Source organism: Entelurus aequoreus, linkage group LG04 (assembly GCF_033978785.1).
Source record: "Entelurus aequoreus isolate RoL-2023_Sb linkage group LG04, RoL_Eaeq_v1.1, whole genome shotgun sequence".
Lineage (NCBI taxonomy): Eukaryota > Metazoa > Chordata > Actinopteri > Syngnathiformes > Syngnathidae > Entelurus > Entelurus aequoreus.
The window spans coordinates 38,735,411-38,803,082 of NC_084734.1; the positions used below are offsets into that span (position 1 = coordinate 38,735,411).

Here is a 67,672-nt window from a genome sequence, read left to right on the forward strand (position 1 = left end):
ACAGCTCCCCGATGACCAGAGCGGCGGCATGGATCTTTGACGACTCAAACCACTGAAACCGACAAGATCAATTAATAGGTGTTCCATACTTCTTCATTGTCTTTGTGAACGCCTACTTTGCTCAGTCCAAACACGCCTTGCTCATCCTGTGGTACGCCGTAGTTGCCCACCAGAGGGTAGGTGAGTGTTAGCAGCTGGCAGTGGTAGGACGGGTCGGTCAGCGCCTCAGGGTAGCCCACCATGCCCGTCTGGAACACTGGGTGGAAAGATAATACATTTGAATGCCTTACCGAATCAACAAAAATACAAGTACACATGCTCGGTATGATGCAGTACAATTATAAAACCACAATATTACATATTTTTTTAATTAATACCTCTGACCGTTTCAATTTGTGACATGAGCTTTGATATAGCGCACATTCTGTAATAATATATACATTTAAAGTATATTTTATTATATTTTATTATGTCATATATTATAAGTGACTTGTGTCAATGGCTACACTTTGCATCTTGACACACAAGTTTATTGCAGGGTTAGTGCTGTTTTTCTTGTCATACAAGTGAAATGCCTGCGACCCGAGAGGGACAAGCGGTAGAAAATGGATGGATGGACAAGTGAGATGCCCTGACAAGATATGTGAGTGAACTTAGTCTCAGCAAGATGGCTCTAAAGTGGGGATCAACATGAAGAGTGATAACACAATATTGAACTGTGAAAAAGACAACGAGGGTCACGCACCAACTTCACCACACACAGACACTTTAGCGCCAAAAAGGCGGCCTTCGAACCTCGTCCCGTCCTCCAGAATCAGGGTCGCCGTGGTGGTCATCTTCTCATCGGACATGATCTTTGGAACTGTCGGTACGGACTGTTTGGATGATGTTGACTTCTGGTGGATGGGACGATCCAGCGGCTCTCCACGTGAAAGTCACGCCGACGCGACCGAGATGGAGATCGGACTGGAAGTTTAAAAAAGTCGAACACCGAGAGTCACCCTCAGCGGATGTTAAGCAAAAACAGCGGATGTTTGAATGAATCTGACAAACCAAACGTAGAGTCGATTTGATTTGTTTTCCGGTCCGTGTGTTTAGCCAGTCGTTGCCAGACTCCCCACATGTACGGCCGCCACAGTACATGAACCGTCGTAGCCGGAACCAGCAAGTTTGACTCACAACAATGTTATTTCCGGTTGTTTTTTTCTTTAAAGTACTACATACGCATTCTCATTGCTACTAAGGTCAAATGTATTTTAGACTATTTACTGTGCAGTCGTTTTTTAGACATATATTAATCATTGTTGTCGTTTTGTGCACTTTGCGTGCCCGTTGTACACTCAGATAATGTTCTTCCGGTAGCACAATTGCAAGCTTTAAGCATTTTTGCCTTGCCTCTGACGTCACCTTGCTACGTCAGATGGAGGCGGGGCTCCTGTGAGCAGCAATTTCACAGCAGATGGATTTGGTTGTATTCGTTCCAACTATGGCAGGAGTTTTCAACGTTAGGCCCCCCTCCCAAACTGATGGGGAGGTGGTGCGGGGAACCCCTACATATCTTGTACAAACTTGTGTTTTAAACAGGCAGTCAATGTAGCTTGTTATTGTCCAATAACGACAAGATCGTATAGGTTCGTTCCCCGGGCGCGGAGAACCCATGTGACTGCGTGGGTTCTCTCCAGGCACTTCGGGGATAGGCTCCAGCAACACACACCCCTCCCGCTCCTCCTTGAGGAGTGCAAGCGATTATAAATGAATAGATGGACTATAATGTTTAAATAATACACAGATTTATTTAATCATGTTTTTATTTTAAACATGCTGTCTAACTGTGTTGGCGACTTGTCCAGGGTGTACCCTGCCTTAAACACAAATGCAGCTGGGATAGGCTCCAGCCCCTCTTCGACCCAGAGAGGGATTAGTCATGGTAGAAGATGGATGGATGGATGGATAGACAGTCAAGGTACAATGACATTGTCATTTTTAAACTACTCTACAATGTGTTGGAGCAATTGGATCAAAAATGTTATATTAATTAATTTATTTTTTCAAATGTCACAACCTTACTGCACTACTTCTACGCACCCCCTAGGAGTCACGGACCCACTGTTGAAGACCTCTGAACTAGGGTGGTGGCTTTCTTGTCCGTATCCTGCAACAGAAAGCAATATTGCTAATCTATTTTTTATTATAAGTGATGAATTTGAGTATTATATAGTTCAGTCAGATTGCTGCATGTGTTTAATTAAATTGAACTGGTTATTTGTATTGTTTGCCTGATACAATAAATTCTGTATCCATCCATTTTCTACCGCTTGTCCCTTTTGGGATGGTGGGGGGTCGCTGGAGCCCATCTCAGCTGCATTCGGGCGGTAGGCGGGGTACACCCTGGAAAAGTCGCCACCTCATCACAGGGCCAACACAGATAGACAGACAACATTCACACTCACATTCACACACTAGGGCCAATTTAGTGTTACCAATCAACCTATCCCCAGGTGCATGTCTTTGGAGGGGGGAGGAAGCCGGAGTACCCTTAGGAGCAGTCACAGCGAGAACATGCAAACTCCACACAGAAAGATCCCGAGCGCAGGATCGAACCCCGGACCTTCGTATTGTGAGGCAAATGCAGTAACCCCTCTGTGCTGCCCCAGGAAATTCAGTAGTCGATACAAATACCGCAATGGAAGAAAGAAAAAACCCGAAGCCATGTATCTTTAAATTGTCAAGTATTTAGAACAGCAGTGGCATATAGCCTGCCAGCAGTCTATATCAAAACAAATACAACTGATGGCAGAAGCAGGGATCGATCCTTAAACCCTCAACTGAGCCACTGAAATAGCCCGCTACAATGACTGAAGTACATATTTAAAGACAAATCTTTGTGTTTTCATTTGTTATTAGTATCCTCATTTCAGTCTTTTCTCATTACGTTATGCCTTTTTGCTCTTTTTTTCCATTTTTGCTGATTTTTTTTTTTTTTTTAACTTTTATTTTTACAATGTACCACAGGCCCGTTAAATAGAAGCGGCGTTCAGCAAATGGCCCCCAGGCTACACTTTGCAATCCTGGTCAAACAAGTAAAGCTATGTTCTTCAAAGTGTTACCAAACTACAGAATAGTGTTTCGAAGCTGTGTTTTCTTAGCACTTTATAGAAGGTTGGGTTGCTCACTTCTGTAGGTTAACTGCTCGCTGTGGTAATGCACGCTGCCTGGGCTTGTGGTGGCGGATCTTTGCTCTTGCTCACAGGGCAAATACTTTCATGACCACTTGTATCTGATTACCGAATAAATGCATAAAGCAAGATACACCTATTTCACTTTTAATATTATGTATCCCTGCTCGCTGAATGTAGCAACAAAATCGTTGAAGTGCATGACAGATCATTTCTGCTACGTCCTATTCTCTGGCAAACCAGGCGCATATGAAGTGTTGTGAAGAAGAGTTACGCCACACCTCACTTACACCACATTGCCACTTTTCCATTTTTATGAATGAGGCTAAACAGTAAGCCTCAAATCCGAATTTGAGACAGGCTTGCACAAATAAATAAATATTTGTGAAAAACTGGCTAAGTTTTTCAAGACTCAGTGCTCAAGCGCCGAGTATTGACACAGCTCAAGCAAAAATTGTTGCACGGTATTCGATAGACGAAACTGAAAAAAAGCAGGTATCATTGTATTTTTTGGGTGCTGATGTCAAAATATCAAAACCAATCCATTTTATATACAGCACATTTTAAAAAACAATAACAGTTTCACAAAGTGCTGCAAAAGAGTTAAAACACACATTTGTAAAACAAATTTAAAAAAACTTAAAAAGAGAATACATAAAGTAGATAAAACAAAATGGACTAAAATCACACAACTCTCATGCAAGTTTTAAGGCCAAGGAGTAAAAATGTGTTTTAAGACGTGATTTAAAAGTCATCAAAGAGGGAACCGTCTGAATAGCAAGACGGATATGGTTACAAAGTTTTAGAGCCACAGCAGAAAATGCATGAAGGTCTGACATAAATTTTGGCGCTAATCCGTTAGATTTAAAAACAATAACATTTTTAAATGAATTCTACAATGAACTGGAGCCATTGAAGGGAGTTGCAGTAGTCCACACGTGATAAAATAAAAGCATGGATTACCCACGCAAAGTCATTAAAAGATCAAACTGATTTAATTTGTGCAAAAAATCTTGAATGATACAAAATGGCGCAAAGTCATAAAAGATAGAACAGATTTAATTTGTGCTAAAAATCTTAAATAATGAAAAAAAAGGATTGTACAACAAAGTTAATCTCCTGTTCCAATGTAGAATCATTATTAAATTTAAAACCAAAATTTTCGACTGTGGGTTTAAAAAACGCATCATCGGGTCCAGATCACTGAGGCGAGCATTCTGGTTTACTTGTGAGCCAAATAAAATTATTTTCGTCTTGTTTTCATTTAAATTTAAGAAGTTTACTGCCACCAAGCTTTTACGTCATCTAGACAATTTAAAATCAATCAATCAATCAATGTTTATTTATATAGCCCTAAATCACAAGTGTCTAAAAGTGATTTTAAACATGTGGAACCAGGATTGGTCCTACGATCGAGCCCTGAGGGACACCGCAGAACAAGGGAGCGCAGACTGAAGCAGAATCATCAATTTGGAACTTGAAAGTTCTGTTTGTCAGATATGACCTGAACCATTTCAAGGGTGTGCCTCTTAAACCCACACATTGTTCTAAGCGACTAATGAGAGTTGTGTGATCTACTGTGTCAAATGCAGCACTTAGATCTGAAATAATTAAAATAGCAGAATTGCCAGAATCAGTGGATGTTAAAAAGTCGTTAAAAACCCTCTAAAGTGCAGATCCGGTGCTATGAAAGGCTTTAAAACCGGACTGAAAAACATCAATAGCCGCATTTCAATAGCTGACATTGTAAAAGCAATTCTTTCTCTAAAATCTTTGAAATGAAAGGAAGCTTTGAAAGTATCGATACTTTTGACAACCCTAAATGTGACTGGTCTTCAGCAATTGAAATGTTTTTAAGGTAAAGTTTAACACAGACCATGAGGGTTACTATACTGTGAGAGTATACCTTTTTTGAGGGCACTTCTTAATTTTTAGCAGTCAATGCTCAACTCATTTGCTCATCAGGTGAAGTAACCCATATTTCTAACAATCATTAAACAAGGAACATCTAAGGTTAATAGTAAAGTAGGTATGTTTCTGGTAAAATTAGTTTCTGTATTGACACTGACAAGGTAAGGTCTGCTTGATAAGGATAACAGACATTTGCCAAGCTTGTTAAAGTGCCTTAGTTGTAAAGGATGCAGTAATAAACTCCATAGTCTCCCCTGCGCTACTGCAGTACTTTTTCTTGCTGCCTTTCCTCAATCTCAATTGTTCTTAGCTTGTCTCACTAAGATTGTTTTTCATGGTTCTATTTTCAGAACTGAAAAGTCAGACAGACACAGACCCAGACTAAGAACATTACGGCAAATGTTTTTTTTTATTATGCACAATCGTTTTATAATGACTGACTTGATGCAAGATGGCCGTCACATTATGGTGAGGAGCAACAAAGCATCCTCTACGTTTAGGTTTTTAGACGCGACTATTTTCTGCCTTTTCAGCTGCAGATAGGTTTCTTTGACTTTGCTTTGGATGTCGTGCAGCTCGTGCGTTTTGTCATTTAACAGCAAGATCAGCTGGGTCCGCCTCTTGGTGGCCATCTCGGTGTGACTCTGAAGGAGCTCCTTTGTGTTTCTCAGCTGCATGTCCATGACCGGGTCAAATATCAAGGAGGTCACATTGGCTCCGAAATCGTCCGCAGGATTCTTGCATGCAATTTTCACAATCTCGTCCATCAGGCCACCCATCGGCTGCCTGTCGTCCTGGAGATGGACCTCTGGCTCCACGGGTTCTGTAGCGGAATCCTGCAGGACTTTTCCAGAATTAGTCTTTATTGCCTCCAAAAGGTCCCAAGTGACTTTTTGTAGCTCGTTCTTTGCCTGGAACAGCTCATCAATCTTTTCATTGATCAGTTTGGTCAGAGCAGTCCTCTCCTTGACTGCAGTCTCAACATCTCGCTGCAGAAGCTCTTTCACATTTTGTAGCTGCCAGGCGACGGTCTGGTTGAGCCTGGTATTCCGGCTCCAGTGCTCCTGGGTAGTTCCCGGGTCTGCCGAGGTCAGGTTGTCCCCCGCTGTGTTTATCAGTCCACCCAGGGTGGCGAGGTTGATGCCGAAGAGTTGCGAGCAAATTCGAGATTGCATCCCGCTGAGTTTGTCCGTCAGGGAGTTGAGTGTGGCTTCCAGTTGTGCGTTCTCCTGATCTGCTCTCTGCTTGATGTCCTGGATGTTCTGCTGGAACTTCCTGTGCAGCTCGTCAATGTCCAGCTGAAGCTGCTTGAACTTCTGATCACGTAGCTCATAATCTTGTTTCAATTCACTCAGTTCCTGACGTTTGATTTTTTCATTGGGGTGCTTCTTCCTGATTGGGTTTCTCAGGAGCTTCTGGAGTTTTGTGATCTGCGTCTGGACTTTTTTTTTCTCTTGTTTTAACATGATGGCATCCAGCGATCCAACCATACGTTGTTTTTTGTTCTCTTCCGTGGCGACAAACACTTGAATTTGTTTGCTGACCTTGTCTTTGTGACGCAGGTCCTTCTTCTTGCACTCATCAAGGAAAGCGTCAAATTCTCTGTACCTTTTGTCGTGGTCTTGTTGGAGACTGTGAATGAGGCTGCTCCAGTAATGTTCTCTCTCACTCAGCTTGGTCTTCTCTTTGTTAGTCAGGTCATGTTGGAGCAGCTCCAGCTTTTTCTTGTACTTCTGCTCTGTTTGCAGCAGTTGTTCCCTCATCTCTTTTTTTTTTTTGGCCAGGTCGTCGTTGTGCTTCATCTTTACCGTGTTGACAGTGTCCTCGATGTCCAGCTGCTCGTCCAGGATCATTTCACCCCGCTCCTTCTCATAGGGCTTCACATCCGCGTCCTCCTCTTTGTGCACGTGCTTGTGAAACCCTTTCTGATGCTTTTTGAAGTCCTCCTTGTAGAGTTTGATTTCTCCCAAATACTCTTTGATCTCTTGCCTGTGGTTGAGCTCGTCTGTCTCGATCTCGCTGTACAAGTTGATGAGCCGGGCGTTGGCCTCCTCCAGCTTTTGGCCGGTGCCCTCCCAGAAAGTGCGGATCATGTCCACCTCCAATTGGAATTTGTTTCTCTCCTTTAGTTCATTTTCCACATCTTTTTGGAGCTGCTCGATTTGCTTTATCATGGCCTTCACCTCCTCAGACAATTCGGGCGGAGGCTCAGGCTCTGGGGGTGGTTTGGCCTTACGAGCCTTTCCTTCCTTTTTGCCTTTGCCTTTTTTAGGAGGCATGCTCGCTATGCTCAATTACAGACTCTAAGGACAGTGTAAGAACTACTAGCTACGTGGAGACCCACAGTCCCTGCACACCATATATGTATTTTTGCAGCATATATGCTACAACCTGTGAACACCAATGACATCTTCAAAGCTTTGCTAGGTCATCTTCCTTGTGGCAACATGTCATCTTCCTTGTGGAAACAAACACACGTGTCATCATGGTTAGCTTTTGTTTTGTCAAGACCTACTTTACTATTTCAGTGCTTTCTTAATGCATCAACATCATTTACGCGTTAAGCCTACTTGTGATTAATACAAAATAACATTAGAGACTGGTACTTTCCGGAAGGGGATGTAGCTCAGTGGTAGAGCGCATGCTTTGCATGTATGAGGCCCCGGGTTCAATCCCCGGCATCTCCACTCTTTTTTTTTTTTTTTTAAAACCAATTAACTGTTGCTTCTATTTGCGTGTTATAAAATCTTAAAAATCCATAATTACTGAAATGTATGTCAACAAATGTATTTTTACTGCACATTGGCGCTGACAGGCTAATAGCCCTTTGAAGTTGTGATTATTATATTTAGAAACAACTTCATTCAACGTATGTGAACGTGTATTTTTAAGCATTAACATACCCTATACAAACATATAATGTGCTTGTTTTAGGAAAAACACCAAGCTTTACCATGTATTTTAAACACACCACAAGCCCTCGCCTCGCGGTAACTAAGGAGATCAGTTTGTTTACAAGAAGGCCGCCATTTCTCAGAACGGGTACATGGCTAACGTCATCAGTCAGCGCAACAGCGCACTGTTTGATTGATTGATTGAAACTTTTATTAGTAGATTGCACAGTGAAGTACATATTCCGTACAATTGACCACTAAATGGTAACACCCGAATAAGTATTTCAATTTGTTTAAGTCGGGGTCCACTTAAATTGATTCATGATACAGATATATACTATCAAATATATACTAACATCATAATACAGTCATCACACAAGATAATCATCAGAGTATATGCATTGAATTATTTACATTATTTACAATCCGGGGTGTGGGATATGGAGGGGGAGGGGGGTAGGTTTGGTTGGTATCGTCACAGATTCCTAATGCTCGAATGTCTTCTGAGCATGTTTTAAACATTTTCGAATATATATACATAGATTATTCATGTTTCGACAGTAGGGATTTAGTTCCCCTATCAGAATTAAACAGTGGCGTCTGAATTACGATAGCATTTCGTAATGTTCGTCGTGACGTCATAAAGATGGCGACTGTTCCCATAGCAAAAAGTCTGGACTTCCGAGGACGCAAAACCCAAACTCAGCCTCCATGGCAGCGGGTGACGCCTCGGATTTAGGCTCGCAACTTGTTGTTTTTCTCAAGATGCTTGTCACAAAAAACAACTAATTTAACAGTATTGAACTCCACCGAGGCTGCGCCAGAGGTGCCACCATGCAACTGAAGCACCTAAAAACACTCCTAACCCCGCAGGTAAGACTACTGGTTAGCTTGAGCTCATTTCGCTGACGCTAAAAAGCGATGTTTAAAAAGTCACACTTAATGCGGCTAGAATATAATGTGGTTTGCTTGTTGGTGTATTTAAACATACATGTAGTGCATTTGTGGTGTATTAAAGGCTTTATAACGGATGTGGTGTGGTATTACTTCGACGTGTCAACTGGTGCTGCATTACCTAAACACTAGCTCCACCATTTGCAACTGTTAAATGATGCCGAGCATTGACACTGAATGTTTTTTGTCACCTAGGAAGGTTCGGCCAAAGTGACTTGCATGGCCTGGGCCCCAAATAACGGCAAATTAGCAGTTTGCACTGTGGACAGAGTGGTGCTGCTGTATGACGAGCAGGGGGAGAGGAGGGACAAGTTCTCCACTAAGCCCATTGACTCTAAGGTGGCACACTTGATTCATTTGCACCCATTGGCATATAGTTCTCATTTTAGCTAGAACGTTCCCTTGATTATCATCAAATAATGCATCATTTACATGTTTACATGATGCCTGTTGTGTCTTTTGGTCTATTGTCAGTATGGAAAGCAGAGCTACGTGGTCAACGACATGGCGTTTTCACCAGACTCTACCAGAATCGCCATCGGACAGTCTGACAATATCATTTATGTCTACAGGATTGGAGAAGAATGGTGGCAAAAAAAACACATAAATCCCTCACTTTGTATGTGTTGCTGTAAAAAATGTTTTTGCTTTCCAGGGGGGACAAGAAAACAATTTGCAACAAATTTATTCAAACTGTAAGTAAACATGCATGTTTGTGTTCATCATTGGGAAGTTGCTTTTGACATGCATGATCATTTTTCTTTCAGAGTACAGTGACGTGTTTGATGTGGCCTGCAGAGCACTCCATTGTTTATGGTTTAGTGGATGGAAAGGTAAAAGAGTGACATTAACACTTATCAGCTGAGTATTTTCTATGAAGGGTATGAATATAAATATATATGCTTTTTGTACACCGTGTCGCTGCAGTTTGATTTGTGCTTCACCGCCATCAAGATTTAATTATAATTCATCACAGGTTCGCCTTGCCAACGTTGTGACCAACAAGTCGTCAACCATCTACGTCACAGAGTCCTGTGTTGTCTCGCTCGCATCCAAGTAAATCTTATTTTCTAATAGCTTAACACAAAAAAACTTTTTGTGCGAGTATCTATTTTAAGCCTATGTCCTTACTTTTCAGTGTATCTGGGAAAGGCATCCTGTGCGGACATGCTAACGGGAACGTTGTTCGTTACTTCTTTGATGATGAAGGTTCGGGAGAGTCTCAGGTAGCAACGAAGGACGCAATTGTCCCTTAGCATACGGGATACACACAGCATTTGGCCGCCGATCGGGTTAGAGGCACAGTACTGCACATAAACAGGGACTTCACATACACGTGTGAAAATAGAAGAAACAGATTTATTGCATCGACTGACTGTTATTAATTATTAAATTATTGTCAATCAAAAGTAAGCATTTTTTACCTTGTGAAGGACAGAATTATTTGTAATGGATGGCATTTAATAGTGCACCTAACAAAGTGGCAACTGAGTTTGTAACAAAGGTGGTTTCTCACTACTGCAGGGGAAGCTTTTGACGCACGTGTGCCCCCCGTACGCCCTTGCCTGGGGTGCAAACAGCATCGTGGTCGGAGGCTGTGACAAGAGGGTTGTGGCCTATAGCCGAGAAGGTCACATCCTGCAGACATTCGACTACAGCCGCGACCGCACCGAGAGGGACTTCACGGTGGCCGCCAGCAGCCCCAGCGGCCAGTCGGTGGTGCTGGGGAGCTACGACAGGTGAGTGAGCGACACCGTCCTCCGTCGAGACCTTTTATGTACCGCTTGTCTTTCCCGTCCAGGTTGCGGGTGTTTAACTGGGCTCCCAGGAGGGGTGTGTGGGATGAGGCCAGGCCTAAAGAGATCACCAACCTCTATACCATCACCAGCTTGGCCTGGAAGAAGGACGGGTCTCGTCTTTGTGCTGTAAATATTCCCACTCGTGATTCCCAGTAAGCTGCAAAGATGTCTGAATACAATAGATGCTGTTTATTTGCTGGTGTTGTAACAGGGGACGCTATGTGGAGGTGTGGAGCTATTTGACTGCTGTCTGCGAAGGACCATCTATAGGAATAAGTTTGAAGTAACCTATGTGGGACTTAGCCAGGTACACACAAACTGTCAATCATCTTTTTGCTGTTCGCTTAACTGATGTATTTTTTTTAACCAAAACTACAAATTTAGAGACTCAACATGTCCTCCCTGGTCCTTTTGTAGGTCATAGTGAGGAACCTCTCGACAGAAGCACGGGTGGTCCTTAAGTCTTACTATGGCTATGAGATAGAAGAGGTGAAAATCCTGGGCAAAGACCGTTATTTGGTGGCTCACACTTCCGACACGCTGCTGCTGGGAGACATGCTGGCCAACAAACTCAGTGAGGTTGGTGCTTACTTTGTCCACGGCAGGGCGTGATTGGCTAAAAAAATTTTTGTTTACAGCTGTAGCTAGATTTAGTGCTACACATTTCGTACACATTTTTTTTATGGAGAAAATTACTGCCAAAATGTTGTGTTTATTACACGATTAGACATTTTGTGTGACAAACTAGTCTGTTTGCCGGCGTATCATTTCACAAAATTGAGTGCCCAAACAAACAATCCCACGCGTTAGTGACTCAATCTCTGTGCTTTTTTATTGAGCACAACCCCAAAATAATTCACCATGTGGCCAAAGAATATTCTGTGTGCCAGCACACTATATTGAACTTGTAGTATATTACAACGTTGACGTTTGTGAGGTTCTCGCCTCTTCTTCTCTGTCTCTCGGCTCATAGCTGTCAGGGTTTCCACCAGATTGGCAATCTACCTGTGGCGGTGAGCGCGTGACTCGAGGCATGGTCAATATGACGTCATAATAACATTTGCCTGAAAGATACTTATTGGCATTAACCTGTGTAGCAAAAAATGACTAATTGCATCATTCCTGACCATAATATCATGCAACCTTTGTGTTAAACAAATGTTTTGCAGGTAGTCTAAATAAAAGTGCTTATAAATACATTTTAAAGAGGCCTCATCTTTTATACTTAAAATTTTTGTTGAGTAAATCTACTGTAATTTTAGCTGACTAAAAGGTGATGAGTAAATCTACTGTAATTTTAGCTGACTAAAAGGTGATGTAATCGTTGACTAAAACTAAATTAAAACCAAATCAATTTAGATGACTAATATTTGACTAAAACTAAAATCCATTTTTGTCAAGACTATGACTAAAACTCAATTAAAAACTGCTGTCAAAATTAACAATGGTTTGTAAGTAAAACACTACCATTTTATTTTATGGCAGCTTTTATTTTGCCGTGGTGGGGCGCCACAATTAATTACATGTCGGGAAAACCCTTGTCGTCTTTACCAACAATATTTGAAGAAAAAAAACCTCTTATTCAAGCGGTTCAATAAAGATAAATTAATGTTAAATATTTATTTATCGATTTCATCTGCCATTTATTTGTATTTGCATTGTTTTCTGCACATAAAACTATAATTATTGTTTATAAAAAATGGCTTAGTGTTTATATTTTTGGGTCTCTTGGACAGATTAATTGGATTTACATTATTTTTTATGGGAAAAATTGCTTCAGTTTTCATACGATTCAGCTTTTGTGGGACCTATTGGAACAGAAACTGAGATACAATAAAGAAAAATAATGTTAGACCGTGAGAACAGGTATCACTGTCCAGTTTTCCTTGATTAATGAGCAGAGAATTGACTCATAACAGGATTCTTTTTCAGGTGCCGTGGCCTGGTGGTGGGGGAAACGAGAAGTTTTTTTTTGAAAATGAGTCAGTAAGTACTGTCTTTTCTAGTTAAACTGAACTAAATGACAGCAGCAAATAAATTAGACATACAGTAAATAGAAGTTTATATTTTATTGTCTTGTCATAGGTGTGCATGATTTTTAACGCCGGGGAGTTGAGCCTGGTGGAGTATAGCGACAACCAGGTCCTGGGATCAGTCAGAACAGAATTCATGAACCCTCACCTCATCAGGTACAGTACCTAATGAAATCAGTGTACAACAAAAGCACACATTTGTGTTTCCACTTGTATTTACACAAAAGCATGTATAATGCTCTGTTTAGTGTGTATAGTGCTGTGTTTTAGTGTGTACAATAGATGGGGTACATGCTGTGTTTTAGTGTGTATAGTAGATGGGAGCATAGTGCTGTGATTTAGTGTGTATAAAAGCTGGGAGGTATAGGGATGTTTTTAGTGCGTACACTAGATGGGGGTGGGGGTTTAGTTTTGTGTTTTAGTCTGTATTCTTGCTGGGAGGAATAGGGAAGTTTTTTTAGTGCGTACACTCGATAAGTGGGTTTAGTGCTGTGTTTTGGGGGTATGCTGCGTTTTAGTGCGTACACTAAATGGGGGTATAGTGCTGTGTTTTAGTGTATACAATAGATTGGGGTACAGTGCTCTGTATTAGTGTGTATATAATAGATGGGGGTACAATGCTCTGTATTGGTGTGTATACTAAAAGGGGAGTATAGTGCTGTGTTTTAGTGTGTACAATAATGGGAGTATAGTGCTGTGTTTTAGTGTGTACGTTAGATGGGAGTATAGTGCTCTCTTTTAGTGTGTACAATAGATGGGGGTAGAGGGATGTGTTTTGGTATGTACACTAGATGGGGGTATAGTGCTGTGTTTTAATGATGTCTGTTTTTTGTGTGTCTAGCGTGCGTGTCAATGAGAGGAAGCAAAAAGGAGTTGACATCAACAAAAAGCTGGCATACCTGGTCGATCTAAAGACCATCGCTGTTGGTAAATGCGTGTGTGTGTGTGTTGTGTGTGTGTGTGTGTGTGTGTGTTTGTATAACCAGTGAGCTATATATTGTATCAGCACAGCAGTTATGTATTCTTTTTCTTTGGAGGCTGACAGTCAGTTTTGAATTAAAAAGATACTATAGGCCCCATGCATCACATAACTGATATCACAATAATCCCATTAAAGCAGAAAAACTGCTTAGTGTGGCTGCTTGTTTAATTAAAACTCCTCATACAACGCCAGGAGTGACCTCTTAGAGCTTAAGAACTGCTATTTTCTTATGTCACCTCCCACAGTGGACCTGGTGGCAGGGTCCACCCTGGGAACCATCAGCCACGACTCCAAGGTGGACTGGCTGGAGCTCAATGAGACCGGCTGTAAACTGCTCTTCCGGGACAAGAAGCTGCGGGTGAGAGTGAAACCTCAGCAGAAAGTTGGAGAAAATGCACAGACCGTCACTTTGGCAAAGGAAAGAGCGAGAGATGATAGTGATGATAATGCAATTGTTTGTTTTCCAGTTGCACCTGTACGACATAGAGAGCGGTGTAAAAACCACGCTGCTCAGTTTCAGCTCTTACGTCCAGTGGGTGCCCGGCAGTGACGTGGTGGTGGCACAGAACCGGGGGAACCTCTGCATATGGTACAGCATCGACAGCCCAGAGAGCATCACCATGTTCCCCATCAAGGTGACGAGATAGCACTGTTAAGTCATGGCCTTCACAATTCCTGAATAAACAAATTATAATAAAATAATAACCAGGTCCTCCTGGCGTTCTCTCTCTTTTGCAGGGGGACATCAAAGATTTGGAAAGAGCCGAAGGGAAGACGGACGTCATTGTGACCGAAGGTGTCAATACGGTGACATATACACTGGATGAAAGCCTCATCGAGTTTGGCACAGCGGTCAATGATGGCGACTACGGAGCGTACGCCTACTCCGCCATGTTCATATTATAATGTGTTTTTGTAAACAGTGTTGCCATTAAGAGTCTTCAAGAATCATAACATTGCAGCGTGTGTGTGTGTTGTCTTCAGTGTCACAGCCTTCCTTGAGACTCTGGAGATGTCACCAGAGACTGAAGCCATGTGGAAGACGCTCCGCAATCTGGCCCTTGAGGCCCGCCAGGTTCACATAGCAGAAAGGTTTGCATCGTTTACACACAGGCACACACCTACCATAGCACATTATTGCTTGTCTCCCTATTCTCTGCAGTGTTATTCCTCTGTGCTGAAAAACAAGATGTCATGCTCAGTGTTGGTAATAACGGCGTTATACTAAAGTTTTTTATTCAGTAATGAGTAATCTAATTAATTACTGTTGCCATCGTTGCAACGCCGTTGTTGTTACTGAGAATGTGAAGTGGCTCGTTACTACAGTTTGATTGAATGAAGCGCAAGGTGTCTGGTTTCGGCCACACATAAGCTGCCTGCAGAGAGGGGACGGGGGAGATGATGACGCCATTGTAAATGCACTGAAGATGTTGGCTGGGTGGGCGGATCATGCCCTGCTCACGCTCTCTCACTGCACGTTCTATCTGACAAGCAACAAACGCGCGATAATAGCGACGAGCCGTAGCCAGAGAAATTCAAAGGTAGCGTTGTCAAACTCCAAGTACCGGCACTACTTTTTGCTCATTGAAATTAAAGCCAAGAATGTTTATGTAACATGCACGCTATGTCCAGGAAAAACGCGTTTATCCACGTCTGCCTCAAGCAACTAAAATCGCACCTCACATCAACACATACCAACATGCACTTATTGCTGTTGCTAACCCAAAACCCAAGCCGAAATGCAGCCAATTTTTGGAATGGGATTCCTCACATTTTGGAATTTGGATTAATCATGATGAATCAGAGAATTACTCGCTTTAATGATTAAAATTAGCATAAGAAAAGACCCCAATATTTATACACAAATTATTGTCCGAATGTCATCCAGGAACGTTTTTAAACGTTTCACTTGAATACCATTTGTTTGCCCAAAACTTGGTAAAAGGTTTTATCTAAAGTTTTTACAGGCTGTATTTTTGTATAGAGGTACAGAGAATTGTACTATTTAAAGGCCAAATGTTATTTTGTGTCTTTTGACCTAAATTAAAATTTTTGTTACCATATTGGGTTTTGTACTTTCAATATTTAATGTTGTTACTTTACGGAATATTTATTTTTTTAATACATTTTTACTTCTATGCATGTCATATGGCAGACTGCAATCTATTGCGTTCAGATAAATGCCAAAGGTTCTGAAATACCGTATATAGTGTTGTGTTCTTAAATCAGTTAACGTAAACATCTTTGACATTAAAGATGTTATCAAACGTAATAACGTATACAAATACCAAAAAGAAAAATAAGGTCAGTTACCTTGCTGAGTAACTAATTACTCTTACAATGAGGTAACTGAGTTACTTACTCAATTACTTTTTGGGAGAAGTAATTTAAACTAACTAACGACTTTTTTAAGGTAAAATGACCAAAACTGGTCATGCCGAATTATGCATCACATTTTCATTAGGAGATGTTTGTATCAAAACTGACAGTTTTCTGTAAAAAATAATTTTAAACAGTGTCCATGAGATTTATATATAATACATTTTTAAAATACAATTACAAAAAGATCCCAGCCATTGACTTTCTTGAGTTGTGCTGCAGGTGTTTTGCAGCTTTGGGAGATGTCTCCACTCTTCGCTACCTCCATCAAACCAACCAGATAGCTGAGAAGGTTTCCCAGGAAATGGTGGGATTTATGTCTAATGATGTGTAATGAGATGACGTCTATAAAAAGTTAATAAGGCTTTGATGTGCCTCATCCAGGGCGGTGATGGCATGGCGTTCTATCAAGTCCAGGTGCGCATGGCCATGCTGGATAAGAACATTGAACTGGCTGAAATGCATTACATGGAGCAGGTCTGTCAGATATGTTGGGAATAGTGCAATTAGATTAACATGATTCCAATAAATGTGAGTGTGTGTGTGTGTTGGGGGGTCTCCTTTGTCTTTGCAGAACGCGATCGATGAGGCCATAGAGATGTACCAGGAGCTCCACATGTGGGACAAATGTATCGCAGTAGCTGAAGCAAAGGTACTAAGACCTCAGTCTGTGATTCTTTATCCAGTTTTGCAACACGCTGACTGACTAAATATTATATTTGTATAGTGCTTTTTTTCTCTAGAGACTCAAAGCGCTTTACATAGTGACATATTTTAAGCTAAAATTAAACCAGTTTGGGTGGCACTGGGAGCAGGTGGGTAAAGTGTCTTGCTAAAGGACACAACGGCAGTGACTAGAATGGCAGAAGCGGGAATCAAACCTCGAACCGTCAAGTTGCTGGCACGGCCGCTTTACCAACCGAGCCACACCGCCCCAATCTGTTGCTCTCTGTTGACTGAACTTAGGGCCACCCTGAGCTGGAGACCCTGCGTGGAAACTATTACCAGTGGTTAACAGACACAAGTCAGCACGAGAAGGCCGGCGAAGTCAAGGAGAACGAGGGAGACTTCCAGAGCGCCATTAACTTGTACCTGAAGGCGGGGCTTCCCGCAAAAGCCGCCCGCCTGGCCATGAGCAAGTCGAACATTGTCAATAACAGCGACACTGTCAGCCGCATCACCGTCAACCTCGTCAAGGCTGAGTACTATGAGCAGGTAGCGATGTCCGTGGCACAACAACTTATAAATAAAACAGGTTGTCATCAATGGTTCGTGTGACCCGGAACCAACAACAGGGTGAATGTGCATTGTTGTACAGGCTGGCGACCTGTACGAGAAGACACACAACCACCAGAGAGCTTTGGAGTGCTTTCGCAAAGGAGATGCTTTCAGTAAAGGTAGGTCATCACCATCACAAACACATTGATTGTGTGTTAGCAAAATGAACAACTTATTATCTGGCACGGTCCATCCTGTAGCCGTGGAGCTGGCTCGCCACGCCTTCCCTGCCGAGGTAGTGAAACTGGAGGAGGCCTGGGGGGACTACCTGATCCAACAGAAACAGATGGACGCAGCCATCACCCACTTCATCGAAGCGGGGTAGGCAGGGGGGAAGGACGAGTGAAGAGAAACATTCTTGGGCAGATGGAAAGCAGGAAGAATGAGTCACATTTACTTTAATGCTTGCAGTTTGCAGTGTTAGAAAATGTTCTTGTGTAGCTCCATCAGAGGGACAACATTTTAGAGACACTACAAGAATAATAAACACACAGTAGATGCCTGCTATTTGTTGGGTTACCTTCCAAGAACCCCCCACTCCCTACGGACCTTTAAAAAAAATAAAATAAAAAAAAATGCCTACCTTAATCATACTTTTAACCCCAATATGTGTCTTCGACTTATTAAACAGATTTTAGGTTAAATTTTACACTAACAAATAAGCAAACAAAGCTAATGTGATACCGTGAATAGGTGGGGATCTTCTGTATTGTTAAAGGAATACCTTCTGACTGTCAATCAAAACTGAACAATGTCCACATGTTACATGTCACTTCTCCTTTTGGATACACTGCAGCTGCACCAGAAAAGCCGTGGAGGCGGCCATCGCAGCTCGCCAGTGGAAAAAAGCGGTCCACATCCTGGAGCTAAATGAGGATCCGTCCGCCGCAGTGTACTGCTTGAAGATAGCACAGCACTACGCCTCCTTGCAGGAGTTGGAGGTGAGCACAGTTTACATAATTTAATTGACACCGGAAACAATCTATTCACAATTCTTCGGTAGCCTGCTTTGAACATGTTTTACTGAGCACTAATATTGCTGAGTAGCCAAAGTTGCAGATGTGGCAGTACTTGACTAGACAAATGTCATGTTGACAGCCCTTAGGTGCCACTTTGTATTTATTAGCGACATGTGTTTGTAAGTTTGTCACAGCGGTGGGAATTAGTGCTGACGGTGAGAAGAAGATTAGATAATACAAAGTGAGGAATAAAGCAATGCAGGGTGATTTTGATGAGCTTAGCTGAGCAAAACCGCCTCTGCAGGCGGTACCAGACTGAAAATAGTCATCTATTTGCGTCTCTTTGCGCCACGGGAACGTTCTGGCAAAGTAATTAAGATAACAAGCTTGCTGCTCCCCAACCTGTGCATTTTGGAGGAAAGTGTAATTGTCTGCAAACTATATTAACAAAGACAAGCTGCGCACATAGCCATACCTGCCACTTCACAGAAGAAGCAATGACGTGACACTTTTTAATTGGCAAAATGTGCCGCATTCAGTAGTTTTGTCTCCTCGCTTCCCTAATGCTCCCATCTTTCCATCAAAACTTTGATCAGTCCATGCTTATTCATACAGCCACAGCAGATGTAACATGGACATTTTAAATGTCAACAGTTGCGGAATGTGTTTTCAATATGTTCTGTAGGTGGCAGAGCAACTGTTTGTGAGGGCAGGCCATATTAAAGATGCAATTGACATGTACACCGCTGCAGGATGCTGGGAGGAGGCTCACAAAGTCAGTAGGTTGAAGGATTTATCAATATATAATGATGTATTAAACACGCTGCAGGTCTATTGATGGTACTTCTTTTGTGACACAGCTGGCCCTGAAGTGCATGAGCAAGGAGGAGGTCAATGACCTTTACGTGCGCCGGGCTCAGGAGATGGAGCGAGATGGCAAACTAAAAGAGGCTGAGAGGTCAATGTAGCTTCTGCCTTTCTTATCGTTAGTGGAACATAATTTATCCAATGACTGACACGTCCACGTCCGCATGGCCAAACAGGTTGTTCTCCACAGTGAGCCAGACGGATCTGGCCATCACCATGTACAAGAAGAAGCAGATGTTTGACGATGTGGTGCGCCTGGTAGCCAAACATCACCCCGACCTACTGACTGAGACCCACCTCCACCTGGCCAAGGTGAGCTCCGGATTCTGCCTTGTCCATACTGGCTACAGGTTGTATACGACTGATGTTCTGTGGTGACTGCAGGAGCTGGAGGGAGAGTCCAAGTTCTCAGAGGCGGAACATTATCTGATGGAAGCTAAAGACTGGAAGGCTGCTGTCAACATGTACCGACTTCATGACATGTGGGAGGATGCATATAGGGTACATTCCTTTATGTTTGGATCAAATCGTCTCATTATCAATGAATCAGTAATTGGATATTTTCTGCACTTTTTACTTCATGCAGGTAGAATGTGCCCCAATACGATTGTCCATATGTAAAGTTGAGTCGCAAAAACAGATAAATAATTTTTTCTTGTTTTGTTTAAATCAATGGTTCTCAAAACGTTTTTTCACCAAGTACCACCTCAGAATAAATACACTTGGCTCTCCAAGTACCACCAAAATGACCAACATTAAAATAGTTGCGTAGTACGTCTAAGTATTCATTAAAAACAAGGCAGAGATTTTATTTAACAAGTATATTAAATATTTCTGGCCACTGTAACATTACACACAGTTTGAACAGTAAAACTGTGTTTGAATATAGGAAAATAAAACTGCACTTAAATAATGAATAAAATAAAATAATTATATTTAATTAAGTGATTTTTTTTGGCATATCACTAGATAGAGCCTGTGTACCACTAGACAGTTTGAGAATCACTGGTTCAAATCAATGTTTTTTGTGGAACTTTTATTGAAACAGCCATTCTGCTGATGTGGGTTACAATTGAATCATTTCTAACAACCAAAATGAAAAATACAACATTTATTGCAAAAATAAAATGTTTATATTTTTGTACAAATTCTCCAAACTCCAAACAATTATTTTTGCAAAAACAGACTACGGGTAATCCTATATGGTGCCAGCCTTGCCCTAAAAATTAGTGAAAACAGACCTTTTATTTTAAAGGAATGCTTATTTCCCATCACTGTAATGAATTAATTTCTTCCAAACAAATGTTTTTTTTGGGTGATCCCTGATATAAGGCTTTGAGGTTTTTAATTGACCGCTGCATCATGACATCATTACATTGACAGCTGCATCACAAGAAAACAACACTGTTCCGTTTGTCATTCTCGAAAGTAGTGTACATTATGTACACAGACAATAGACAGTGTTGCGTAGACCGCTCTTCCTCCCAAGGATTTTAAAGCTGCTGTCCACTCCCAAGTTCTTTTGATGGCAAATAAGCTGATGTTAAATTGACCACCAAAAGCAGTACCGGTAGTTGGTATTTCGTTGTTTATTGGCAAAGCTTTGCCAATAATGAGACCAGCCTTGCACAAACTATCCCGATGCGTGGCTCTATCCGGTCTGCCTTCTTCTTCCCCTCCCCGTACTCTTCTACCACATTGTTTTGTCTACCGTTTGCATTCCAGAAGCTTCAAGGCCTCCACACAGTCAACCTTTTACTAAGCAGACAAATTGGAAAAGCACTAGCTGTTTTGTAATATGACTATGGAAGTAAAAAGTAACACAAAATATGGATATATGGAAAAGACCTGGTTCCATCACTCCCCCTTTAAGATCTTTTAATAAGATCTTTACTACTAGTAAAACACTTCTAAAGCACGCCCCACATTAAAGTAGGTGCTGTTTTTTTTCTTTGACCAAGCTAGCAATAAAACAACAGCATATTTACATTGGAGATAGATGGAGGGAGTCCACGTCACTGTCGTCATGGTCGGGGAAGGAAACCAACATTTCTCGAAAGTCTCCATTTTGCTCGACCCCCTTCAGAGACATAACGAGTCCAGAAACAGGGTGGGGTTGACCTTCTACAGCTCTAACAATGATGCGGGTGCATAAAGATTTAGCACAAGGGGCGATAAAGCAACCACATGAGGCTATGATGGCCAAAAAAACTCAAATTGAGACCAGGACAGACTTCATTAGGTCAGTCCACCTGCCAAATGTGCTCTGGAGCCAATCTTTGAAGGGGTCAGAGACCCCTGAAACTTCAGTAAGTTCCCTGGACAGGGCATGGAGGCCTTCTAAGGCCCTCTGAACTGAGCCATCGGGGGCAGTGTTGTTAGGAATGAAGGTACAGCATTGGTCACCAAACATTGCACACACACCTTCTTCCTTGGCTAGGATGCGATCAAGGGCTATGCGGTTCTGGATGGCCATGGGGGAGGTCGGGGCAAGTTGTTCAGCAAGTCCCTCAACGGCGTCACGAGTCAGGTTGGTCAGTCTCAACAGATTATAAAAAAAATAGTTAATGCGTTCAACATTTTTAGTAGCCGTCACAGGGAAAATAGCACCAATGATAGGAAGGTTTTCGAAACCTGCACAGGATTCACACCACAATTTATGTTGTGAGGGGACCCCCCTAGGTTGGCCTATTGCATCAAAGTAAACACCATCAGGGTTTCTCATCAAATCGAAGGAGCCCGTTACACTCCTCCGAGATAAAACATGGCGGTGTCGGCGGGGAGTTAGAGTGGCAGCTGAGACAGGAGTTACAAGGGGAGTTAATTTGGTACCCACTAGGGTGAGTGGGGTCACCAGTCTAACCATAGCACAAAGCCCTACGGATAACGTTGGAATTCTAATGTACAATCTGTGCTCCCCACAATACCAGAATAAGTCAGCTCGTGCCCAAGGGCCTATCCTTGAGCCATCTATCAGTGTGGTGCACCAGGAAGGGTTAATGTCACCCAATTTGTTGGGGGACGAAGAGGGTCCTTTGAATTGAAAACACGTGTAATTCAGCTTTTGGGCCACAAATGGAAGAAGTCGGGTGGAATTGTCAACAGGAGGGTACACACTAGCCAACAAATCGCACCCTGGTGGCATGGGTTTAGAGAACAAGGAAATAAGACAGTTTGAGCCATTTATGTCAGTCAACTTAAAAGGGGCGGGGTAAGTGTGGGGAAAAGGACGTCCAGCAGAACAAGCAACACAGTCACCCAGGTTTTGGCTCTTAGCCATGCTAGTCATCCACCTGAGCCATAGGTTCCCTGCACCTGCGTGCTTTAGAAGTGTTTTACTAGTAGTAAAGATCTTATTAAAAGATCTTAAAGGGGGAGTGATGGAACCAGGTCTTTTCCATATATCCATATTTTGTGTTACTTTTTACTTCCATAGTCATATTACAAAACAGCTAGTGCTTTTCCAATTTGTCTGCTTAGTAAAAGGTTGACTGTGTGGAGGCCTTGAAGCTTCTGGAATGCAAACGGTAGACAAAACAATGTGGTAGAAGAGTACGGGGAGGGGAAGAAGAAGGCAGACCGGATAGAGCCACGCATCGGGATAGTTTGTGCAAGGCTGGTCTCATTATTGGCAAAGCTTTGCCAATAAACAACGAAATACCAACTACTGCTTTTGGTGGTCAATTTAACATCAGCTTATTTGCCATCAAAAGAACTTGGGAGTGGACAGCAGCTTTAAAATCCTTGGGAGGAAGAGCGGTCTACGCAACAATTTGGGGGCTCGTCCGGGATATTGTCAATGTAGCCTTGTAGCGAGCCACTAGCAGCTACAGGAGACCACAAAGGCTGGCTCTGTTGTGTCTGATGTGCACGTGAGAGGCTGTCTTCTTCTGGGCAGGAAGGGGGAGGGCATTTGGGGGGTTGGAGACAGTCAGTCATGTCAACAAAATGGTCTGGCATGCACCGTGAGGAATTTGGCGTTGACCCATGCACTATCTGCTGCCTAGTCAGATTAGGCATACTCGGAAGGTTTTCTGATGAGTGGCTGTTATTTTGGGACTTAGGCACCAGAGATGATTGACACTCAGGAGTTAGCGTTAGTCTTGGAGGAGAGTTTGAATTTAAAGCAGCAGCTGCTTTAGCACCGCCCTCACTTGTCACAGGAGGAGGGGGTGGACCAGAGAGGTTTGTTTCTGCTTCGACCACTAGGGCTCCTCCTGTGACAGTCAAGTGGGTATAGAGATGGGACCGGGTTTACTTCATAGGGGGGTGGCTTAGTCAAAGTCTGGGGGGGGTCGTTTGAGTTGTCTTGCGCATGCGCGGCAGGCAAAAGACCAATCAGTCCATTTTTTCCTCTTTATCTCAATTTTTATCAGTTCTTAAGCTGCTTTTCTTTTTTCCATGTAGCTTCCGCTTATTCGAATTCCCTCTAGCTTCCTTTTCTCGTTCGTCAAACGCTTAAATTCTCGAGCACATAAGTTCTGTAAGCCTTCTTTTAGCCCGTTAGGTTCCTGGCCCTGTGCTCGAGTCATCTCCTTAACTACTTTACATCGTTCCTTTTTGTCTCGCCCCGCGGCCTCCATTGTCACCAAAAGCACATTCAATTGATCATTGAAAGGCAGCCAATCATCACATTTTGCCCCGCCGCCATCACATTTCTGTTTGTCACACTCCAAGGCCATTGTGTCTATTTCTTTACGTTTTAGTGTCTTATCTCACTGGGATCTTTCAACCCGCTTCCTTACGTTTCAGTGTCTTATCTCACTGGGATCTATCAACCCGCTTCCTTACGTTTCAGTGTCTTATCTCACTGGGATCTTTCAACCCGTTACTCTTTTAGGCGGCGACCAACTACCCAGGGTGAGCCACACCCAACTATTAGTTCACTCGTCAATGAAACTGCCCGTCACGGTAATCGAGACACAATGACGTGAGTTAACCACTTATTTACAATTTTAATGCAATGGCAGGCTCTGCAAAAATGCAATCAATCTATCAAAATCACAACTCTGCGTTTGGGATTACAAAACAGTGTTTGACTTACAGACTTCAGGACAGACTCCTAAAGCAGATTTTATCTAAAAAGAAAGGTTCTGCTCACCTTGAATTATGTTTTGGCCAGGTGAGTCTGTCCAGAAGATTGCAAGAAGTCATCAATCAACAACAGGAATTTTCTGATCACACTGTGTCGATCTTTGTTGCTCACGTACCGCTCAGATTTATCAGGGCAGCTCTTTTTGCGCCCAGTAGATGAGGGCACCACACGCTCACTGATTTTATCAAAGTTACTCATTAATGATGCTTTAATTTAGCTACAATAACGGCAAAACAGACACAAAGCGACAGAACATGGGCGCTGATGTTGGATGATGTCATCAAATTTCGATGCTCTAATTGGTCTGATGAATTTGTCTGGTTGTGCCAGAAAGAGACCATGGCGCTCGTTTGTTTCTGAATTCAAACAGAATATGCAACAGTGAGATGCAAAAGATAAGTCTTCTTTTTTTTCAGAAAATGTTATTTTACCTCCTGCTTGAGATTGGTATAAACTGTCAGCTCAATATCGGGGCAATGGTTATTACCGTTTTTTGCACTACACTCTTAAAAGGTCATTGCTGTCACAATACCTTACAACCATGTGATGTTTGTATGTGTTTGTGCGTCTGTTCGCGTGCGTGTGTGCGTGTTTGTCAGATCGCCAAAAGCCATGGCGGTGCAAACGCTCAGAAGCAGGTGGCTTATGTGTGGGCCAGGAGTCTGGGAGGAGAGGCAGCCGTCAAGCTGCTCACCAAATTTGGTCTGCTGGAATACGGCATCGAATCAGCGTCAAACAACTTGTAAGATGCAAGGCGTCACAGCGAGCACGAGCTGCATGGTCCAAAAATTACGTGAGCTTATTTCTGTGTTGTGCTCTGCAGCTTATTCGACTTTGCCTTCGAACTGGCTCGTCTTTCAAACAAGGAGAAGATACCGGAGATCCACCTGAAACATGCTATGTATCTGGAAGACGAGGTACATGTGTAGATACCTACCGTCTCCATCTGCTATACACCAAAAGTCAGGGGTGTCCAACCAGCAGCCTCTTGGCCATTTTACTAAAGCTCAGTCTGTTATATTGGCCCTAATAGTCTAAGAATGCCACTCATTTAATATTAATGGGATGTATTATAAGATAATACACTATTTGCTTTGTCACCTATAAAAAGTATCAAAGTGGAATCCCATTTGTTTTCTGGAAACAAGTTTTGACACCCCTGCCATAAACCATCTCAATATTCCTCTTTTGCCTTCCAGGGCAAGTTTGCAGAGGCTGAGCTAGAGTTCATTAAAGCAGGAAAGCCCAAAGAAGCCGTGCATATGTGAGTACATGTGATTGATCTGTTGATGTCATCACTCTACAGAGTTACGTCCATTGTAAATAATTTCAGAGTGATGCAACAATTGTGGACAAGAAGTTTTGTATGAAAAGATAGTTGCTTCAGTATTAGCACATTTTGGCCTTTTAAAAAAGAGAGACTATTTTTGTGTTGTAACCCTTCTTCCAGGTATGCACACAACAAAGACTGGGCCGCTGCGCAGCGCGTGGCCGAGAGCCACGATCCAGAGAGCATCCCGGAGGTTCTGGTGGGCCACGCCAAGTTCTGCTTTGAACAGAAAGACTACCAGAAGGCTGAAGCCCTCCTGCTCCGAGCAGAGAGATCCGACCTGGCTGTTAAATACTACAAGGTGACTGGAGTTTTAGGTAGTAGAGCTGTATAAATAACAGTTAACTTTCATTTAATGTTATTTGCTTGTTTTGCTACAGTAGCTACTAGATACAGGTGGGGGAAATCATTGATTTTTAGATGCATCGCAATTTGGACATGGTCAATTATAGAATCAATTAGTAAATAATCGATTTATTTATTGTAAAAGTAATGCAGACAGTTTTAAAATTTGTCTGACTGCAGCGAGCCACCTTACTGAGAAATCTGACCAGCTCTTTGTTATAGGGCCTTTATGTTCCAGTTTTGCACACATTTTCATTCATTTAATACATGTGGGAATTAATGGAACTGTTTCTTATTCCAAATTAAGTGTTTTTTTAAGTTGCAAGTGTTAAACGCTTATTTAGTGAAACAAAAATAATCGTAAAACTGCATCAATATACAAAAATTAAACATGCATCAATAATAGATTTTTAATAGTATCATAGCTTCTGAATCATAATCGAATCTTGAGGTGCCCAAAGATTCCCACCTCTAGTAGCTACACAATCTTATTAGAGATCCTTTGCATTGGACATTTATTTAGATATTCGTAACTGACAAAAGAAATACACCTAAAACGAATGTCTACTGCCGAGGACATTGGTTCTCAAGAGGTTGATGCAAGCTTCATGAGTGCCTTTTTCTGGATCTGCATAAAAGTGTGTTTTAAAGCTGTGTAGTAATGTTGCTTTGTTTCTCAGGATGCTGACATGTGGAGCGACGCCATTCGCATTTGCAAGGAGTACCTCCCCAACAAGCTCTCCCTTCTTCAGGAGGAGTACGAGAAGGAGGCCACCAAGAAGGGCATGCGGTGAGAACAAACATCAACACTCCGTTTGAACTTAGACTAGCTTTGCTTTTAGCATTCAGCTGCTAATCACCTCAGTACCTAATGATGCTGTAAGATGTTAGCTTGGGTGTGGATTAAACCTTTCAAGTCTCTGGGGTCACTTGAAGGCCCAGCAGTACACACAAAGCCTGAGCTTGAAGAGCTCAGTCCAGCGCAAAACTCCCCAACCAGGAGTGATGTGTGAGCTGGCCAAGTTGCAGCTCGTCTCTACTCTTAACGACTCGTGGGAGAGAGCATCAAATGTTGCCTGTGGAAACGATGGAGGAAGATGTTGCTTTTAAGCAAAAACACACTGAATTATTCAACTCTGGCTGCTACTTTTTTGTTCAGCTTGAATACGGCCTGCGCATCCTTGTCAAAAGGAATCAAGTGAAAAAAAGATTCTCTGAATTTGAAGGTTGAAATTGGACAAAATGCTTGGAAGAGAATATTATTCCTTTTTTTTTTCCTATCAGACAGCCTGATTGTGGCGGTCTGTTCCGTGTATGACTGGTGCCACATCTTGGTTTGCATTGCCAGCAGTAAGTTGGACCCGTTTCCAGTGAGGGTCACTGGTTCTGTTCACAACTTTTATAGACCAAATTTCTAGGGGCAGTCAGGACTTTGAGGGGACCCGGTTTGGTGGCTGCAGAATTAGGTCTCTGCTTTTTGCAGATTACGTAGTCCTCCTGGCTTCATCTGGTCAGGATCTTCAGCTCTCACGGGATTGGTTCGCAGCTGAGGGTGAAGGGTTCGCAGCTGAGGGTGAAGTGACTGGGATGAGAATCCGCACCTCCAAGTCCCGGTCCATGGTTCTCGCCCAGAAAAGGTTGGAGTGCCATTTCCGGGTTGGGGAGGAGATCTTGCCCCAAGTAGAGGAGTTCAAGTACCTCTGAGTCTTGTTCACGAGTGAGGGAAGAGTGGATAGGGAAGAGTGGATGGTGAGACCGACAGGCGGATCGGTGCGGCGTCTGCAGTGGTACGGACCCTGTATCGATCCGTTGTGGTGAAAACGGAGCTGAGCTAGAAGGCAAAGCTCTCACTTTACTGGTCGAGCTATGTTCGCATTCTCACCTACGGTCATGATCTTTGGGTTATGACCGAAAGGACAAGATTACGGGTACAAGCGACCAAAATGAGTTTCTATCGTCGGGTGGTGGGGCTCCCACTTAGTGATAGGGTGAGAGGCTCTGTCATTCGGGAGTAGCTCAAAGTAAAGCCGCTTCTCCGCCACATCGAGAGGAGCCGGATGAGGTGGTTTGAGCATCTTGTCAGGATGCCCCCCGGACGCCTCTCTGGGGCGATGTTTAAAGCACGTCCGACCGGTGGTAGGCCATGGGGAAGACCCAAGACACGTTGGGGAGACTGTGTCTCCCAGCTTGCTTGGGAACTCCTCAGGATCCCCCTGGAGGAGCTGGACAAAGGAGCTGGGGAGAAGGAAGTCTGGGCTTCTCAGCTTAGGCTGCTGCCCCCGCGACCTGACCTAAGATAAACAGAAGAAGATAGATGGATGGATGGATGGAAGTTTCTAATCGAGGTTTAACATTCACATCAGAATGTCAACTTGATTTGGCTACTGATTTTTTGTGTATTGTGTACATGTGTGTGTGTGGATGTGTGCTTCCAGAGGTGTACAAGGTCTGCTGGAACAGGCGCGGGAATGGGAGCAGTCTGGTGAATATTCCCGGGCGGTGGAATGTTACCTAAAGGTGAAGGACGACCCTAATGTAGCACTCATGGAGAAGTGCTGGATCAAGGTGAGCATTTTCAGGTTGGTCGTGTGTTTACCAGCTTGCAGTGGAGCACGGTGCCAGACAGTTAGATTGATGTCTCTACCATGGAAAAGATGTTTCCTGTAGGAAAGGTCAGCGTGTCACATGAAGGTCACGTGATCTCTTTTTTCTGCTGCGGGCTCAAAAGTGCCAATCAACAATTCTACCCTTACTGACTTGACTAAAGCAAAGATCACAGGGTTGTCAAGATCAATAACGTGGCAGTTTGACGGAAGGCAGCAAATGTTGCATCACAGGCAGAGCTTGTGTTTGCTCAGGAGCAAGTCAATAAGGCAGCTAAATGTGGATGTTAGATTTCAGGACAATCCCTGACTCATCAGAGGTTGCCCTCTGTCATAGATGACAACATGTGACCTCTGCTTCTGTGCATCAGACGGATTCATTATTGCAGCCAAGTGGCTCAGTTAATGAAAAGTGCAACATGTTATCTGAACGTACTACCTCCATGAATGTATATGTGTCCAGGCTGCAGAGTTGTCAATCAAGTTCCTGGGTGAGGAGCGAGCAGTCAAGGTGGTCCAGGTGGTGGGGCCTCGCCTCGCTCAGCTGAGAAAGTACAACACTGTGGGTCAACGCGAACACAGGTTGATTTATTTAGTTCCATGGGACTATTCTTAACCTCTACATGCATCACACTGAAGGCCGCCGAGCAGTATTTACACGTGGGCCTGATCAAGGATGCCATCGACGTCCTCATGGAGGGGGAGGAGTGGAACAAAGCCAAGAGGGTGGCCAAAGAGCTGGAGCCTAGGTGTGCTAAACATACATACTGTACATATTTCAATCATCTACGCTATATTATTATGTTCATCACATGCTTTATTTTTGCATGGAAACACACTCCTCTCTCCATTGCATCACTCTTGTCTCCTGCAGGTACAAGAGCTACGTGGACCAGAAGTACAAGGAGCACTTGAAGAATCAGGGCAAAGTGGATTCGGTGTGTCCCATGTGTTTCTAACTACATTTAACACAGGTTTTTTTTTGCTACAAAACATAATAACATTGACATAAACATAATTTTTTAGATGAAATAAAATGTGTACATTCCTGCTTTTAATCGGTCTCTGACAAAATTGTCATAAATATTTTGTGTTCAGCTGGTGGGCGTGGATGTCATGGCGGCTCTGGACATGTATGCAGAGAGAGGCCAGTGGGACAAATGTCTGGAGACGGCGTCCAAGCAGGTTGATGAATGTTTCAGTCCCCAATAGCTGATTACTGCTCACGTACACATTGCGCTTAAATGTTGCTGAACAGATGCATTTATTTCAGAACTTTAAGATCCTCCACAAGTATGTGGCTTTGTACGCCACACACCTCATCAAGGAGGGGGACGCTCCGAAAGCGTTGCAGCTGTACGTGCAGCACGGAGCGCCACCTAACCCACAGGTACACACACACACACACACACACACACACACACACACACACACACACACACACACACACACACACATTTCATCAACTATATATATATGTAAGTCACAAGACAGTTGAACATGTATCCTCGGCAGAACTTTAACATCTACAAGCGCCTGTTCCTGGACATGATTCACCTCCCTGAGACTCCAGAGTCGTATCGCACGTGGGCAGACCTCCGCAACGTTCTGCTGCAGCTGGTAGAACCACAGTCTGAATGTCATCACCTTAAAACTGCAATTAAGACAAAACTGGTTAAAAGTGTATGTGTATTTGTGTGTGACGTCAGTGTGAGAACTTGTCCAAGTCAGCGGGAGAGAACTCTGCGGCTCATGAGGACTTTGAACAGATGTTACTCATCTCGCATTACTACGCCGCCAGAGCCGCCACCACGGGGATAGAAGAGCTTGTACGTGACCAAAAAACACTTTGGTAATGGTAATGTCTTCGTTGTTCAAGAATGTTCAAAGTGTGTGTTTGTTTGTTTGCAGACGAGCATATCGGCCAAGCTGTGTGTATCTCTGCTGCGTCACACTGACCTCGTTCCTGCAGATAGAGCCTTCTACGAGGCAGGCCTGGCATGTAGGGTGAGCACTTCATGGCCTAATGCATTGAGAGTCATTTGACATTGTTTTTTTAACAGGGGACTGCACTTCTTTTGGAAATTTGCCTATCATTTACAATTCTTATGTGAGACAGGCACACATACTATGTTTTTATTTTTTATGCATTCTAACTCGTAAATAAAAGTTATCAAAAACCAGCTAACAATGGAGGTACAATTTACGAACCTAAAGGCCTACTGAAACCCACTACTACCGACCACGCAGTCTGATAGTTTATATATCAATGATGAAATCTTAACATTGCAACACATGCCAATACGGCCGGGTTAACTTATAAAGTGCAATTTTAAATTTCCCGCCACACTTCCGGTTGAAAAAGCCTTCGGAGGATGACGTATGCGCGTGACGTAGCCCGGGCAACAGAGGTATGCCTTCCTCATTGAATACAATACAAAAAAGCTCTGTTTTCATTTCATAATTCCACAGTATTCTGGACATCTGTGTTGGTGAATCTTTTGCAATTTGTTTAATGAACAATGGAGGCTGCAAAGAAGAACGTTGTAGGTGGGTCGGTGTATAGCGACTGGCTGTAGCAACACAACAAGGATTACCGGTACTCACTTGGATAGCAGACGCGCTAGCCAATGCTAACCGGCCACCGCACGGATGATCGGGTGAAGTCCTTCGTCGCGCCGTCGATCGCTGGAACGCAGGTAAGCACGGGTGTTGATGAGCTGGGCAGATGATGGCTGGCTGACGTAGGTGGAGCGCTAATGTTTTTATCATAACTCTGTGAGGTCCGGTTGCTAAGTTGATAAGTCAGCCTTAGCGTCGTTAGCAACAGCATTGTTAAGCTTTGCCAGGCTGAGATCTATTAACCGTGTAGTTACATGTACATGGTTTAATAGTATTGTTGATCTTCTGTCTATCTTTCCAGTCAGGGATTTATTTCTTTGTTTCTATCTGCATTTGAGACAGATGCTATCACGTTAGCTCATGCTAATTAGCATGAGCTTCGTCGATGTATTGTCGTGGAGATAAAAGGCACTGAATGTGCATTTCGCGTTCTCGACTCTCATTTTCAAGAGGATATAGTATCCGAGGTGGTTTAAAATACAAATCCGTGATCCACAATAGAAAAAGGAGAGAGTGTGGAATCCAATGAGCCAGCTTGTACCTAAGTTACGGTCAGAGCGAAAAAAATATGTATTTCACTGCATTCTAGTCCGTCACCCTAACGTTCCTTGTCCACAAATCTTTCATCCTCGCTCAAATTAATGGGGTAATGGTCCGAATAGCTCTAGCTGCGTTGAAAACAATAGGAAAATGTGAGGGAGTGAACAACTGACAACGTCACGCTACTTCCGGTAGGGGCAAGGTTTTTTTTTATCAGAGACCAAAAGTTGCGAACTTTATCGACGTTGTTTTATACTAAATCCTTTCAGCAAAAATATGGCAATATCGCAAAATGATCAAGTATGACACATAGAATGGATCTGCTATCCCCGTTTAAATAAATAAAAATCATTTCAGTAGGCCTTTAATTGGTTCTTGAACAGTATTCTTAAGATAGAAACATTTGTATAGCGAAGAAAATTTCTCCATAAGAAACAATGCAAGTATGAATAATGGGTTCCAGCCAACGTTCCCTCTAAGGTGTGTGCCTGTGCAATTGCGCACTGCTCAAGCGTCCTCTGCGCACGGCAAATCTATGCCACGCACAAAATCAAATAAAAAAATAAGCGCATATCAATTTTCGACACACGGACACGACAGAGAAAACAGTTTCCGTCATCATTGTTCAAATATTGTAATGTCTGTCGAGACGCTTTGAGGACATGAATTCCATCCATCACTTTACTGAGCAAAACTCTTTATTGTTGGCCATAAACACATCACCAAAACATTAGTAAAAAAAATGATATCTAGCAAAATTGGTCATTTTCTGCAGTACAAACCAGACCAAAAGCAACTTTGTTATATCAACAGCAGTCGCTCGCTCTTTCTCACTTGCGCCAACACATGCACATATGGCACTTAGCCAGTGATGTGTTTACAGCCACACAAAAAGTCGGACAACTCCAACTCCACACATAAAGTGTCATTCCAGGTCGTTACACTATGATTTACCAATCAAATGTGTGCTTATTCTAGTGTCATTTATTAGGAATCTTAATTTATAAATATTAATCATGAAATGCTGTTAGTATATTAAATAAATACTAATAAAAATATATTTTTTACAAACAGGAAGTTGCAGGAATGTACACATGATCCCCTGCTTACATCTCATTGTGCAACATGTGAATGTTTTAATGGGAACTAAATGCAATGTCTGAAAGGGGTACAAATTATTTCCAAAGCAGGACCTCCACCCAGACAAACAATACAAGTACACAGTTCATGAAAAACAATATTTTTTGTTATTGTCATTGTAAGTGGGCCTAAACACTTACATTAGAAATGGAAATGACTGCTGTCATTTGATTATAATAATAAGACAATGTTGTCTGTCTATCTGTGTTGGCCCTGCGATGAGGTGAGGACTTGTCCAGGGTGTACCCCGCCCTCCGCCCGAATACAGCTGAGATAGGCTCCAGCGACCCTGAAAGGGACAAGCGGTAGAAAATGGATGGATGGATGGAGATTGAACTTGTTATTAAGTCAGGTTTGGGACAGGTGTGCTGCTGGTGTAGCCACTGTGTGCACGTCTGATGTTGCTCACATGGGCTCCACTGAATGCTCAGGGAGTTTTTGCGTTTGCTCACACACATGAACAATTAGAGGGAACATTGGTTCCAGCCTCGACAAAAGTCCCCACTTTAGATAAGGTTTGTACACTTTAGAACACAATATTAAGTGATATACAGTACCGTATAAAAGACAAACATAACAAGGAGGTAATGAATGAACTGTCTCTTTATTAACAAACTTAAAAAAAACAAAAAACAATCTGAACTATGCTGTATGCACTGCTCTGCCAACACACGTACACACACAGAAGTCCCTTTGGTGCCCTCACAAACAACCAAAAATCTTTATCTTTAACAACCATATTGCTACAATAATAACATTTAAAAAAGTAAAATCCATTTACAGTACACATCGGCAAAGAAGCAGCTCACGAGGAGAGAGAAAGGAGCAGACCGAAGGGGAAAGGGAGAGGTTCGGGGGTGTGTGTGTATGTTCTCTTGGAAGAGGTGCTGCTGAACGAGAGGTAGTCGGTCTTCTGTAGTGGAAAGTCCAGGTTGTCAATGAGAACCAAAGTAGATTTAACACAAGAGTTTTATTTTACTCATAATCAAATGGTACAATGGTTGGGTTGAGTTGTCTAGCACACAGAAAGTTTCCCCCCGGGCGCGCCCGTCACCATGAAAAAAGAAGATGGTGCCCAAAACACTGTCTTCGTTTGGCTTTATCCCTTTCTTATCTCTCTTGTTAGTGCGTCAATGTCTTATTTTGTTTTCCCTATCTGTTCCATAACAACTCGAATATTTTAGACAGTCAACACATTCAGTTAGACAGGTTGGCACGACTTAAAGTTCACTTTTGTCCCACAGAAGAGGAAGAGAAATCAAAATGAGCATACATTTTTGACAGACATGAACTATAGGTCAAAGGTCAGAAATTCTACTACACTTCTTTAATAAGTCCGCTTTGGTATTTTTCCCCAGAAAAGTCTGTTTTCATCACAATTAAAAACTTGCTGTTGTACAAGCGGGCTTCGTCAATCTCTTCAATACAAGCAAGTACAAAATGGCTGACAACGGGACACAAGTTTGCAAATAGAGGTGTTTTTTGTACGTTTTTTAGAGGGCTTTATGGGCGCAATAGATGCATTGTAGCCGCCTCGTAGCGGTATTTGGGTGAAAAAACAAAAAACAAATGTTCTTGTCCTACATAGGGATTGTGAATGATAGAGAAAATGCCCAAAAAGTGCAGGCCCCCTTTAAAGGTTTCTTCCAGGGTTAAGTACTACTGCTCTTTTTCCCCCTGACAGGCAGCAGGCTGGGAGAACATGGCCTTTATCTTCCTCAACCACTTCCTGGATGTGTGTGACGTGAGTCTCCTCGTTTACACAAATGATTAGCAAGAAACCTTAAAACAAGCAATTTTTCCATCAATTTATTGGCATACAATATGATAATAATCAAATGAAAGGGGCAATTGTTTAATATTATCATTATACATATATATAGGTGTATTCGCAAATTGAGGAAAAAAAAGTGAATCCAAACATTTTTTACACCTTTTTAAAACTTAAGGACTTTTAAGTTTGATTTTGAAACTAATTAAAATTGAATGTCCCCAGATAGTTAAATATGCTATCAAATCACTTTGCAGGGCACTTAATCAAAACAACTATTTTAGCTTTAATATTATGTATTTAGAAATGATTTGACTAGTTATGGAAATGGCACCAACACACAACAATAATATTGTCTTCTGTTTTGTGTCAGGCCATCGCAGAGGGAACCCTGGACTCTCTGGATCACACTGACTTCTCTGACACTGACATTCCCTTTGAAGTTCCGCTCCCGACTAAACCTTGTGTCGCTGTAAGGGTGACGTCACAATCAAACTCACACCAAACATACATAAACACATAAACAAACTCACCCTAACCTGGTCTGTGTGTTGCAGGACCCCCAGCGGGAGGAGATCCGTAACTGGGTCCTGACGGTGGCCGTGTACGGCCGGTTAGAACAGGTTCTTCCACGGGATGAGAGAAACTCTTATGAAGCGTCGTTGGTGGACGCCAACAGTGGCCTACGCTCACTGGCTTGTGTTCTTACCGGTAAAACACATAAACAGTCGTGCTGAGATGCATCCATGCAAATAGAGGGAATATGAAACACCATATATTTATATTACTGTCTGTTTAAATATATGTAGGGCTGTCTTCTTTCTACTAAAGATTTTCATAGTAGAATCTGTTGGATTTTGCCCATCGTGGACAATAAGTCAAATATATAGCGTTTTTTTTCTTTTTTTAGGAAAATAAACATACTATAATATGTGACAGTGTATACTGACTGGTCACTGCGTGTCCGTAACGAATATTTCAGAGTTAATTAAACGTATTTGTGAAAGGAATACAGTCATAGGTTAAAGTGAACATAACAGAGTTCTAATTTGCACATTTTTCCACAAAAAAAGGCTAAAGCACAGTTTGTGAGGACCTCGGCTATGGCGCAGCACCAAGAGGATATGAAACTTGACTAAATCGTGGAAGAAAGTTACAAAGTTTCTGTATGTGAACATGCGGAAGGATTGTTACCTTTTTCAAGCGGCGCGTCCCAGCGCTGCATCGTGTCCAATTTCTGGCGGGTTTTTACCGAGGTCAGCAGTGGGATTCGGCCGGCCAAAGGTGCGTGATGGCATTGTGTGCTCCGTGTCTGACAGCAAGATTTGGGAGGCCAAAACACACCCAGCTGATTTTAGAGATTCGACGTCACACCAGGAAGCAGCGAATGCTCTGAGGAAGGCCGCAGTGACCACCGAAACCAAGATTTATCTCTTCCTTTCTAAAAACCCCTCTTCTGCACACAGGATTATTTTACTAATATTCAAAGAAGACGTGATGATGAATACAATCAATTGATTCTTTTAACACATGCTGCTTTATGCAGGGGCCCCAGCGGTATGAGCTCGCTTCCCTCCCGTGGAGGAGGGCAAGGGGGGTTCAATATAAGCTGATTCTACTGCAAGGTTGGTAGTCGAATCAGACTACGACGAATCGAATTGTCAAATCTTTTGACTATTTGAAGACAGCCCTAAATATATGTTCTTCTAAAGTAATGAAGTAGTTTGAGGTGTAAAAAGTTGAAAATGTGTTCCTTCCTCCAGGCTATCCCGTTCTGAGGAACAAGATTGATTTCTCCTCGCCAGGAAAAGCTGCCAACAAAGAAGACTGGAATAAATTCCTCATGGCCACCAAGGTAAGTTGGGGCACAAGCAAAAACATTTGTTTGTTTGTCCCTTCAAACATTTTTACCATTGTGTCCACCTTCAGACCAGTCACAGTCCAGAGTGTCAGGATGTCCTCAAGTTCATCAGCCAGTGGTGCGGCGGGCTGCCGGCATCTGGGTTCTCTTTCCACTGAGACCCATCGGAAGGTTCTATCCTTATTTAAGGGATTTTGCTTATTTATTATACATATTTTCTATTGCTTTTGTCAGTTGTCTTTTGTGATAGGTCGCAATTTCCACTTTAGGTATACCGTTTAAACAACTTTAATCTGCAGTAATGTGAGCCTGGAATTGAAATAACCACATTTAGTGAAAGTGCTCTCAATATTTGATCTTTTCAGACATGAAGACATTCGTGTGTAGTTACATTTTCTCACTGAAGTGGACTCAAATTTCTTATTTATCTTATTTAACTGCAAGTCGAAGCATTCCTTTCATGTAAACAAATGTAGTGAGTGTAGCAAAGACTACACATTAAGGCGTCCACTACCTTCTACAATACATTTGGTGTTTAAACTGTGATGTGGCAACTAAAGATGCACTGTTCTTAAACCAAAACCTCAAGCCAGCCTTCACACTCAGGTTCAGTTCAATTAGTCATTTTGCAGCTCATTTGTACTCTGTTATATACACTTAAATATGTCATTTGATACAAAACTTTTTTTGTTGACCATTTCTCTGACTTTGTCGTTTTGTCACCATGGAAACGCATTTCTCCGCCCACTATCATCCATCTTTTGCTTCCCTCACTAGAAGGGCTTTTTCTCTCAGGATGGCGTTGCCGTGCTCAATCGAGGATTTTGCTCGGTTTGGACTCAAATTTTTTTTTTTCTCCAAATCCTAAAGGTCGACATTTTGTGCCACAGACCGCAGAGTCGCCGGCATTGTGTGTATGAATGTATTTTATTTAGTACAAAAATACAATAAATCATAGTTTTAAAGCATTTTCCAAGTTGTACTGTTTTTTTTGTATACAAAATTTAAATAGGGTAAACAAAAAAAACACAAATAATTAACTTTATTTTAATATGGGTGACATTACAGGGTAGAAAATAGTAGAAACCTCTGCAAACTACAGACACGAAAATTACAATTCAAGGAAAACATACTGTATATCATACATAAAACATGTTGGTAATGTTTTACATAGTTCATAAAAAACTGGAAACTTTTACATACATTTGACATGCAACAAAGACGGTAAGTCAACCATAAACTGACAACACGAGCACTGCTTTCTTTCCTTAAAAATGTTTGATATTTATACATAAATGTAAGGTACTATTTTGCGATATTCTAAGTAGTGTTTGATGACAGCATTTTACTGTAATAGTACCCGTTTTGACCTCAGGAGGCACTAGTTAACCGAATGAAAATTTGCTTACAGTACAATGTTTTTCAAGAATTACATTTACAAAAAACTAATTGGATGTTTAAACCTTTTTTCATCGAGAAGTGGAAAGTTATTAACTGGAAAAACATTTGTTTTATTGACATTTTATTTTTAGCTCCACTAGATGGGCTCCAGCGCCCCCAAACACCCCCACACGACCCCGGTTGGGACAAGCTGTAGAAAATGGTTGGATGGATGGATAGTTGCATTAGTGTTTGTATAGGCTGTCCCTTTTTGGTTGGAGTACAGTCATGCAGGTACAACAACCACAAATGTACATCCATCCTTCCATCCATTCAGGTTTAAACATACAAAGCCTTTCTTGGATAATTAATGCATTTTGTTTAATTTTGGCTTGGCTGAATTTTTTAATAAATACATGTTTTTAAGGGGTCTTTTTTGTTGTCGGTGGTCGCCTCTCTTGGCATTCACCGCGTGCCTTAATTGTATGGACATTTAAATCAAGGTCCGCTGTGAACACGACGAGAGACGACCCGCTTCATGTCACATGGCCTACTTTCCTGCAGCCAAAAAAACCCACCACCATCGTACATTTTGTCCTCATCCGTCCGTCATCCCCCGATACAGCGCTACGTCAAAATGACTCACGTGGCATTTTACTTTACTTACACTTAATGACCTTAAATACAATTGTCATTAATGTTGATTTCAGCAGTTTTCCAGAGACCTAAAGGCAAAAAATGAGCATTTTTAGACAGGATGCAATATGGATTTCTCTTGCCGAGCAGCTTGGAGCGCAAATGGTGTCAGTTTTATTATTTAAATACAGGTAACAGCAGTGGGAAGGTCCTTTTCGGCAGCACTTAAAGCCTCCATTATCCTGCAGCAGCCATAATGCACCTGCTTATAGACCACTGCATTAATGGCTCAGCTGCAGGGAGAGGAAAATGTTGCTGATGCTGGGACCTGCTCATCCTCATCACCCCCTCCTCTCTTTTCTCATCATCCCTAAAAAACATCACTTCCTGCAGTATTTTGTGTGCAAATGCAGCATCACATGCTAATGACCCAGATAGCGTGCAGCAAATGCAGAGGAAAGGGGGGGGGGGGGGGTGTCTGCCTGCCTTCTATCCTTTGTGGAGGGAGGGGGTCGTTCTGCCTGTATCATTTTTCACAAACCGAAACCAGTCAAATTGTAATATAATTTTAAATAGAAGGCATTATTGGGCACGATATGTTATTACGCCCGCATTATATGTGTACGTCTTTCTAACGCCGCATATATTTAGGGTGAGGGCGTGTGCGCAGTCTCGTAAGTTGCGCAAAGCACATCCGCATATTGCGTCTTTTTAACGTTCACATGTCAAGTGCTTAATAAAGGCACGCAACAACAACAACACACCAGGCAATACATTTGATTAATAAAATGAAAAAAAACAAAACACAAAAAAACCTTAATCACAGTCGCAACACTACCTTTCATCCGCAGGCTATTTTTTTTTTTTTTTTTTTTTTTTTACCCGCACGTCTTCATCCTTGAAAGCAGCTCGATGGAAGAGGCCAACGAGCGACAGCCCGTTTCCGACTTTTCAACGCTTTCATGCGGCTTGGTGAACGAGCGCCACCCGGTCCTCGGAGGCCTCCGCCGGAGGTCCATGCAAGGCGGGAATGACGATGCCGAGGAGGAGAGGGATGCGGAGGTCCCTTTTTTTTGTGCATCCTCAACTGAGTCCAGGGAAGCTCGTGAGTCGCAAATAGTCCAGCATTTTTGGTAGCTCACTCAGGCTGCTGCAGGATGAGGATGAGGAGCTGGGTGCAGTCAGATGGAGAGTAGGGGAGGAGAGGGGAGGGGAGGGGTGGTCCTCTGAAGCCAGGTTGTTACATCCTCAGCCTCCAGCTCTACACCCCCTCCCCCATTTGCATTCTCTTGATTCTGCCAGCTGAACAGGGCCCAGTCAATTCAACATTACCAGTAAAATATCAGCCAAATTGCCACATTAGGCAGGAGAATGTCCACTAATGATACTTTTATGCTTTCAGGAATTGACGCTGCCATTGTGAAACATTCATTCACGTGAGGACATCAAGTGCGGCCTACGTGGCGTTGAAAAAGGATGCGGTTTGTTTTTGTGCATGGCTTGAAAATAGAACACCGCACACATACTCCTTTCATGCACCGTTCTTTACGTCCAATGACTGGCACATTAGAGTAATAATGACACGCTATGGCTCAACTTCCTCCCCCACTCAAGCCAGCAGCCAGCCAGACTGACTGATGGGGGCTGGACTGCGCCACTGCAGACATGAAATGCATCAGCAGCTTCCATCTTATTAAGGATACACCCCTATAGAGATGCACAGTACTGTAAATATGCCCTCTACGTCACATGGAAAACACTCGCACAACACTCATTTTGGAGCTACGGGTCAAGCAGCATTTGCAAATATTGATGGTATGGATATAGTATCAGTATCGGATCGAAACTGATCAGAATTTTTCAGTTTGCTTCTGTTTATGTTCAAAAATGTCCTCCCAATACACACATTGTAATGTTTGTCCATTCAAATAGATTTTGTAATGCTATACACACATACATATTGTAAATGTTTTGTCTATTCACATGTACACATACATACTGTAAATGTGTTTGTCGATATATTCACGCACACACATATATAACGCAAGGTTATTCCCTTCATATTGTAATGTTTTTCCATTCACATATACATGTTACGGTCATGCATCACTGTTGTTCAGTTCAGTTTCAGTTTATTTCGAACATGCATACAACACAATGTAATTCATCACATATTTCCAGTTTCATTACAGCACGTCTGAAAAGGAGTAGGAAGAAGCTGAGCTTATTCAATCCTTACCCCTTTTCATACCATAGCATTTTTATCCTATTCCCTTGTTCTCTGTAACATAACAGTGAACAAATAAATAATAAACATATAATATACCATAGTAAGTAAACAAATATTAAATACATAAAGAATCTTTGTCTCAATAAAAAATTTTTAAAAAAGGGTTCAAGATGTTGATCATAATTCTTGTTCTGTGTACTTTGTGAACACTTGTAGTTTGAACATTCTCAAACTGAATCATATTGGTGCTTTGTTTGATTTCTTTGGTTAATCCATTCCATAATTTAATTCCACATATTGATATGTTAAAGGTTTTAAGTGTTGTACGAGCATACTAATGTTTTAAATTAGATTTTCCTCTAAGGTTATATTTCTCCTCTTTTGTTGAGAAGAATTGTTGTACATTCTTGGGTAGCAGGTTATAGTTTGTTCTCTACATAATTTTAACTGTTTGTAAATGCACCAAATCGTTGAATTTCAATATTTGTGATTCAATAAATAAAGAGTTTGTATGTTCTCTATATCCAACATTATGTATTATTCTAATTGATCTTTTTTGTAACACTGTTAGTGAATGAAGTGCACATTTGTAGTTGTTTCCCCATATTTCTGCAATAACTCAGATATGGTAACACTATGTAACCTCAAGGTGCAGAAGACAGGACAACAAGCAGTTGAGCAACAAGGAAGTGCACAAAAGCATATGGAAGCTTGACAAGTTCAACAAAGCAAGCAGGATAACACAGGTGACAATTATACTGGCAAACATATGCAACACTTACAAACACAAACAGTTAGCAACATTAGCATAGAGCTAACAATCTTCCTGTCCTGGCAGCAGGGCAGGCTGGCGTATTAAGAGGCCTGATTGGCAACCAGGCAATTGAGGCAAACAGCCAGCGCTGGACAGGAAAAAACAGCAAACTAAGGAAACAGAAGAATATTGTCAGACCAGATGTGACAGGTTGTGACAATACACACATACTATTGGACCAAACCAATGGTGGATTAATTTAACCCAGCTCGATGGGTTATATAATCAACCCAAATGCTGGGTCATTTTAACTCCAATGCTGGGTTAATTCTACCAAATAAATTAGTTGTATTTTCAAATCATATACTGGGTCATTTTAATGGCAATGCTGGGTTAATTATACTATATACATTGGTTGTTTTCATGTTTTTGTAGTCCAAACGTCACAATGATTTATGGCGCCTACAGGAAGAAGTAAAACATTCCACTTGGAAGTTTTTAATTTGACCACCATCTTTCTTTGTAGACCAGACTCACTACACTGCATATACTTAGTCTATGAAGATTGCTTTTAATTAATCATAAGACAATGGTATGTGTAGTTTTGAACTGCTTTCGCACCCAGTTTCAATTTGTTGTGAAGTCCATTCAACATGGTCTGCATCATTACAATTATTTCTTCACGTTGAAGCTATAATTTTCTGTGGGACTCATCCAAGGATTTAGCTATTCCACACACCATCATCACTCATAGTTTTAACTTTTTGGTTCTTCTTAAAAGTGTATTTAACATTGTGTCTTTCTAACTGAGTTTGATTGCAATTAAATGTTCTAAACAAGCAAGAAATATACTTTTAGCAACAAAATAATAAATGTATTCCAAAATTGATAAAAAAATACAAAGTCTAGCTGCAATGCACTCTGCGAATAAGACTCACCCAATGGACGCCAAGCTCGACCCCTTACAGGCAGACTTGCGTTATACAGAAAGTGATATTTCTCGCTCATATGTGACAGGTTATAAGGTAACTTACATACAAACCTTTTCTTGTACTCCCCAAACCCGAGGCTGACACACCGTCTCAGTAGAGAATCACTCCACAATGTAACCCGCAGCTGCAGGGTAAATTGTACCTCCTCGCTGGGTTATTACTTGAGTTTTGCGGATGCGCAACGTCCCAGAGCTGACCCAGCTGTCTGGGTTAAGGATTGGTTCACAAAAACTACCCAACTCCTTAGAAATAAGCCATAAATATGATCTAACAGGCTCAACCCAGCATTTTTGAGTGCATACTTGTTGTAAATGTTTCTCTATTCACATATGCACACATACATACTGTAAATATTTGTCCATCCACTATGCGCACATAATGCATATATCTGTTTTTCCATTCACACACATGGCCTCCATTTACCGGTCGATCTACGTTCCTATCATCTATAGTCATGAGCTTTGGGTTTTGACTGAAAGGACAAGATGACGGGTGTACAAGCGGCCAAAATGAATTTCCTCCGTCGGGTGGCGGAGCTCTCACTTAGACAGGGTGAGAAGCTGTCATTCAGAACGAGGCCAATGTTAAGCCGCTGCTCCTCCACATCGAGAGGAGCCCGATGAGGTGGACCAGATGCCCCCCTGGACACCTCCCTGGGGAGGTGTTTGGGGCATGTCCGACCAGTAGGAGGCCACACGGTAAGACCCAAGACACGATGGAGAGACACAGCTGGCTTAGGAAGGCCTCCGGGAGGAGCTTGATAAAGTGGCCATGGGGAGAGGGGAAGTCTGAGCTTCTCTGCTTAGGCTCCTGCCTCCATCTCGGATAAGCGGAAAAAGATGGATGGATCCATTCACATACAGTACGCACATAATATAATAAACAGACGTCCATTCAGATAAACACACTTAATGTAAACATTTAAAAGGGTCGTCATCAGAGCCGGCCCAAGGCATAAGCGTACTAAGCGCTTGCTTAGGGCCCCGCGGCCACCAGGGGGCCCCCAAAAGCAATTAACAAAAAATTCTTATTTTTTTATTTTTTGCATGTACGAGTCTGACTGATGATTTCTAAATGATCAAAGATATATTATTGTACAAAAACACAATTTTAGGTCAGAAAAGCCAGGAAGCACATGTTTTAAGTAGTGGGTGGAGTGGTGTGGGTGGTGAAGAACAGAGGAACAAAACTGTGATGTGATGGTCAAATGTGTGAATTAAGGACCTTAATTTAAGGTAGTTTATTTTGATTTTTTCCCCAAAATTTTTTTGCACATCGTGATGTACATTTACATAGTTTTAATATGTAGTAACTTTATATTTGTTTATAAACCGTTATGTTACCTTGTTTCTGGTAACTCTGTTCATTAATATTATTTAAGTATTTGCTTGATATTTAATTTAATTATGTTGTTTTTTGTACAATTGAATTTGTTCCTTTTTATATATATTTAAGTGATTTTATTGTTGCACTTTTTTGTTTTTCTTGCACTATGAATTATTTTTGCACATTGCTGTTTCAGGTTTTTGTTACCAAAAATAATACAGTGAATCAGAATCAGCTTTATTGTCCAGTTATGTTTAACACACATGGAATTTAACTTCAGTATACTGCGCTCTCTTTGTACAAAGTAAACATTAAATATGAACAATTCACTAAAAATATAAACTAGTAATTAAAGACTAATATGTACAAGACTGATGAGACAAGATGACACCTTTACTGTAAATACAAAGCTTTATCACTTGGACTGTTCAACCCCAGGCCACTCTTGTAGCTGAATGTTTTCTACATTTTAAGATTAGGAACCATATGTGGCACTCTGGACATCATTCGTTCATTCATTGGTATTATTTATGTTCTTAACTGGGCCACACCCATATCTTTATAAATGACATGTCATTTGTAAAGACATGCCAGGCTGACAATAGGATAATGTAAACAACACTGCCAGAGCCGCAATGAGTTTATAGTAGGTGTGTGAATGATCAACAATCAATATTATTGGCAGAAATAGAGGGCCCCAAAATCTAATTTTGCTTAGGGCCCCATGGAGGCTTGGGCCGGCACTGGTCGTCATGTTCGCATATCGGTTACCTAAACCTAATTTGCACCCCAACCCTACTATATGTTTGTCCATTCACACATATACACACTATAAATGTCTGTTTGACCTTTCACATACGCACATATAATAACAATTTGTTTATTCATATACATACAGTTAATGTAAACATTTAAAAGTGTATTAATGTTCGCATATAGGTTACTTAACAACATTTTAACCCCTAACCTCAACCCAACTTTTTTTGTCCATTCACATAAAAATGGTCTGTATTTATATAGCAGTTTACCATACTAGTACGATACCCAAAGCGCTTTACAATACATGTCACATTCACCCATTTACACACTGATGGCCGAAACTGCCATGCAAGGCGCTGACCAATGCACGACCCATCAGGGACAAGGTGGGTGAAGTGTCTTGCCCAAGGACACAACGGCCGTGACTAGGATGGCGGAAGCTGGATTTGAACCAGGAACCCTCAAGTTGCTGGCACGCCACGCTGTGTGTTTATCCATTCACATACGTACATAATATAATAATAATACCTAAATCTTTAAAAATGTGACCCATTACCTCCCTGCTTGACACTCAGCATCAAGGGTTGGAATTGGGGGTTAAATCACCAAAATGATTCCCGAGCGAGGCCCCCGCTGCTGCTCACTGCTCCTCTCCCCTCCCAGGGGGTGAACAAGGGGATGGGTCAAATGCAGAGGTTAATTTCACCACACCTAGTGTGTGTGTGTGACAATCATTAGTATAACTTTAATACAAATACATACGTTCAAATTTCTTATGTTCAAAGTTGTTTGTATAAGAGAGGTTTCCTACCGGCTAACAGTTTCAGCTGGCACTTTAGCCTTCGTCAGAGCTGATGTAGCGACTAGGTGTGGTGACATGTCTAAAAACAGCTTACCGGGAAACATCTCTTGCACAAAAAACTTTGAACAAAAGAACACTGCACCCATCTAATTGAGAAGACATGATGAACGTAATCGAGTTATAATACACATATGTTCTATGTGTAATATATCTGTGTGGAGTTCGCATGTTCTCCCCGTGACTGCGTAGGTTCCCTCCGGGTACTACAGCTTCCTCCCACTTCCAAAGACATGCACCTAGGGGCAGTGGTTCTTAACCTTGTTGGCGGTACGGAACCCCACCAGTTTCATATGCACATTCACCAAACCCTTCTTTAGTGAAAAATAAAATGTTTTAAAATTCAAGACAAAGTTATGTTTTTTTACTGGTGCACAAAATGAACCGTGCATAAACATCACCTTGTTCAAAGAACAAAACCAACACAATAGATAGATAGATAAATAGTACTTTATTGATTCCTTCAGGAAAGTTCCCTCAGGAAAATGCATGAACTCACAACAAATTACACACCTGCAAATCAGTGTGACTTCTGCTGTTGCTGTATCCATAATACGGCGATAGGGAGAAGTTTTTATTTACACGATGAGTCGGGTGTGTCCTGACCTCTGCGACGGAGGCTCCGCCGAACCCCTCAGGCCGACTCACCGAACCCCTAGCGCTCCCAGGTTAAGAACCACTGACCTAGAGATAGGTTGATTGGCAACACTAAAATTGGCCCTAGTGTGTGAACGTGAGTGTGAATGTTGTCTGTCTCTCTCTGTTGGCCCTGTGATGAGATGGCGACTTGTCCAGGGTGTACCTCGCCTTCCGCTCGATTGTAGCTGCGATAGGCCAGAGCCCCCCGCGACCCCGAAGGGAATAAGCGGTAGAAAATGGATATGTTCAATTAGATACACAACATTTAAAATGATATTTATGTTTACATGTAGAATACTTATCAACCTAATTTCGAACCCTAACCCCAACTGTGTTTTTACATTCACATATATTAACAAAACAAAATGTGTTGTTCCATTCACAGACGCACATATTATAATAAAAGTACTGCATGTTAATAGACGTACTTAATGTAAACATTTAAAGGGTTATTCATGTTCGAATATAGGCTACCTAAACCAAATTTGAACACCAACGGTCTTGTTTGTCCGTTCACGTCCACACTAAATGTGAACATGTCTGTAAACCTTTTTAGAATTGTTCTCAAATAGGTTTGATTAAAATGTACATTATGAGAAGTCTTTGTCTTGTGTTTCTATTCTGATATTTACTGTACCAAAATATGTCCCTGCAAACTACATCAACAATGATACACTTACACATCCAGAACCGCATTTAAAATGTAGTCATTTCATGGTTGTTTTTGTAGTAGTAACGCTATAACTAACAACATACATCTTTACTGTATGTGAGTAATTGGATGTGCGTCGATAGGTCAATGTTTAGTGGGTTTATTACTTTATATTATTCCGTCATATGTGTTGTTAAAGTTATGTAAAGTATGTTACACAACTTCACTCTTATTAGCTAAACGGAAACAGAGCTATGCTAAGCTAACCGAGTTAGCGCCGGGGGCTGTTGTAGTGCGGCTCTCAGCTCAATGGTCTCTTCTTCCTCCAGGCTCCGTCTGGTGTGGCGACATTTAGTAAACACTCGAATGGGAGACATGGCCTCCAAAACTCAGATGCCAAGCCCGGAAGCAGCGCTGCCCGGTCGGGCTGAAGCCCTCAGAGTCTCTGGTAAGTGTGCTGCACTTCACCACAGTGGATTAGCTGTAGCATGCTAGTTACGGCATGACAAGGCAATTATGGTCTACGAAAAATAACTTTGTTTTATTAGTGTTGTTATAACCGAGAAACATTTGCTGTCCCAAAAACACATTAAAAGACGCGAGTATTACGACGTACGTTGTTTAATGACAAGTGTTGTCATTATTTGACTTTAACGTTCCAACTGCTATGGACAGATGTGCGCATGCGCATCTCCTTTAACAATAAACTAACCAAAGTACAACATATGGCACTTTTTAAAATATATTTTGTGCTTGACATAGAAACATTTCACCGAAAATGTGTGTGTGTGCGTTAGTGCGAGCGAGGACGAACTAGAGTTCCTATATGTCAGCTTTAAATTGGCAGCTGCTTCTATTGGCACCAAAGTGTCCTCCTCTTCACTAGGAGTGGAGCTGCTGAGTGTTGGCTTTTGATGAATAGATCTGCCCTGGCAAACACATGCAAACCCCCCCACTCACACACACAGGCACACGCACTGGCCTCTCTACTAAAGGGATGCACGTCTGAAATACATGGAAAAGTTGTGTGCTTTAGATGGACTTGATTGAATATTTGTGGAGTGCACAGGTGAGAAGGGTGGTGAAAGGCCCTGAGAATATAAATGCACATGCTCGAATGTGGCCAGAGCTATGAGGGGCCGTAAGGGACATTATTCAGAATTACCTCTTACATACACTACTGAAATGCTCTCACATAAACAACTGAAATCTTTTTCTTTTATACACACTACTGAAACACTCTTATAAACACTACTGAAATGCTCTTACATACACTACTGAAATGCTCTCACATAAACAACTGAAATCTTTTTCTCTCACACACCCTACTGAAACACTCTTATAAACACTACTGAAATGCTCTTACATATACTACTGAAACACTCGTATAAACACTACTGAAACACTCTTATAAACACTACTGAAATACTCTTACATACACTACTGAAACACTCTTATAAACACTACTGAAATACTCTTACATACACTACTGAAACACTCTTACATACACTACTGAAACACTCTTATAAACACTACTGAAATACTCTTACATACACTACTGAAACACTCTTACATACACTACTGAAAAACTCTTATAAACACTACTGAAACACTCTTATAAACACTACTGAAATACTCTTACATACACTACTGAAACACTCTTATAAACACTACTGAAACACTCTCATAAACACTACTGAAACATTCTTACATACACTACTGAAACACTCTTATAAACACTACTGAAACATTCTTACATACACTACTGAAACACTCTTATAAACACTACTGAAACATTCTTACATACACTACTGAAACACTCTTATAAACACTACTGAAATGTTTTTGTCTCACGCACACACACACACCTGGAATTATTTTTCACTAGTATGTATAAACGGGTTTCACCTGTGCGTGTGTGTGCTTTTTACACGTGTGTGTAAGGGACAACAATTTCAGTAGTATGTGTGCAAAGATTTCAGTTATGTGTATGAGCGCATCTTACCTTTGTGTATACGAGCATTTTACCACTATGTGTAAGAGCATCTTACTAGTGTGTGTGAGCGATGTTGCATTCCGGTTCCGGTATAATCCCCGCCCCTTTTCAGACAAGTTTATTTTTATTTTTTTTAAAGCCAAGTTGTGGACAAAATGTCTGCCGACAAGTAGCTTAACCGAGGCGGGAGCTCCACTTCATAATTTGAGGGCTTCAGCGGAGAATATAATAACACTTTCAATGCAACAAGGGTCGCGCTGCCGCCATGGGTCTCCCCCGCAGGACGCGGCACCTGAGCGACCACACAGCGGTGCCTTTCTCCTCCCGACAGCCGCAGCCTGGAGCACTCGTTCCATTGCGAGTTTGCACCGCACACATGCAACGTTTCAGTTCATGGACAACGGGGCAAAAGGAGGAAAAGGTGATTAGACATTATTTATTTCTAAATGATTTGTTGAATCACACGAAATGTAAGACAACATGGCATTGTAGTGAGCTACAATGGTAACATGTCGAAATGTGAGTCACGTCGTGTTACGTCAGTAGCTAATCATTTACTAATGATAATGGATTGCATTTATTTAGCGCTTATCATCGACTAGATAAGGGGTCCCCAAACTACGGCCCGCGGGCCGGTTACGGCCCTCTAAAGTCCAACATCCGGCCCGCTGGGAAAAACAATTTTTTTGTATTATTATTTTCAATCTGTCTTTTCTAATCTAATCCATTTTTTGGTGTTCCCTAGCCGCTCAGGCAAATCATATTGTCTACTAGGGATGGGCGATACCACACTTTTAGGATTCGATACGATACCAATACTTTTTCTTGCATTTTCATCGATACCATTAATTTCTTATTGGCAATTTTTGTCAGTCAAAAATATTATTACTATTATTATTTAAGACAAATCACAAGACACATACAGACCATTTATACCACATGTATTATGGTCAATATATAATAAAAGTAAAATTAAAATAAATAACATAAATATGAAAAATAAATTTAATATTATATATAATAATAATTATATATTATATATAATAATAATTACATATTAGGGCTTTCCAATTAACTGTCAAATCCGAATCGCAAGAAGCTGCAGTTATTTTTTTTAAGTTTGTGATATAATTAGCAATTAATGAAATATGAAATAGGCTAATGTTTTCGAAATGTAAGAAATCATGTTACAGATTAAAACCAAAATCACATTCAATCATATATTTCAAGATTTTCTTGGAAAAAAATAAAACTGTGATGCAAAGATGTATCTCTTTCTTATCTTGTTTTAAATACTCAAGCAATTTTCAACTAACAGTAAATTCCCCTGAGTGGAAATTATTTGAATTTAGGATAATCATCTAAACAAAAATATTCAGTAAAAAAATAAAATAAACAATGCCTGACACTGGATATGCCCGGCTGCATCGCTGTCGGCTGGCTGTGTGTGTGTTGCACGTTGACGACGCTCATTCGCTGTCTCCTGTGACGTGACTGGGCCAGCTCTATACTCTGCCAGGTACAGGGGTGTCCCAGCACATAGTAAGTTAAGTAAGTCATCAAAAACATCTGAATGTGATGCTTGTACCCCCCACACGCCGTTTTTTGGTTTATATCGATGCTTTTTTCTGAAAAGTGATGCCAAATGAGTAGCGTGTGAGTATCGATATATCGATACCACAGGTTCGATACGCACATCCCTATTGTCTACAAATGCATTTCCCTGTATGACGTATATTGTCTTAGCTGTTTTCATGTGATCTGATTGTTACATTCTTATTTCAGAGTCACCACACAGCTGCATGACCATTTCAACAAGGACGGAATAAGCAACCTCTGGATTCATGGAACTTCTCTGCACACAAATATATTAATTGGAATATTCAATACATTTCTCATAAACATATTAAATATCTTTTTTTTTTTTTCTCAAAAAAGGTTCCCTATGCCTTATTATTTATATACTTTTCAATGCTTCTTGTAGTCAGACAATAGATATTGTTTGTCTAAAATTATAGTTTAAGTTAATGTGTTAATATTTACACCTAGCCCCTAACCTAAATACAATAATCATAAGACAAAAAAATTGTGTATCACAAGCGTTTGGGACAAGTTTGGGGAGATTTTGACAAAGTGTGTGTGGTGGTGGGGGCTGGATGACATTACTAGTCAGAACATAAAATAACTTAAAAACATCAACCGTAGAAACATAAATGTTCACAGCACAAACGTATTGCGGTGTTATTCTGATATTTGCAATAATAAAGTGGGCAACTTCATACAGGTCTGTATAACAGGTTCCTTATTTATTTATTTTTTACAAAATGTTTAAACAAAATGTTAATTTGCAGAATACACTGCACAAGTGAAGAAAACATTTTAACAAACCTTATTATTCCCATGTTGTCCACTGAATAAAGTGCAGAATTGAAGTGAAAATGTCTATTCCATAGTTGCCATCATTTTCAAGTGGGTTCACTTGTTGAAAAATGTTCATTGTTGTCTCATTAATGTTTACATCTATGTCTGGAATTACACACCGACAAGTATTGAAAGGATATGAATAATGAGACATAAGGAACCTTTCTGAGCCAAAAAAGGTTGTTTTCAACACACTGTTGAAAATAATATTCACAATGTTTCTATGTGAAATTTATTGAATATTCCAATTAATATATTTGTGTGCAAAGAAGTTCCATGAATCCAGAGGTTGTTTATTCCGTCCTTGTTGAAATGGTCATGCAGCTGTGTGGTGACTCTGAAATAAGAATGTAACAATCAGATCACATGAAAACAGCTAAGACAATATAAGTCATACAGGGAAATGCATTTGTAGACAATATGATTTGCCTGAGCGGCTAGGGAACACCAAAAAATGGATTGGATTAGATAAGACAGATTGAAAATAATAATACAAAAAAATTGTTTTTCCCAGCGGGCCGGATGTTGGACTTTGGAGGGCCGTAACCGGCCCGCGGGCCGTAGTTTGGGGACCCCTTATCTAGTCGATGATAAGCGCTAAATAAATGCAATCCATTATCATTAGTATATGATTAGCTACTGACGTAACACGACGTGACTCACATTTCGACATGTTACCATTGTAGCTCACTACAATGCCATGTTGTCTTACATTTCGTGTGATTCAACAAATCATTTAGAAATAAATAATGTCTAATTACCTTTTCCTCCTTTTGCCCCGATGTCCATGAACTGAAACGTTGCATGTGTGCGGTGCAAACTCGCAATGGAACGAGTGCTCCAGGCTGCGGCTGTCTGGAGGAGAAAGGCACCGCTGTGTGGTCGCTCAGGTGCCGCGTCCTGCGGGGGAGACCCATGGCGGCAGCGCGACCCTTGTTGCATTGAAAGTGTTATTATATTCTCCGCTGAAGCCCTCAAATTATGAAGTGGAGCTCCCGCCTCGGTTAAGCTACTTGTCGGCAGACATTTTCTCAACAACTTGGCTTTAAAAAAAGTAAAAATAAACTTGTCTGAAAAGGGGCGGGGATTATACCGGAACCGGAATGCAACATCGCTCACACACACTAGTAAGATGCTCTTACACATAGTGGTAAAATGCTCGTATACACAAAGGTAAGATGCGCTCATACACATAACTGAAATCTTTGCACACATACTACTGAAATTGTTGTCCCTTACACACACGTGTAAAAAGCACACACACACACACAGGTGAAACCCGTTTATACATACTAGTGAAAAATAATTCCAGGTGTGTGTGCGTGAGACAAAAACATTTCAGTAGTGTATGTAAGAATGTTTCAGTAGTGTTTATAAGAGTGTTTCAGTAGTGTATGTAAGAATGTTTCAGTAGTGTTTATAAGAGTGTTTCAGTAGTGTTTATAAGAGTGTTTCAGTAGTGTATGTAAGAGTATTTCAGTAGTGTTTATAAGAGTTTTTCAGTAGTGTATGTAAGAGTGTTTCAGTAGTGTATGTAAGAGTATTTCAGTAGTGTTTCTAAGAGTGTTTCAGTAGTGTATGTAAGAGTGTTTCAGTAGTGTATGTAAGAGTATTTCAGTAGTGTTTATAAGAGTGTTTCAGTAGTGTATGTAAGAATGTTTCAGTAGTGTTTATAAGAGTGTTTCAGTAGTGTTTATAAGAGTGTTTCAGTAGTGTTTATACGAGTGTTTCAGTAGTATATGTAAGAGCATTTCAGTAGTGTTTATAAGAGTGTTTCAGTAGGGTCTGTGAGAGAAAAAGATTTCAGTTGTTTATGTGAGAGCATTTCAGTAGTGTATGTAAGAGCATTTCAGTAGTGTTTATAAGAGTGTTTCAGTAGTGTGTATAAAAGAAAAAGATTTCAGTTGTTTATGTGAGAGCATTTCAGTAGTGTATGTAAGAGGTAATTCTGAATAATGTCCCTAACGGCCCCTCATACAGAGCTCCCTTTGTGCAGTCACAGAAGAAAATGATGGATGGAGCGTGGAGGAGATGCTGTGGAATTTTTCGGGCTACAAAACCAGTGGAGATGTTGCAAACTTGTTTGCAGGACACACGGTATATATGGTTGGGGGCCGAATAAACAGCAGCTTAAGTTGTTTGTGCAATGCCTTCAAACACCATTTTACAAGTCATGCAAATGGCACCTCCTTGGAGCTTGTCCAGAACCCACTTTTGGGACTTGACCCACCTTGAAGATTCATGTCATCCACTTTCCTTTACATTAATGTATGATGTGAAGCTACAATAGCCCTCTAGGGACCCAACCGAGAAATGTTTCTGCTGCTGAGATATTTTGGTCCGTCCGTCTTTTTTTTAAAATCTGAATATCCACATTGGCATGTTTAACCAAAACCAGCAAACACATTAAACCTCCTGGTTGACTTTTAAAGTTGAACTGCACTTTTGTATTTTTTATTTTGCCTATAGTTCACAATCATTATGCATTATGAGAGGTATATTTACTGCATTTTGGTCATTTTAATCATTACTGGAACTAATTCCTCTGCAGATTTGTTCCCGTTTCCATAGCATCGCACTTCCGACTTCTGGCAACAACTATGTGTCAAAGGTGTGTGTGTCTTCTAATCATGGCAGATTCGATAACAAACAACGAAGACAACTATTTTTGGACAAATGAGGATTCACAACCTTATATTTTTGAAGCTGAATATATGGAGGATAAACTACTGTTCTTGAAGCCAGCACCAAGGAAGAGTGAGACATTTGATAGGATAGACTTATTCATCCCACAATGGGGAAATTACATTGTTGCAGTGCAGGTTTTTACAAACAGTAACAGAAGTAAAGCGTAATTAAAAACAAAAAAAATAGTAATAAATACTAAATATTGCTCACTAATATGTATAGGCAGAAGATAAAATAGAACCAAAAACACTAACATCGGTATTCCCCACCACAAAAAATACATCACAGACGGAGACGGAGCATACGGAAGCTGAGAGATGGAAGTGAAAGTGACTTGAAGCTGCAAAATGTGGTACTTGTAGCCAAGTTATTTCAACATAAATGGAGTGCTTACCCAAATAAACCGAAAAAACATCCCCGATCAGCTGGACCAAACAGACAACTGTCCATTGAGTGAGTCACGCAGCATGTCATGCATGTATCGTGACAGACAGACGTGAGATACAAGATTAGATTTTACAAACCCGGTTCCATATGAGTTGGGAAATTGTGTTAGATGTAAATATAAACAGAATACAATGATTTGCAAATAATTTTCAACCCATATTCAATTGAATATGCTACAAAGACAACATATTTGATGTTCAAACTGATAAACATTTTTTTCCCCCCAAATAATCATTAACTTTAGAATTTGATGCCAGCAACACGGGACAAAGAAGTTGGGAAAGGTGGCAATAAATACTGATAAAGTTGAGGAATGCTCATCAAACACTTATTTGGAACATCCCACAGGTGAACAGGAAAATTGGGAACAGGTGGGTGCCATGATTGGGTATAAAAGTAGATTCCATGAAATGCTCAGTCATTCACAAACAAGGATGGGGCGAGGGTCACCACTTTGTCAACAAATGCGTGAGCAAATTGTTGAACAGTTTTAAGAAAAACCTTTCTCAACCAGCTACTGCAAGGAATTTAGGGATTTCACCATCTACGGTCCGTAATACCATCAAAGGGTTCAGAGAATCTGGAGAAATCACTGCACGTAAGCAGCTAAGCCCGTGACCTTCGATCCCTCAGGCTGTACTGCATCAACAAGCGACATCAGTGTGTAAAGGATATCACCACATGGGCTCAGGAACACTTCAGAAACCCACTGTCAGTAACTACAGTTGGTCGCTACATCTGTAAGTGCAAGTTAAAATTCTCCTATGCAAGGCGAAAACCGTTTATCAACAACACCCAGAAACGCTGTCGGCTTCACTGGGCCTGAGCTCATCTAAGATGGACTGATACAAAGTGGAAAAGTGTTCTGTGGTCTGACGAGTCCACATTTCAAATTGTTTTTGGAAACTGTGGACGACGTGTCCTCCGGACCAAAGAGGAAAAGAACCATCCGGAATTGTTATAGGTGCAAAATTGAAAAGCCAGCATCTGTGATGGTATGGGGGTGTATTAGTGCCCAAGACATGGGTAACTTACACATCTGTGAAGGCGCCATTAATGCTGAAAGGTACATACAGGTTTTGGAGCAACATATGTTGCCATCCAAGCAACGTTACCATGGACGCCCCTGCTTATTTCAGCAAGACAATGCCAAGCCACGTGTTACATCAACATGGCTTCATAGTAAAAGGGTGCGGGTACTGGACTGGCCTGCCTGTAGTCCAGACCTGTCTCCCATTGAAAATGTGTGGCGCATTATGAAGCCTAAAATACCACAACGGAGAACCCCGGACTGTTGAACAACTTAAGCTGTACATCAAGCAAGAATGGGAAAGAATTCCACCTGATAAGCTTAAAAAATGTGTCTCCTCAGTTCCCAAACGTTTACTGAGTGATGTTAAAAGGAAAGGGCATGTAACACAGTGGTGAACATGCCTTTTCCCAACTACTTTGGCACGTGTTGCAGCCATGAAATTGTAAGTTAATTATTATTTGCAAAAAAAAAATAAAGTTTATGAGTTTGAACATCAAATATCTTGTCTTTGTAGTGCATTCAATTGAATATGGGTTGAAAAGGATTTGCAAATCATTATATTCCGTTTATATTTACATCTAACACAATTTCCCAACTCATATGGAAACAGGGGTTGTAGATTTATATTTATTGGTCACCGTGGGGAAATTCATTTTCACTGACCGTACATTTAGACAATAAACATTACACATCACGGACAAAAATAGCAAAAAGACATCATACATGACAGTGACAGCACCAACACATTTTCAGGCTTGTCAGACGCTGCTGTTTAGGGCGACACATGAACATGAAACAACACATGAAATAAGGGCTAATACTTCACAGATACTGCAATAGGACTGTTCATGTTTTTCAGTCAGTACAGATTTGTGTCTTAGTGCATTGTGTTGTGCATTACAAACTCAAAACGCGTTTTATGCTGACGTAGAAGCCAACATATCTTTTGCCGTAGTTATATTTTACGGCTAATACCGTAGCATGCCAAAGTGTTACTACGCTAGAAAAAGACTTCCTCAGTGTTCTCTTTTACAATAACAATGTCGCTACAGTTTGGTTATTATACAGGCTACGCAACATAAATGAAGTATCGTTGACGGTTTTTGAATGCATTTTATAAAGTGATTTAGAGGTAAAAATTGATTGCTCCCATTAGCTGCATTTGCGAGCCACCGATAACGAGCCGATTTTTACATGTTGGAATGCAAAAAAAACCTTTTGTCTTCTTGTCTCTCATAAGGGTTGTGAACGATAGGCAAAACTCCCCCAAAAATGTCCAGTTCCCTTTTAAGACCTATTTTGTTTATTAGAAGAAGGCTAACAAAGGAGATCATGCGGCTAAAGTCAAAGAAAGCTAATGCAGAAGAATATTGCTAACAAATATGGCTGCTGGATGACATTGAGAAGAATGTTGTGAGGATGATGACGATGGAGAGAAGGAAACTAACAGGCAATCAGGAGAAGGTGGGGGAGGTTACTCTGTAGATTTAATTGCTGTGTGTGAATATGTGTGTGTGTGTGTGTGTGTGTGTGTGTGTGTGTGTGTGTGTGTGTGTGTGTGTGTGTGTGTGTGTGTGTGTGTGTGTGTGTGTGTGTGTGTGTGCGCGTCATCCATCATTGTCAGTTGTGGTGGTCCAGAGAGGAAAGAATAATGTTGCAGTGCTCCATTTTTTATTCTTGTCTTATCTCAGTGCTTCTCAATTAGCGGGTTGGGGGATGTACAAAAATGTACATCCCAGTGAATTGTGGCAGTAAATTAAATAGATATCCTGCTTTTATTTGTACTTCAATTCAATTCAATATAAACAAGGTCCGTACGTAAAAAGCGCATTAGCTTTGTGTGTTGTTCGCAAATGATAGCGATTTTTCTTCCTAACTTTAGCTATTTTTAAATGTATAATCGTAATAATAACACACTTGCAAATTGTTATTTGCTTTTGTTGGACTGCCTTAAAGCCAGATATTTTCCATTGTGTTCATAAAAATAGTAATAATGTACAATACGGACACTTAATAAAATATGTTCTTTTAAACCAAAGCTATCCGGTGGTGTTCTTGTTGTATTTTTTTGTTTAAAAATGCTAATTCCAGTACAATAAGTATTATAAATTATACATTTATATACGTGTAAGGCTGTAACAGCGCCCCTTCTGTCTAGCAGTGTAAGAAATAATGACATTTTTGTAGCAATAAAAGATAATAAAAGCCCATTAAAATAAGGCTTTGCTGCTCAATGTAGATTGCTGAGTCGCACACACACACACACACACACACACACACACACACACACACACACACACACACACACACACACACACACACACACACACACACACACGCACACACACGCACACACACACGCGCACACACACACACACACACACACACAAACACACACACACGCACACACACACAAACACACACACGCACACACACACACAGAACTGAAATAGAGCAGCACTAATATGTATTATGTGTGTGTGTGCGTGCCTGTCATAAAGAATACAGGATTGTTATCTTGATAAGGCTTATTATTGTGGCAGGATTTAGGAGCACACACATACGCACACGCAAACACACACACACACACACACACACACACACACACACACACAGACACACACACACACACACACACACACACACACACACACACACACACACACACACACACACACACACACACACACACACACACACACACACACACACACACACACACACACACACAGAGCCCTTGGCATGCTAATTCACATCAGTGTAGCCAGGTGGCAGTGTGCTGATGGGTCCAAAGGCAGCTTCTAGTATGAAAGCATGCAGAAATGCTCAGCACAAGTAAAGCGTGTCACTGATTTCTGTGTCATAAGATGCACTATTGAAAACGTTTTTTTCCCCACCTTTTCCCCATCTAGCTGTTCTGTATAAGGCGCAAATTATTTAGTAAATGTGTTTAACAGATCTTCAAATGTTCTCTCCTGTGTAGCCAAACACGACGTGAACGGTAACAGGACCATTCCTCCTTTCCCAGAAGACACACACATGGTTATGTTTGGTGAGTAGGTTTGAACGTGGTTTGAGCGTGGTTTGAGCGTGGTTTGAGCGCTCTGCGGTCTCAAAAACCTAGTGACCTTTTATATTGTGTGTGTGGTGGTTTTCTGCAGGCATGGGTTGCTTCTGGGGGGCAGAGAGAAAGTTTTGGAGGGAGAAAGGAGTTTATTCCACTCAGGTTGGCTACGCGGGAGGGCACTCACCCAACCCCACCTACAAGGAAGTGTGCTCAGGTACAGTTGTATTTCTAGAGAGGACACAATAATGGTTAATACAATACACAAATATTGCAAATATATGGTTTTCCATCCATTATTTACACATACATGCAAATTTATGCTCGTCCATTCACATACACACACTTAATGTAAAGTTCTGAATGCCTATTACAGTTTGAACATAAGTACGTTACTAAACCCTATCCCTAACTCTTAAACCATAACCTAACTCTAACCCCTAACCCTAACTCCCTGTTTGTCCATTCACATACAAAACTACACACTAAATGAACATGTCTGTCCATTCACAAACACACACACACGCACACATACACATTATGCACACATAAGGTTGTTCCTTCACTTATACACACAAACACGGTAATATACATAGTGGCTCGACCAACATACACCCTAATTGTAAACATTTGTCTGTCCATCGACATGCAAATGTGACTTAGATAATGGGTTTCCAGTGTTTCCCATAAACTGCCAAGATACCTGTGGCGGTGGGGGCGTGGCTATGGGCGTGGTCACCATGACATCATCGAGTAATTTGCATAATTTACTACAATGATATGATTTTCTCTAAAAACGCTCAAAAAATGTATACTTACTAATTAATAGTAACAGTTTTGTTTTAAACGTCCATCCATCCATCCATCCATCCATTTTCCAATATAATTACAACACTTTATGTGCATATTTATATACAGATTTGAACAATAAGTTATTCACTGAAATATATTTATTAATTGTGGTTCTTACAAAAAATATATCTTATAAAATATAAAAGCTAAAATGTCTCTTAAAGCTCTGCCCCTTTAATTAGTGCATACTAAATAATTTAACTTTAGCCTACTACTACAACCATATTATTTACCAGCAACATAAAGTGAAACAGAGGCAGAGGTGTCCTGCCATAGTCAGTAACAAATAAACAGAAAACAGTAGTGGTCAAATACAAATAAGGCAACAAGAGAAGTATCCTACATTTCTCTTTTGTAAAGTAAATCTGAACAGCCTATATGGGCATCTACATCAACTATATGATTTGCCTGAGAAGCTGGACAGGACAAAAAAAAATAAAAAAATATTAATTTGTGGCGGACGTAATTCTTTCGTGGCGGGCCGCCACAAATAAATGAATGTGTGGGAAACACTGGTTTCGCTATGTAAAGCGCTTTGAGTCACTAGAGAAAAGTGCTGTATAAATTTACTGTTCACATATACAATATGTAAATGTGAGTAGTTAACTATTTGTTTACAATTTACACACATACACACACAACATGTAAACATCTGCATACACATGATGAAAGCCAGTGTTGGGAGAAAGGGGCTCTTTTTACACTATACGTATTAGAGCTGTGAATCTTTGGGCACCGCACAATTCAATTCGATTTGATTCTTCGGGGTAACGATTCAGAATCGATTGTTGAGTCAAAATCATTATCGATTCAAAATTCATACTTTTTAATAACATTGAGTGCCAGGTGTATGATTAACTACATTCCTCCATATAATAGACAGCTGTGATACATTTCTATATTACTTAAAAGAAAACTGGTTTTGTTTGATAAAATTCTACCCAAACATTTAATAAAGTCAAATACAGATAGGGCAACAAGACAAGTAACCCACAATTGTCTTTTCTAAAGTAAATCAGCACTGCAAATACGGGCATCTCCATCAACAATATGATTTGCCTGATTGGTTGGACAGGACAGATAAAAAAAAAAATCGATTTGTAATTTTTATTAATCGATTAAGAATCCTTACAAATAAAAAAATATAAATGAATAATTTATAAAAATGTTGACACCCCTAAAACATATATTGCTTGTATTCCATCATGTGACTTCCCGGATGTGAAAACAGTGGTGGTCAACCAAGCCAAGATGGCTGTTGTGCAGCTAGCAGCGCGCAAACGCTCTGAGTACGCAGGGGGCCTGATTTTCCTGTAAAAAGCAGATACGAGCAAAAAAATCTAACTATGCAATTGAATACATCCCTATACTTTGTCAAAAAAAGATTTGTCGTGTGATAATAGGGATTATTCATCGGTGGAGTTCCCAGACCTGTCAAAATATCTTCAAGGAAATTTGTATCAAGACTCTCCCGGATAAATATGCATCGTTTTTGCTCGGGTAAGGTTGCATTTCATTATTTAACTTTGCGACTTTTGAGGACACATCCATGTAAACAAACTACGTACGACGACTAGCACCCGACAGCTGATACCTGTGACTGCATATCCCATTTAACAAACTACTGAATTATCACCATATTTGATTTTTGTCCTGTTATTAAATCTACTCTGACATATTTGTGTAGAGAATAAAGATGTAGAACTTTTCTTGACAAAGTATCTGTTACGAGTATCTCTTTGTTAAAAATTCAAAATACAAACAACATCAAGATAATACTTCAATGGGAAATACTAAACGAGTAAAGTGTGTTAAAAATATATCAAACAAACCTTTAACAAAGTGTTCACTGCAAACTTGTGCATTCTTCAATTCTGCTCGCTCTCTTGGACTGGAGTGTGTGCCACTTTTCTCATCATCTATGTAAAATCTTGCACTCTTCTGCCCTTCTTGATTACCTCTCGAGAAACTCTGAAAAAAAGTTTATCGTTTTCGCAATTTGAACGGTTCGTACAGCCAAAAACAACGCAAGCATAGGGCATTTTTCTTTGAGAAAGGCTAATCGGCGCCTAGTACCCATTGACAACAGACGCTAGCACGACCACCACGAGTATTTAATGAGCTGGACGTGAGGTCATTTAAATCCAAACAATAGCTATATATATATATAAGTGTATTCCTTGCGTTCAGGCATGACGGGCCATGCTGAGGTGGTCAGAGTGGTCTTCCATCCAAACCAGATCTCCTTCGCCAGCCTGCTCAAAGTCTTCTGGGAGAGCCACAATCCCACTCAAGGTAGCCATGAGGGGCGTTGCACGTCAGCTGAAAGCCATCTAAAATGTGTAATAAAACCTTGAACATACAGTATTTATAGATACAGTATATGTGTGTGTTCAGGCATGCGTCAGGGCAACGATGTGGGGACGACGTACCGCTCGGCCATCTATGCCTACACACAGCAGCAGCTGAAGGAGGCGCTGGCGTCCCGAGATCAGTACCAAAAGGTACCAACATAGCATCCTCTTCATATCCTGGACGCCATTTCCCAGCATGCATTTGAATGAATGAATGAATGATGGGTTCTCACTTCTCTGTGAAGCGCTTTGAGTGTCTAGAAAAGCGCTATATAAATCTAATCCATTATTATTATTATAATTATTATTTCCGCTCAGCCTACGAACACTCATGAATTATTTCAATGCTTGTCATCATTCCGTGGCACAAATGGTTATTCCGCTGTAAATGTATTCCAATGTACTTATCAAGGACCAAAGTTCACCTCAGTACATGTTTTTTAATATAATTTGACCACTACAATGGGATCGTTTGGTCTCGACGTAATATTGAATATGTTGTCTTTTGAGCAGGAGTGCTCACACAGTCGACTTCTCTCTTCTCATCTTGTTATCACCAGATTGACCCCTCCCCCCCTTTCCCATCTGTGTATGTGTGCGTTTACGTGCATGTGAGCGAGCAGTTGGCCCAAAGCAAACACACACACACTCCCTGCCAAACCATCTGGGTTCTACATATGCCCTGCGCAAAAGTCACTTTAGTCTCAATAACTAATACATGCACAAAATGTTACAGGTTTTATTATAGCATTTTTTAAAATTATGAAATAAACTTCTAAGGTGTACGTATACTGTGCAGATTTTTAAAAAATTGGTTAGATTTCCATTCCGTTTATTAACTTGTTTGTTCTGGTCGCGCTGAAAATAACATTTTAGAAGAAGCACAGTATTCCTACCATCATAACAAAATGCATGTTGGCGTATCAAAAATTATTAACTAGAAGTTACACTTGGATAAAGCTGGACTATAAGATATCAATTTCTACTTGACATATTGTGGTTGCAGGCTCTGACTGAGGAAGGTTTTGGAGTCATCACAACAGAGATAGCAGAGGGCAAAGACTTTTACTATGCCGAGGACTACCACCAGCAGTACCTGAATAAAAACCCACAAGGCTACTGTGGGCTGGGCTCCACAGGAGTCTCCTGTCCAATGGGAATCAAGGAGAAGGCCTAGTTAGTCAACCAGATCCGGATCCACAATTGGGCATACTGCAAATAATTAAATACAGGGCCAATATTACCAATACCGATACATTTTATTTTAAAATGTTCAACATCATCGTATAGTTTTGTGATTTTAATTAGTTGATCATTATTAAAGTCAGGATAAAACAAAGGACAAATATTTTAGGCAAACAAAAATGTTTATCGTGAAATGTATTTGGCAATATATAAATACAACAATTTGTATATTATTTTATGGAGCAATTAACACATAACTTATGTATTTGATTGTTTATAAATACTAGATGAATCCATTTCCCACGTTATTTGTATTTCTTTGTGTGACATTCTACTGGCCACCTACTGTACACCTGACTGCCCTGCTACGAGTGTTATATTCACACAAATACAGCAACATTCCCGTTATTTTACAATGTTTGCTGTCATTATCCACTCTTTCTATTTGCGTCTCATGTTTTAATTCTAAATGATCATGGTTTTTATTCACTTGTCAATTCCACTTGCTGTCACTAGAGAGCAGCAGAGAGCCAGAATAGTTCCCTTGTACTAAAAGCGCATGTTATGTATAACGAATGTATAAAGTTGTTGTCTTTACACATCATCTCAAGCTCTTTTAAAATTAACTATAAACATTATGGAGCTGTCAGGTAACACTATAAGCTGTTAGAAAGACACACACCGCAACGTAAAAGCAACAAAAGTGACACAGTATTGTACATTATTAAGCGTAAAAGCCAACTGGGAACGAGTTAGTGTTAGTGTCATGACAGGCGCATAGGATGTGATCACGTCGCCATAGTAAACAGCTGTCATTCACAATACTTATGTAAGACAAGCACATATATGTTTTTATTTTTTTATGCATTCTAATTCGTTAATTAAACGCGGGCAAAAACAGCTAGGAATGGAGCCTATAGGAGTCGCTCTATTCTGCTTATGGCCCATTAAAAACATCCAAACACTTCCGGTTTTATATACATGCTATAAGTGTATATGTAATGTAATAACAGGCACATTCATAATAACAAACGCAATGGACGCAATGACGTCATGGCTCCCATTAGGTCCAGTGTAAGTGGACTGTTATTTACGTTTATTTACAAATTATAACGCATTTAAAAAAGACTTGTGTTTTGGTCTCATTCGGATTGTGAATTTTAGGCCAAATTTAAAAAAAAAAGCGCAGTTCCCCTTTATTTATATCATTTAAAATGACTTTTTCAATGGGGGTTGTAATAAAATTTAAATTATTGTACATTTCACTTACACCAAAAATATTTTTTGTGGTAAAATAGTTTTAATATAATTTTGCATTTTTTTTCTATATAAAATCAACGCAATGGACGCAATGACGTCATGGCTCCCATTAGGTCCAGTGTAAATGGACTGTTACTTACGTTTATTTACAAGTTATAATGCATTTTAAAAAGACATATGTGTTTTGGTCTCATAAGAATTGTGAATTATAGGCCAAATTAAAAAAAGAAGTGCAATTGCCCTTTATTTATATAATTTAAAATGACTTTTCCAGTGGGGGGTGTAATAAAATTGAAAGTATTGTACATTTTACTTACCCCAAAAATGTTTTTCGTAGTAAAATAGTTTTAATATAATTTAGTAAATTTTTTTCTATATAAAATAAACGCAATGACGTCATGGCTCCCATTAGGTCCAGTGTAAGTGGACTGTTTTTTATGTTTATTTACAAGGTATAATGCATTTTAAAAACACATATGTGTTTTGGTCTCATAAGGATTGTGAATTAATGGCTGAATTTTAAAAAAAGTACAGTTCCCCTTTATCTATATATAATTTAAAATGACTTTTCAAGTGGGAGTGTAATAAAATTCAAAGTATTGTACATTTCACTTACCCCAAATATCTTGTTCGTAGAAAAATAGTTTTAATATAATTTTGCATATTTTTTTCTGTATAAAATAAACGCAATGGACGCAATGACGTCATGGCTCCCATTAGGTGGACTGTTTTTTAAGTTTATTTACAAGTTATAATGCATTTAAAAAAGATATATGTGTTTTGGTCTCATAAGGATTGTGAATTAATGGCCAAATTTAAAAAAAAAGTGCAGTTCCCCTTTATTTATATAATTAAAAAATAATTTTCCAGTGGGTGGTGTAATAAAATGGAAAGCATTGTACATTTCACTTAACCCAAAAATATTGTTCGTAATAAAATAGTTTTAATATCATTTTGCATATTTTTTTCTATAAATAAAATGTGTTGTCAGACAAGTGACGTGCGGTGAGGTTCATGGCTGGTGAGGCACTGACTTCATCACAGTCAGATTTACAAACATATGAACCCTAAAGAGTATCTTATTCACCATTTGATTGGCAGCAGTTAACGGGTTTGTTTAAAAGCTCATACCAGCATTCTTCCCTGCTTGGCACTCAGCATCAAGGGTTGGAATTGGGTGTTAAACAGTGGCGTGCGGTGAGGTTAATGTCTGGTGAGGCACTGCATCATCACAGTCAGATTTACAAACATATGAACCCTAAATAGTATCTTATTCACCATGTGATTGGCAGCAGTTAACGGGTTATGTTTAAAAGCTCATACCAGCATTCTTTACACATACAAACTGTAGCACACAAAAAAGCACATTTAATAAAAAAAAAACATTATTATGGTCTTACCTTTCTTGCTGGACATCCACACAGCCAGCCTTTGCGTGTGGACCACGCCGTTTGAAAAGAACGGGTCTTCTGTCCCGAAGTCAAAAGCAAACCGTTTAGCTCCGGCGTTGGTCTACCTTTAATTATTACCTCCTGCTTCGATTGAAAGTCCAGTTTAGAAAACTGTTTTATATTTTACATATGTAATCCTCCATGTTTTTAATAAAAGTCCAGGCGAGAGGAAATAAACAATCGCTTGCAAACTTTTTTTTTTTTTTTTTTTCTGCGGCCGAGGAATGATCTCTGGGATCACTACCGCCCTCTACCACCAGGAGGCCGGATTACTGCGAGCCTCAGTCAGTACGTCTTTTGCAGCAGATTTATGAATGCTCAGCACAAGAAATACGTTACACACATACAGTTGTTGACAAAATACACTGTACATTATATACCTCAGCTAACTAAACTATGCCATAGTTTAGTTAGCTGATATAATTCATATAGCAATACAGTCTCACTGCACAGCAGATCAGCAGTTAGCAGAGTCATTGTGCACAATCCATGTTGAGGCACAAATCAGTGACGTGCCTCAACTGGCTGCTGATCACCGCACCGTCTCTCCTCAGTATTTGAACGGCAAATGTGAAAATAAAAATAAAAATAATCTAAAACTGGTGAAGTTAAATGGAGAATAACTTTAGTATAATCACTGGATACATATAACAATTTAATCAAATTTTTTTTCTTTTTACATTTTTTTTTCTTTCCATGATGGCAGGTGAGGCCCCGCCTCCCCTCCCTCTAGTGCAGGGGTCACCAACCTTTTTGAAACCAAGGGCTACTTCTTGGGTACTGATTAATGCGAAGGGCTACCAGTTAGATACACACTTAAATAAATTGCCAGAAGTAGCCAATTTGCTCAATTTACCTTTAACTCTGTTATTATTAATAATTAATGATATTTATCTTTGTGGAAACACTGATCATCTAAATGATTTCTCACAATAAATATATATAGAAACAGATAAATATCAATATGCAACACTTTATTTTTATATTTTCTCTAAGTGCACATTTTTCAAATTGAACATTTTCAAATGATCACTTCTAAGACAGTCTTGTGAAATCACAATATCCCATTTTAACTAGCTAGCCACTAACATTTTTTAACAAATCATGAATTACTTTGCACCATGTTTGTACAAATAATAACTCATGTAAAATACAAAAGTAAACTCTCAAATTTTTAAATCATGTCACACTTTGAACTAGACACCAAATCTGTTATCTGTTTCTTTGTCAGTTAGTGGGAAGCCTGGCATTGCATGCTGTTAACTAGTGTGTTGTACTCTGGTGTGTAACTTGACACTGCAACTCTGAGTGAGTCTTGCAGATGTGCATCAGTGAGGCGTGTTCTGTGTTTGTTCTTGATGAAGTTCATGTCAGAAAAGGCTGATTCACAAAGATAAGATTTTTCCTCATTGTTTGCGGAACCTTCTTAATCTTTTGGACATATTTTCAAAGCAATCTGGCCTTAAGCTTAATTATGATAAGTGTAAAATGTTAAGGATCGGAAATCTAAAGGGAACGTCCTTTCGAATGGAATGCAAAGTGCCTGTTTTGTGGACAGATGGACCAGTTAACATACTTGGTGTTGTTGTCCCAGAAAATCTGGAAGATCTAGGCTCAGTAAATTATGATAATCGACTAAGAAAGCTGGACAAAATTATGCAATTATGGAAAGGGAAATCCCTAACCTTGTATGGTAAAATGTCTATTGCCAACTCGTTAATTATTCCTCAATTTATTTATTTGTTTTTGTCATTACCAGCTCCATCACAAAACTTTTTTAAGATTTATGAGCGGAGGGTCTTCGATTTTGTCTGGAACGGCAAACCAGAAAAGATTAAAAGAAAGGTTTTGTACAAAGAGTATGAATATGGGGGCCTGAAACTTCTCAACCTTGAAGCTATGTGTCTGTCTTTAAAAGCATCAATTGTTCCAAAGATGTATTTAAACATTGAGTGGTACACAAATGTCCTGTTGGACAAAAAACATGTACTGTATCAAAAGAAATTGTATCCTTTTTTACAAGTGATCCCCTCCCAGAGAGTCTGCTGGGAAACATGGCGGGGTTCATAAAGGAAACAATCCACTCATAGTGGTGTTTTCAATTTTATGTGCCAGAAAAAAGAGACGATATTTTGCAGCAGTTAATATGGATGAA

At 40.6% G+C, this 67,672-nt stretch overlaps 3 protein-coding genes and 1 non-coding gene across 6 annotated transcripts in view; 3 read left to right on the forward strand and 1 right to left on the reverse strand.

The window, feature by feature from the left end:
* The window catches only part of LOC133648576 (CAD protein-like), an 18,066-nt gene extending 16,703 nt beyond the window's left edge, over window positions 1-1,363 (reverse strand). The window contains exons 1-4 of one of the 2 annotated variants that reach the window (XM_062044803.1): window positions 1,054-1,363; window positions 746-966; window positions 117-256; window positions 1-52 (exon numbers count right to left, since the gene is read on the reverse strand). The exon at window positions 1-52 is cut by the window's left edge and continues 78 nt beyond it. In XM_062044803.1, the coding sequence (XP_061900787.1) occupies window positions 1-52; window positions 117-256; window positions 746-851 (298 nt within the window). In that variant the 5' untranslated portion in view covers window positions 852-966; window positions 1,054-1,363. Of the gene's footprint in view, window positions 53-116; window positions 257-745 lie in introns of both variants that reach the window. The other variant, XM_062044804.1, reaches the window with a different exon arrangement.
* Window positions 1,364-7,702: 6,339 nt separating this feature from the next.
* Window positions 7,703-7,774, forward strand: trnaa-ugc (transfer RNA alanine (anticodon UGC)). Its single transcript has one exon. It is a non-coding gene; the product is annotated as a tRNA-Ala (tRNA).
* An 854-nt stretch (window positions 7,775-8,628) lies between these two features.
* LOC133648577 (intraflagellar transport protein 172 homolog) lies at window positions 8,629-37,507 on the forward strand. 2 transcript variants are annotated; one of them, XM_062044805.1, is made up of 48 exons: window positions 8,629-8,854; window positions 9,131-9,274; window positions 9,410-9,522; window positions 9,591-9,630; window positions 9,703-9,768; window positions 9,912-9,991; window positions 10,074-10,161; window positions 10,460-10,674; window positions 10,737-10,860; window positions 10,946-11,041; window positions 11,152-11,313; window positions 12,667-12,720; window positions 12,820-12,923; window positions 13,609-13,694; window positions 13,995-14,107; window positions 14,217-14,384; window positions 14,488-14,624; window positions 14,734-14,841; window positions 16,351-16,435; window positions 16,513-16,605; window positions 16,703-16,780; window positions 17,095-17,343; window positions 17,447-17,525; window positions 17,607-17,727; window positions 18,203-18,347; window positions 19,051-19,140; window positions 19,226-19,323; window positions 19,409-19,544; window positions 19,617-19,733; window positions 24,927-25,069; window positions 25,151-25,244; window positions 25,527-25,591; window positions 25,778-25,958; window positions 26,683-26,792; window positions 28,438-28,567; window positions 29,069-29,167; window positions 29,245-29,354; window positions 29,480-29,543; window positions 29,704-29,790; window positions 29,879-29,995; window positions 30,121-30,225; window positions 30,315-30,434; window positions 30,517-30,612; window positions 34,592-34,651; window positions 35,052-35,150; window positions 35,236-35,389; window positions 36,442-36,533; window positions 36,608-37,507. In XM_062044805.1, exons 1-48 carry the CDS (start codon window positions 8,816-8,818, stop codon window positions 36,695-36,697), a joined length of 5,244 nt encoding a protein of 1,747 aa, XP_061900789.1. In that variant the 5' UTR covers window positions 8,629-8,815; the 3' UTR covers window positions 36,698-37,507. The 2 variants fall into 2 exon arrangements, with proteins under 2 accessions (XP_061900789.1, XP_061900790.1); XM_062044806.1 differs by having other exon boundaries at window positions 9,135-9,274.
* A 9,495-nt stretch (window positions 37,508-47,002) lies between these two features.
* On the forward strand, window positions 47,003-64,016 carry LOC133648597 (mitochondrial peptide methionine sulfoxide reductase-like). The gene is made up of 6 exons (XM_062044839.1): window positions 47,003-47,214; window positions 58,335-58,403; window positions 58,513-58,632; window positions 61,458-61,562; window positions 61,665-61,771; window positions 62,628-64,016. Exons 1-6 carry the CDS (start codon window positions 47,076-47,078, stop codon window positions 62,796-62,798), a joined length of 711 nt encoding a protein of 236 aa, XP_061900823.1. The 5' UTR covers window positions 47,003-47,075; the 3' UTR covers window positions 62,799-64,016.
* The last annotated feature ends 3,656 nt before the right edge of the window (window positions 64,017-67,672 follow it).

What these genes read in the sequence shown, in the direction of transcription:
- LOC133648577 (XM_062044805.1), top strand. Translation starts at nt 8,816, where the DNA reads ATGCAACTGAAGCACCTAAAAACACTCCTAACCCCGCAG. An exon ending in ATGGTTTAGTGGATGGAAAG is followed by an intron (nt 9,769 to 9,911) that starts GTAAAAGAGTGA and finishes AATTCATCACAG; the next exon opens with GTTCGCCTTGCCAACGTTGT. An exon ending in ATCAGGGCAAAGTGGATTCG is followed by an intron (nt 29,544 to 29,703) that starts GTGTGTCCCATG and finishes TTTTGTGTTCAG; the next exon opens with CTGGTGGGCGTGGATGTCAT.
- LOC133648597 (XM_062044839.1), top strand. Translation starts at nt 47,076, where the DNA reads ATGGTCTCTTCTTCCTCCAGGCTCCGTCTGGTGTGGCGACATTTAGTA. An exon ending in GAGCCACAATCCCACTCAAG is followed by an intron (nt 61,563 to 61,664) that starts GTAGCCATGAGG and finishes GTGTGTGTTCAG; the next exon opens with GCATGCGTCAGGGCAACGAT. An exon ending in CCCGAGATCAGTACCAAAAG is followed by an intron (nt 61,772 to 62,627) that starts GTACCAACATAG and finishes TTGTGGTTGCAG; the next exon opens with GCTCTGACTGAGGAAGGTTT.